Source organism: Hemiscyllium ocellatum, chromosome 19 (genome assembly GCF_020745735.1).
Source record: "Hemiscyllium ocellatum isolate sHemOce1 chromosome 19, sHemOce1.pat.X.cur, whole genome shotgun sequence".
In the NCBI taxonomy this organism is placed as follows: domain Eukaryota; kingdom Metazoa; phylum Chordata; class Chondrichthyes; order Orectolobiformes; family Hemiscylliidae; genus Hemiscyllium; species Hemiscyllium ocellatum.
Window position 1 is genome coordinate 34,904,233 of NC_083419.1, and position 72,089 is coordinate 34,976,321.

Sequence of the window (72,089 nt, forward strand, 5' to 3'; positions counted from 1 at the left end):
TATCACAGTGCGTATCTAACTGAGATCAAACATTTCTTATTTGCTGTATAGTGCACTTTGACTGAGGAAGTAAAAGATACTATTGTTAAAAGGACAAGTGAGGATGCTCCTTTAATGACATATAAATACATTACTTATTCTGTAATGTGAAGAACAATGTACAGTGTATTGCAAATTCTGCCACCTAGTGGAAGCAACTCAATCCATTTGAAATCTAAACTCTGCATTGCCTCATGTTGTGTTCAAATATTGACTATAATTTTATAATATGTTACCAGTAAAAATCTCTTAATTTAAGCTGTAAAGAAAATCAATGTTGTCAAACAATTATTTTTAGAATGAGATAAAAATATTTCATGATGACCATCTGACATAATACTAATGTCTAATTATAGCCTTTTTGCTGACTACCAGCAATTCCACTGAGATGAACTACAGCCCTTAATTTTCAGATCTGGTTTTAATTACATACACTAAGTACGTAACTGGTTTAACTACCTGCTTTCCAGAGATGATTTAAAGTTAGCACAAAATATGATTGAAAAGATCCTTTTTATTGTCCAGGAAATCTTCTACAGATGCTTTTTAATTCTGCTTCAGTGACACTTACATCTGATGTTTGATTGGGTGGATTATGTCTTAACAGCTAAAGTAACTACACTCATACACACAGATGCACACACACTCTCACATAGAGACTGACTCACACATGGAGATTCAGACACATATAGTTCACTGACATATAAAGCTTAAAGTAAAAGTAAACTGTGAGAAGGACATAAAATCAGCAAAGGAATACGGATACTTTAATGGATTGGACATGCAGGTGGTATATAGGGTGTAAAGTGAGGAAATGTGAGGTTAGACACTTTGGTGGGAACTTTCAAAACTGGATTTTATATTGAGAAACTATTACATGGAGTTCAGAAAGATTTGGTTTTCTTCTGCAAGACATGAGGGTACAGTAAAATATTGGATAAACATAAGGTGTCAGCTGTTATTGGAGGTTCAGCGGCAAGAATAAGGAAATGTTTCTCTAATTCTTCAAAGGTCTGAGAATTGGGGGCTTGAGAATTGGGGGCCATTTAACACCCAGTGCATGGCTTTTGCGTTATCTACTTGCTGACTTCCACGATGTGAGTGAATGTCTGTGTTTGTGAGTGAATGTGTTTCTACATGTGTGCAAATGTGTGTGTGTGTGTGTGTGTGTGTGTGTGAGAGAGAGAGAGTGTACCTGTATATCTGTGCATGTGTGTCTGTGTGCATGTGAAGGTGTGCTTGTCTATGTGTATGTGTGTGCACGTGTATGAGACAGAATGTGTACCTGTATATCTGTGCATGTGTGTCTGTGTGCATGTGAGTGTGCGCTTGTCTCTGTGTGTGTGTGTATGTGTATGAGAGAGAGAGAATGGGTACCTGAATATCTGTACATGTGTGTATGCGTGCGAGTGTGTGCGCATGTGTGTGCATATTTGTGTGTGTTAATATGACTGTATGTGTGTATACATATCTGTGTGTGTGAATATATTTGTGTGTATGCGCTTGTATCAGTGCATCTGTGTGTGTGTGTGTGTGTGTGTGTGTGTGTGTGTGTATCTGTGTGTGAGTGAATATGTATCTGTAGAGACCTCCCTCTCCTCAAGGTTATACCCACCCATAACCACCACCCCTAAGCAGCCTCTCAAACTTGACACCCTACACACCCCCATCCCTCACTGAGACAACTGACCCCAGATGAACTAGTCTTTCCATTATGGTGGCTCTGCTTATAGTCAAATAATGGTTTTGGATTAGTGGCGCTGGAAGAGCACAGCAGTTCAGGCAGCATCCGAGGAGCAGTAAAATCGATGTTTCGGGCAAAAGCCCTCATCAGTAATACAGGCAGAGAGCCTGAAGCGTGGAGAGGTAAGTGAGAGGAGGGTGGGGGTGGGGAGAAAGTAGCATAGAGTACAATAGGTGAGCGGGGGAGGGGATGAAGGTGATAGGTCGGGGGCGGAGGGAGGGTGGAGTGTATAGGTGGAAAAGAAAATAGGCAGGTAGGACAAGTCATGGAGACAGTGCTGAGCTGGAAGTTTGGAACTGCGGTGAGGTGGGGGAAGGGGAAATGAGGAAACTGTTGAAGTCCACATTGATGCCCTGGGGTTGAAGTGTTCCAATGCGGAAGATAAGGCATTCTTTCTCCAGGCGTCTGGTGGTGAGGGAGCGGCGGTGAAGGAGACCCAGGACCTTCATGTCCTCGGCAGAGTGGAAGGGGGAGTTGAAATGTTGAGGCACAGGGCAGTGTGGTTGATTGGTGCGGGTGTCCCAGAGATGTTCCCTAAAGCGCTCTGCTAGGAGGCGCCCAGTCTCCCCAATGTAGAGGAGACCGCATTGGGAGCAATGGATACAATAAATGATATTGGTGGATGTGCAGGTAAAACTTTGATGGATGTGGAAGGCACTGGCCACATGACTTGTCCTACCTGTCTATCTTCTTTTCCACCTATCCACACCACCCTCCCCCCGCCCCTGACCTACCACCTTCATCCCCTCCCCCACTCACCTATTGTACTCTATGCTACTTTCTCCCCACCTCCTCCCTCCTCTCACTTATCTCTCCATGCTTCAGGCTCTCTGCCTGTATTCCTGATGAAGGGCTTTTGCCCAAAATGTCGATTTTACTGCTCCTCGGAACTGCTGTGCTCTTCCAGCATGACTAATCCAGCATCTGCAGTCATTGTTTTTACTTTATGGTCAAATAATGGCCATTCTTACATCTCAAGCTGAAAGAACACATTTGAAATCAGACAGAACAACGATTTAATCAGCAATAACAGAGGCTGTCTCTCATCGCTGTTGCATGCACTATCTGCTTCTGTGGAGTGCCCTCAGGTTGCACAACTCCCCATGAAGTACAGAGTGTTCCTGAATCTGTGGAAATCGTTCTGATCCATGCAGATCATTTCCATTTTGTTCAAGCAAATCTTGTCTCTCAACTTACTGATACATCTTGTTGAAGCATTCCTCAACTTGTTGATTAGCTTGGATTTCTTAATTTGCTGTCTATGGCTGCCTTACTGGTGAGCTGGATAGTTTTATATTGAGCTCTACGTATCTGTAAACACTCCATTTTTGCTGCACTGAAACTACTTCCTACTTCTGCAGATCAGTTCCAGATGATGTGCAGATTTACAGAAATAGCATTCTTTTTGTTGGGGTTGGGCAACACTTCTGCTTGTGTGGCGTTATTGTTTCACAATGCCGATATTGAAACTCAAGGTCAAGTAAACCATTTGATGTCTACCTGATCCACTGTAAATTTCACACTTGCCTTTTGGGCTGGCCTGTTACATGTGTTTGTAAAGTGGTTTATACCTTATAAAGTGGATAGGTTCTGTTGTCTAGTAGGGTGAGGTTGTCCCACTCTTATCAGGATTTGTTTCAGAGTCTCGCTGATTTCTGCGGCCAGCACAATTTGAATGGCATTTTCTAATGCAATAAATCTGACAGGCTTATCATGAATTCCAACAATTCCGTCTCATACGAATTCTGGTTTCAAAACTCCATTGTCACATTTTTTCATTAATCTGCAGAGGTCATTAATGAAATTAAAGAATCCCCTGGATGCTGAACTCTTCAAATAAATCCTTGCTCTTTCAAGGAGTCTGTTTTCTCTCAGACTAAAGATTACCAAAAGCTGTTTGAATTTCTTCAAAGGTATCTGTGCTTTCTTTTACATTTTGGTAACTTATAGCATTATCCATTGTAAGTCTGCCTGAATAAAACAGTGAATTTACTTATTCAGGTTGAGACTTAGTATTTAATTTTGAAGGAATTCTGTATCTGAAGAACTGTTTTTATTGAAGACGCCCAATTGAGTATACAAGATATCCAATCCTGTTTGATCCATTTCTGATATTATATCTTGATGGCAATATTATTTATTCAACCAGTTCTTCTCAATGCATTGTTTGTTCTTATTATTTAAAAGCTATTTTGATCCATAGACTTTCAATGCCGTTTATTACATTTTCCTCAAAGGTATAATGATTTTTAATGAGTAAATGATGGACTTAAAACTTTAAGCTTGCATTAAATAAGTAATATTTTATTTCTCATCTTAAAGAATCTTTGAACTTTCACATGCTATACCAGCAATATTTTCTTTGCAAGTGTTTAAATGCTATTATAGAAAAACTGTAGCATTATATCCTAATAAAGTTTTAAAATCCATGTTATGACAAGTTGCCTGTCTCAACTGTACCTCCTCATACTATTCTCATACCCCTTAATTCCTTTAGCACCCAAATTTATTTCCCTTAGTTGTGGAGCATTTTTAAGTCAGCTCCTCCCTCTGCTGTACAAAATCCTCTGAATGAAAACAAAATCTTCTTGTGAAAGTTACTTTGCTCAAGGCGACTTGCATAGTTTGCCCACTGGTAGCATTGCATTGAATAATATTTTAAACAAAGTTTGAGATTATTTCTATATTTATACTGATTATAACTAGCTCAATCCCACCATCACTTCATCAGCCTCTCCATGGTGTCTTTCAACATCTTCAATACTTACTTTGATTCATCTTTTCACTGTCCCACTAAAGAACAATATACATTTCCTTGCTTTTTAACCTGTTTTATTATTTTCAAAATTTTTTTTCTCCGCTCTACGCTATGGAAATTGTCTACACTGAGGGAAAGGCATAAATGAAGTTGTTGTAATTTTCGTCCGGCAAATTGTTTTCCAAGATGGTGAATCGTCATTTCCCATTTCTAACCCTTCCTCAGCACTTCAGTTCTGAGGAAGCGACACTGGACCTGAAACAGTTACTCTGTTTTCTCCCCAGATGCTGCCAGACCTGCTGAACTTTTCCAGCAATTTCGGTCTTTGTTTCTGATTTCCAGCATCTACAGTTCTTTGTTTTTAGTCATTATTTCCTGATGGCTTTGAGAAATATATAGAGATTAGTACTCTTAGAATAGTTATTTTGGTGGCCCTTCATAAATTATAAAGGACTGTTGGATAAAATGTGAAACTGTGACCACCTGCCTCCTCAAATGAACATAAAAGATCCTCCAGCACTAGTTAAAGATAAGGGGATTCCATTGCAGTGCTCGACTCCAATCCACATAAAATGTTGAATCTAGTCATTTATTTCATTGCTATTTGTTTATGTTACCTGTGTTTATGCACAAATTGGCTGTTATGACTTCACTACAACCATAATTATGTCTCAAAATTAGTTGCAATATGCTTTTGAATATCCTGAGGTCACAGCTGGCTTCATGAAAACCCAAGCCTTCTCTCCAAAACAGGTTCTAATTATTGACACAGTCCAAGTCAAAAATCTGGAGAAAAATATTTGATCAACTAATGCTTACTAATTAATCATTTATTATTGAAGCTTCTACCTCAGAAGAGGTTGCCAGAGGCTAACCACACTTAATTCAGTTTATGCATTATAGATTGAGTTTATATTGCCATAGGAACTGCGTTCAGCTTTTACGTTTGCTTAATTTAAATTGTCTAACCAATTAGTTCTTGTATCTTTTAATAATGCAGTTTTCAGATTATTAATTTTTAATTACATTGCCTTTAGTTCTTGTCTCAGCTAATTAAAATTCACCAATTATATCCATCGCTTTAAATATTGACATGTCAATTTTAATCCTTTTATGCAAATTTGTCACATTATCTTTCCAGGTTCATTGATTGTTACAGCTACATATCTCTTCAATATTTGTTTCAATTTCATAACAAAATCATGAAAAATTAACTCGTAGTGTTTGACATCTAGTCCCATAATATGTGGTCAACTCTTAATGGTTTAACAAGCCATTCACATAAAAGAATGAGCATTAACTTACAACAGCTTTCAAATTGTGCTTGCCCTTTGAGCCAGCTCTAGCATTCAGCAAGTTGGCAGTTACCTTGAACAGCAGAATTTGGAGCGGCAAAAAACCGAATGAACTATTCATGAAACTACACAAGTAAACAAATGGGCAGCAGTAGTGGGAATGAAAGTTCTAGCTGTACTGGTATACATGCTCATGCACCGACACACATATCAATTTCCATGTATTTACATTGCGTGCCTTCCTAAAATTTCATGCCATATTCCTCATTCTGTTAATGCTGCATTTCCCATGGCTACAACCACCTAGCCTACACATCTCAGGACACTATGGACAATTTAGCATGGCCAATCCACCTAACCTGCATATCTTTGGAGTGTGGGAGGAAACCAGAGCACCCAGACGAAACCCACACAGACACGGGGAGAACGTGCAAACTCCACATAGACAGTTGTCCAAGTTGCCCAGTTGTTAAAAGTTCTCCAGAATGAATTTAACCCATTGAATATGTCATAGCACACTCTTGGATTCAGTCTTTGCAGATTATCATATTTCACTTTGATTAGTAAAGAAGCAAAAATTCTAGTTGATACTCTCATCAAAGGATAGAATTTAGTTAGCGTATTAATTCCTATTTCTGAACAGACATTTGAAGATACTTGTTTTTGAAACAAATCAAACGGTTTGGTATTGCTATTAGTTTTATATAGAACACTTTAATACCAAAGTTCATTCATAGATTGGTACTTGCATTGGGAAGTAAATGAGAGATTGTTTAGAATTAAACAGACTCCTGTAAAAAGGAATTAACTGCCATGCAGCATTGTGACTTAATTCCTTTTGGATTTCTTGTTCTGTAATTCAAATCAGTTTATCCTGCTGGGTCAGGTGACTGTAGTCAGTCAATGGCTGATTCAGTTTAATTAGCTGGAACATTTGCAATGGATCACATTTATAATTGCATTCACTGTGAAGGGTTTGTTATTCTTAAATGTTTCTTGAAGGAATCCATGTGACTGGGCTTAGGCATTCTTCCAGCACCACAGTTGACAATATAATAGACATAGTTTGAAGATGATTATGTAAACTGAGGCATCACATTGGATGTTTTAGTTTTCATTGGAGTCTTTAAAACCTGCAGACTTTATAAGTCATTGATGCCTTTCAATTATGTTCTTCTCATCATGGGCTTTGTATGTTAGAGATGGGAGATATTCCAGTTACGTTACTATCATTTAGCTCGTTTGAAACATTGAAATGGTTCATCATGAGAATCTTGATGTCTTTAATATTTCTCTCTTCTGAGGTCACTCTTGTTGAAATGTAATTAAGCTGATTCTCCATTCTTACTGGATAAACAAGAATATATGTATGTTATTAAGTGTTTTCCAACTATGTATCAATTTTACATTGCTTTAAAGACACAAAATCCAGTCAGTTCCACAAAATGAGCGCATTACTGCGTATAATTCTCAGTTAAAGGTTAGGTTTTTGAATAACACTTTATAATAAAGCTATACTTAGCAGAATTGACATTGCAAACTAAAACTAGGGAGATCACATTTAAGTCTCCAGCTCTGAAATGATTACAAAGGCCCCATTCCAACCTTGAAGTAAAGTGCAAATCCATGTCAGTGTATTTGGCAGAGCCATCCAAAGTCCACATCCTACCCAATTAGTAATGCACCCAATTACTGTACAGACCAGGTATAAGCTTTCTGCATGACTAACTTGGTTAATCTTTGTACTTGCAAAGTGGATGCAACTAGGTTAAACTATGGATAATTATCTGAGAAATTTTGAAATGATATAAAACCATTCGGGCACTGATGTAGCACCTTCAACTGATTGTACCCAATTACAGATTCTTCTTAATTCACATAATTCCAACAAACAGATTTTATGACAGTGAATACATCTATAATTAATCCACTTACATTGTCATTATGCTACCACCCCAAATATAGAGCACCTTTCATACAATAAAACATCCCAAGGTTACAAGCAGTCCAATTTCACTTCAGACAATTTACCAGTCAGAGGGATCGAATTGATCGCCAGGGGACCATGGTTCAAGTGGGGACCAAGGACCAATGGTTAGGAGGAAAAAAAACTGCTCACCCAGGATTGGATGTTGGACATACAGTATGATGGTTTAGAGAGAGGGCATTGGGCAAGAGAGATGGAGATGGGTATTAGCAAATGATATTGCCACAGTGTGACATGTAGCTAAGGATCAGGAATGGACCATTAATAGCTCCGTGAGGGATATGAGAGATAACAGTGCAGGAACAGAAAGAGAAGCAATTACAGCTGACTCCCTTCTAGGATTGAAAAACATCAGATTAGAATCAGGTGGCTGCAGTCCCAGCTAGCCGGATATCAGTGGAAAAGCAGGGGGTGTGGGGGTGGTGGAGCACTCTTGTAATGCAGTGGTAATATTCCTAATCCTGGGTGAGGGGCCCAGGTTCAAGCCCCACCTGCTCCAGAGGTGTGTCATAACATCTAGCAACAGGTTGGTTAGCAAAATAGGTATAAAAAAAATTAAAAATTACTGGAGAAGCATTGAAATTGAATTCTATGATCAGCTGTGCCAAAGACTGCAGATAAGATGAGGAAGAAAAATAGCTTTCAGTTGGTGGTGTCCCTAAGTCTGAGACAAACCCATCCGTGTTCAAACCCATCTCCTCTGAAGGCATGTAATAACATCTCTGAACAGGATGAGTAGAAAATATCAACATAGGATGTCGTTTATCACCTTGGTAACTGCCATTTTGTTACTTTGAACTGAGTGGATTCAGACACGACATTCCAAGAAAGACAGCCCAGGTTTGAGAGACGAAAACCTTGGTAAGAATGGTGTTTTAGAAGTGGACGGGTAGTTTGCATGATGAAGGGGTCAAAGGTTAGTTTTTTGATGAGAGATGTGTTGACAACAGATTTGAAGGAGATGGTAATAATACCCGAGGAAAGAGAACCATGAGCATATTAGCTAACATGGGAATCAGGAAAGGAAATTGTACAGTCAGCAGCTTAGTAAGAATGGGGCCGAGAAATCAAAAGATGGATCTAATCAACGGAGAGCACATGAGGGGAGATTAGAGAAAAACTGATGACATTTATGAAGTCAGGGTCAGAGTAGGGAGAACCTTAGATTTAATCAGTATCAACAAGTTACAAAAGAGAAGGGAAACAATCAAGGTAGCTGATCAGATGGACTCAGTCTTTGTAACGAAAAACTCCATCAGCTCAAATAAATGCTGGAGAAACACAGCAGGTCTGTCAGCATCTGTGGAGAAAGAATTACGGTTAACATTTCAAATCCAATAACTCTTGAGAGTCAGCACTGATTTTCTCAGCACATCAGAGACGGAAGAATGTGGTGACTTCATCTGAGGATTACCATGTCTCAGGGAGGAGCAGAGGTTGAGAGGGAGTGTCCTTCATGGTAAGGAGCCCATGCTGTTGGCATTACAAAACAGTCATCCAGCCAACTGAGCTATCTGACTCCTTTTGTATAGGAACTTTCATAGGGTATTTGACAAAGTGCATTTTGTAGATGATGGATAAATCAAGTACAATTGGGGAAAAGGGCAGTAAAAACATGAATGCAAAAACAGACACAGAGTTTCACAGTGATTTTTTGAATTATAATAAAATATGCAGTTGTGCTCCCCAACATTCAGGGCTAAGACCACTGTTGCTTTGGATGAGCTGAGATGGACATCCCAAATGTTGAAATTGGATGAGGAGATGAAACTAGGAAGTGTAGTAAACAGCAAGAAGCATTGCTGTGGATCAGAATTTAATGTAACTAACAGATGGCCCATCATCCACAGTGAAAGCTGATGGCACCCCTTTCAACCCAGTCTCTACGTGAAACAAGATTTATTAATCAGCAGCAGGACCCATGCCCTGAGGCTCCTGGATCCTCTAGGCACACGAGATTGCTGTATTTGATCACTGAAGATGGTGGGGAGGAGGGTTGACCAGAAGGGGAGAAGCATTTTCCTGCAGTCCCTCTTTCCAGGTCCCTTGATTAGACAGCAAGAGTACTCCAGGATAGCAGAAGTCCACAGACAAACCCAACAAGATTTGTTGCATGTCTGGCCTAGATGGAAAGTTGAATATTAGCAAGACTAAAATGAGATCCTTAGGAGGCCCTTTAGTGGTCAATTCAGGGCCTCAATTGATCTCTAAACATGAAGACCACCCTGCCCCACAGTTAATTACAGATAGAGCAGACAGCACTATTTTTTAATGTTTAGAACTAGAGATGTGTGTTTGAAATGCACTGACTGATCGAAGTGGCTATCTTTTCAGTAGCAATCTTCAAAAGGCAATTGGGAAAAATCTGATGAAAAGTGCAGAGATATGGGCAAGAGTATGGACTGGGAATAATTGAAATTATCTTCAAAAGACCTAACACAGACTCGGTGGACTGAATGATCAACTCATTTTGAGTAAGTCACATTGAGCAGAAAAGGTAACTTTGTTTCTCTTTCCACAGATGCTGCCAGAGCTTCTGAGACTCTCCAGCATCTCCTGCTTCTGTTTCAAATTCTATCTGAACTGGATTAAAATGTATTGGTTAACATGGGTTGGGCAAAAGACTAGGCTAAAAAGATTGCTCAGGTAAGAAGCAAAGAGTCAGAGAAAGACATATTGGAGTGAAAGGCACGATTCTCATATAAATATCAAGAAAACTTGCAGAAAGTCACATTTAGTTATTACCATAACAATTGTCTGTCAAATTGTTCACTCACAGAAATGTGAAAGTGATATCTGATCTAGTACAGATAGATCAGAAATCTATTTCCATTGCCAGGTATATAGGTTCCCAGAAAGAATTTCCAACAGAATCTTAGAATACAACCACAGAATCCTAAAGTGCAGGGAGAGGCCATTCGGCCCACCAAGTCTGTGCTGACCTTTTGAAGAATATTAGAACATCCGTGGACACTACAGAACAATTGAGCATGGCCAAACCACCTAACCTGTATATCTTTGTACTGTGGTGCACTCGGAGGAAACCCACACAGACACAGGGAGAAGGTGCAAACTTCACACAGACAGTCGCTAGAGGCTGGAATCAAACCCAGGTCCCTGGCGCTGTGAGGCAGCAGTGCTAAACACTGAGCAACCATGCTGTCCCAAAGTATCAATTTATTCAATAAAACCTATTTCAAATTTTAAAAAGAAAAATTACGTGTTGCTCAGTCTGCCTTGGGCGAGAGCCATCAGAAGCAGCCAATTACTACTTCTTGCTCTGAGAATGGTGAGATTGTAGAAGCCATTTTAAGGTAACAGGAATGGAGCAATACCACTCTGAAATTATTGAGGAAGAACAGCTGGCCCCCTTCCAACCAACACCATTTCCCAAAGATCCATGGAATAGGCAGTTCAGCTCATTCAGTGACCTAAACCAGGGTTCCATGATGGGAGAGTCTCAGCAGAATAGAGTGGGTGACATGAATGATTCATCTTAGTGTTAAGCTGGTGGCCCAGTCAAGGAAGTACCTTTGTATTCCCTGAAGCAGCTTAATAAAACAACCAATCCCACTGAACTTGAGAAGGGATTTACAGTGAACCCAAAATTTATAATACTCACCAATAAAAAAGATAGCAAGCGCAGCAAGTGCAAAGCTGATCAGAAGAAGTATGATCACAGTAGCAAGTAGTAACATTTTCTTCAAATGCCGAAAGCAAGACGGAGGATCAGTTTTTGTAGAATTAACTGTTGTTGGACCTGGGAGAAACAAGATAACATCATACCAAAATTAAAATATTAACTGGGAAATAATAACATTATTGCTAAATTGTTTCCATTTTGAACACCTCCCCCACCACTTAAAAATTGTGTTGTTTTTCCTCTGTTATAATTCCAATATTCCAAGGGGTTGAATAGTTGATGGGGAAAGCAAAAACCTATAAATATATAATTGTTTATTTTGCTCAGCAACCATTTAGCAGGACAGTAGCCTGGAAGCTTTATTATCCCTTTCAACATAAGAAAGGACATGGTCTACCCTTCCCTTTATCAGCTATTCAACATCAGAACATAAGGCATGTAGACTAATTGATTATGATCTTGTATCTTTGCCCATCTATGCATTATGCCAAGGTATGACGACCAGTGTAGCCATTAATTAAAAAAAGGTTTTTAACTCCGCAGGGTTTATTATATGCCAGAAATGTCAGTCAATGACTAGTTATGTCAAATATTTCATATTTTGTTAGTTTAAGTAACTAAGTTAAAAGTTAAGGAATCTGTTTTTGCTACTATGGAAGTTTTTGGTGTGTAAAATGGCAATTTTGGACCAACTGTTATTTAACAGGCTGCCTGCTCACACCACCATGGAGTTTCTCTTGCAGTGGAATAAGCTGGAATATAGTCAAGAAGCTAAAACTATGTCGATTAGGTTTAACATGTTACAGTATCTATTTAAATGGAAAAAAGACTGTAGAAAGCTGTAGCGGAGGGATTTGGGAGTATTCGTGCATAAATCCCAAAAGCTAACAAACAAGTTCAGCTGGTAATTGTGAAAACAAATGGAAGTTTGGGCTTTATTTCAAATGGAACAAAAATAAAAATAGGGAGGTCTTGCTAAAACTTGGAATTCAAGGGAGAGTGGCAAATCTGATCCAACGTTGACTTAAAAGCATGAAACAATGATTGATGAGTACTTTTGTGACTGGAGGTTTATAGGGCTCAGCACTGAGTCCCTTGCTTTGTGTTTTTATAGTCTATATTAATAATTCACAATCAAATCCTAGAGTTACAATAAAGAGTTTTTACAGATTATTTTAAAATTGGCCATTTGGTTGGTAATAGGGATGAAAATTTTAGATTACAGGAAGGCATAAATGGTTTGGTCAGGCTGGTATATGGAAGTCAAACTGGAGAAGTCTGAGCTCATATATTTTGTGCAGTGAAGCAAGGCAATGAAATCCACAACAAATAGAGAATGCTGGGTAGTGTGGAGGAACAAACAACACTGGAATAGATGCCCACAAGTCTTTGCATGATAAGGTGGTTAAGCTGATATTTTGGCATGTCTTACTTTATCAGATAAGATAGAGAATATAAGAACAGCGAGGTTAGGCTAGAACTGTAAACAACCCCAACTAAACTACAGCATGAGTAATGTGTACAATTCTGGTCTGTATTACAGGAAACATGGAAGAAGGCACAGAGGAGATTTTTGAGAACGTTGCCAAAATTGGAAAGTTTGGATAGGCTGGGGTTATTTCCCTTGGAACTGAGTGGTGATGGTTGATTAATTGGGTGCATAACGATACGAGAAGCCTAGATAGAGCAAATACAGATGATCCATTTACCTTAACAGAGAGATCAAAAAGCAAGGAGCAAAGATTTAACACAAGTGATTGAAGAATAAGAGGGAAAATGTTTTCATGCAAAGGCTGGTTGGAATCTCAAATTCATTGCCTGAAAGAGTCATAGAACTCTGGTCATATTTAAAGAGCATTCAGACCAGTCATGCTGGTCATGCCCAGTCATAGCAGAGCTATGAACCAAGTGCAGGAAGATGGGATTCAGCTGGGTAGCTATTTATCAACTAGCACAAAAATGACAGCCAGAATAGATGTTTTTGTTCATTTCTACAAATTCTATGATTCTAAATATAACCTGTATCATTGAACTTGTGTTTGGTTGCTTTACAACATTCAATATTCCCATAGTTTCTGTAAAACCAAAAGCTTTAAGTTTCATTGGATATTTAACCATCTGTGTACACATGTATCCTTTCAACTTGCAGCTCATTTCTTAACCAAATATTTGTCCAGTTCTTTTTCAAACAGGTAATCAGATTTAACATAGATAATAGCAGTTTGAGAGAGAAACATATTTTTCTAGCTTGAGTTCAGCCATTACTGCTTTTCAATGTTGTAACTGGAGAGTAAATAATCAAATAACAGAATTGATTTCAAAATTTTAAGATCCTGAATTCTGCTCTTCCCAACCTTTAAAGAAGGCAAAAGTGAGGAATGCAGATGCTGGAAACCAGAGTTTAGATCAGAGTGGTGCTGGAAAAGCACAGCAGGTCAAGCAGCTCCGAGAAGCAGGAAAATCAATGTTTCAGGCAAAAGCCCTTCATCAGGAATAGAGGTAGGAAGCCTCCAGCGTGGAGAGATCCCAACCTTTAAAGAAGGCTAGTGCAGAAAAGGACACTGGGAGATGGCGCTGGCATATTCGAGGTGAAGGATTACCTTTAAGGTGATTTTTTTTTCAAATGGTGAAGGAAAGCAGAAGATTGAAATATTTATTGAGGGAAGAATTGCAAGCAAATAAAATGGATTTAAACATTGGAATTTTTCTTATTATTATCAGTTTATAGGGTGCGGGTGTCGCTGGCTAAGATAACATTTACTGTCCATTACTAATTGCCCTGGAGAAGGTGACAGTGAGCTGCCTTCTTAAATTTCTGCAGTCCTTGGGTGTAGAAACATCCATGATGATGGTCAGAAAACAGTGCCAGAAATTTGAGCCAGCGGTTTCACACTGCTAGCAGGGGCTCTTACCTGCAAGAAGCCAAACTCAGTCGGCACGTCTGGGATTTTGCAACCATTCAATAGGCTGAAAGTCATGGCAATGCATATCTGCATTCCAATTTGTGTTTAATCTGTAAAGTTTCCTCTTCTGTAATATCAGCCCAATAGATTACATTTACTGTCAGAGAGCTGACTCCTGATTGAATACAGAATGCACGATATGGTAGACTATTGTGGTACTTCACCAAACTTAGTATTAATTTATTTTCATTTGTATATTAAAGGCATGCTTGGTTTTACCTGGAATTCATTTTTTAAATATATTCTACATGCAAGTTATTTGTTAGTCGAAATCTATTATTCTCAGCTACATTTAAAATGAATATGAGCCTTACAATAAATATTTAAAAGTTGTGGTGGTTTGATAAACGAGTTTCACTATTACAGCTACAGAATGAAGCTCTTGAGTTGAAGGATTAGGCATGCTGTTGAGAACTTTAAAAATAGGTCTGCATTATTCCCAGCCTGTCAACTACTTGTTTGAAGAGTGCTTTAGGGCTGGGTATATAATGGAAAATACATTATTTCATCTTGATATTCTTTCAACATTGTCCAGTAATAAGTAGAAGCAAATAGAGAGGATAAGTGTTATACATAAAATATTCAAAAAATAATCTTGGTCCTCATAGCTAATAGACAATACAGATACCATACATTACCAGTAATCTAAAGAACAACCCACAAGTGTATTGTTTTAAATGACAGATTTTGAAATATCTGTACAATAAAGTGAACATCCTAACTCTATTTCATGACCATACGGAATGGTTTTAGCTGCTTGCATGATACCATTAAGACCATTTTGTTTGATGAATTACACTGTTAATGATACACCATTGAGGGCAACTCTGATAATATATACTTGCTTTTATGTTAGTGTATTTGATCATCTGCTTAGGAAATTACCTCACCCCTTCTGGATCACCAACACATCAATAACCTATATACAGAAATTGTAGCATTTTAACATTTATCTCTGATTGCTCATTTAGAATTTTTGTGCCTCATACCAACTTCAGGCTCGTTTTTCTCATTATTTTTCAACAATTCCTTCGTGGGTGCTTCAGTTTCATCAGCAACACTTCCACATTCTGCTGAATCTAGGAGAGATTTAAAGAGAATTAACTTGGCACACATTCTGCATGCTTAAAATGACAATGCCACTGGACCACTTCAATACTTTCCAGCAAACCATTGTATGAAGGCTCAGTAAAAGGAAAATGCTAATGAATTCGTTTTTGTCCTTTCCCTGATGTGCTTTAATGCATTACAGATGTTGGATAAATTAACATCTTACACATTGTTAGTGCCTTTGTAGCAGTGTTTTTTTAAAAAATGTATATGATACAAGAACAATTATAGCAAGGATATATGTTACATGGTAGTTGGTAGTACCAAAGAAAGATGTTAGAAATTGTAGAATTGTACTAGCTCAGACTTTTAAAATTGGTTTTATTTATTTGCCAGATAATGATACTAAGCGATAAGGCCATCTTAGTGAATGAAAGCCTCGGAACATAATGCCATCATTGAAAGTATCTTTAGACAGGAAAATTAAAGTACTTTTAAGCAAGTTACAGGTTCTTTGGAATAATAGTGGCAGTACACTAGGGATATTGGGTAGTAAGTAGATAAGGCTAAGTGCTGGCAGCATCTTGATATAAATATTTCTTGAAGAGAGAAATGAGAATTAACGTGTCAGGGTCCTGTTGATCCTTCCTCAGACTGATACACGGGTGGCCAGAGGCAAAACATTAATTCTGATTTCTCTCCACAAATGCTGCCAGATCAGCTGAGCTTTTCCAACAATTTCTGTTTTCGTTTCTGATTGACAGCATTCACAGTTCTTTCGTTTTTTTATTAAATATTTCCTGTGTTTGTCTGGGAAATGGTAGTTGTTCTGTGAGGGATAACATCACGTTCTAGAGAAGAACAAAGATGAAATACAAGGATTACCTTTAACTACATGTACTGGAGTATTCCACATACAAAACAAAATGATTACACTTTCTTTATCAGTTACAGGACAATGCCACTATATCATTAGCTCAATCAAGATTAACATGAGATGGCGATTTGACCAGCAGGATCATTCTTACATTTATACTTTTCTTCTGCCTCTTTCTCCCATGTTTTCCTAAAGTTCGCAAATCTTATTGTTACATGATTGCACAAGTAACAGTCGTCCTCAGTTCCATGCCTGCATGGCCAGCATTTATATGAACCCAAAAAACAAGGGGAAGCAGTGACATAGGGACTGGTAATCTGGAGGTCCCTGGTTAATTTTCTCGGGACACGGGTTTGAATCACAGAATTGCAAATGGTCAAGTCAAAAAAAGCTTATCGAATGGTACCCAGGAAACCAATGTCAATAATTGCAAAAATTCAACTAGTTTTCTAATGTATTTTAGAGAAGAAAAATCTGCCTTCTTTACCTGATCTGGTCAACATATGCCTCCAGACTCACAGCAAAGTAGCTGACTCTTAATTCTCCTTTAAAATGACCCAGGAAGCCATTCAGTGTAAAGGCAATTAGGAATGGGAATTAAATGCTAGCCTTGCTGGCGATTCCCATATCCCATGAATGAATAAAAACAAAAGATGAATGTTGACGATATTAGATGGCACAATGACATGGGGGTTTACACTGCTGCCTCACAACACCAGGGACCCAGGTTGGAATGCAGTCTTGAGTGATTCTGTGTAGAGTTTGCACATTCCCCCTGTGTCTTTATGGATTTTCTCCATGTGCTCTGGTTTCCTCCCACAGTTCAAAAATGTGCAGGTTAGGTGGATTGGCCATCCTAAATTGCCCATAGTGTCCAGTGACATAGAGGCTAGCTATATTAATGATGATAAATGTAGGTTCTGGGTTATGTCTGCATAGGATGCTCTTCAGACTTAATAGGCTTAATGGCTTTTTCCACACTTTAGTGATTCTTTGATTCTAATCACTCTGATCTTAGCCTCACTTCATATCTTCATATGCACACTTCCTAGATAGGCTGGGAACAGTGTCCTATTTCATTTGCTTTCTGGATGAGAAATGCCAATACCAGTTTTTGTAACTTTACCATTGCCTTGATTGAATGAAACTAATTCAATAAGGACCAGTCAAAACATTTTTAAGTTCCATTAATTAATATTATAATTCGGTATAATTCGGTGCAAAATGAACGCCTGAAAGTAAATTACATAATAATGTAAGAATTCCAAACTTGATGAAAAAGACTTGCTTTTAGATAACACCTTTTGCGATTATAGAATCTGAAAGCATTTGACAGCCAATTTAATTAATGCACTCCAAAGTTCGACAAAGAGCAATTTGATACACAACTAGATAATGTGTTGAATGATTTTAATTGAAAGGAAACTGAGAAGAACATTTCTGTTTTTCTTAGGAAAATGTCACATGAACTCTTTCTTCCATTTAAAGGGCAACAGGGGCCTTTGTTTGATATCTTCTGACAGGCAACACCTCCGACATGTCAGCACTCCTTCAGTACTGCACTGGAGAGTCAGAGTAAATTTTGTGCTCAAGTTCTGGATTGCAATTTGAAGTGATAACATTCTGTCTCAGAAGTGGAAGTGTTCCCCAATCAATTGAAAATATTATTAAAATATGATTTTGCAGTAATACGTACTTGACGTTGGGTCACAGGGGTCTTCACAGGTATTTGCTCTGTGCAAATTGTTTATCGAATCAACCACATAGAGTTTGCTTTCACCATCCAAGTCAAAAAGTGTTAAATCCTTGATACCGTTCTGCATTTTCATCTAACAGAAAAGAAAATTATGTAGCAAACTAAAATATAAATCTGCAACAGCTTAACCAAAAAATACAAATTCACAAGGAGTTTAATTTCAGATAAATAGGGCATCCAAATCTCTTAAAGTTTAAAACCATGTGTAATACATATATAAACAGATTAATAATCTTGAATTGTAATGTACAAAACACCAAACATCAAGTACAAATGATGTTTGGTGTTTTTACATTACAATGCAAGATTACTAATCTTAATAATCCGCATAAACAGATTAATTCCCATTCAGTATTCCATCAAAACTAAATAAAAGAGAAGGAAATCAAAGTAGAGAATATTTTCATTAAATGTAGCCTAGCCCTATTCAAATAATGTCAAATCTTTGCATTAAACCTCTCATTAGCATTCATATTTTTCAACCCAGATCCACTACTTTGTAAGGTTGCACAATTCTCAATGGCTGGCTCTATTCAGGATCTCTCAAAAGGTCTTAAAGCCAGGAAAAGATAGTACTAACATTCTATAGGTTTGCACATAAATGAAAATTTTAGTGCATCTTCACTATAAAAGAAGATGAAGAAAATTTGTAGAAGGACAAAATCTTCAAACCCCCATATACTGTTGGGTGATGACATTCTTTTTTAATGGCATTATGGTTGCACATACCTTAATTTTATAATTTCTCCTCTATTCCATGCTATCACAAACTCCATATCGCTATATAAAACCTTGGATTTCTATCTTACCTGCAGCTCTGACATTGAAATTAGGGGAGATTTTCCATTCAGGTGTTTATGACAAGATGTCTTGGAACTGCAAGTTTGCAGCTTTGATTTCTCTACATTTAAATGGAATGAGTTGAAAGTTGAGACTGAGACGAAAAAACTGTAGATGCTGGAATCCAAGGTTGACAGGCAGTAGGCTGGAAGAACACAGCAAGCCAGGCAGCATGAGGAGGTGGAGAACTCAATGTTTCGAGTGTAACACGTCTTCAGGACTAAGAAAGTTGGGACTCAGCAGGCTTGCAACTTCCTATTTAACAGTCTTTGTGAAGTTTACTTCACTTTTGTCTGCATACACATTATTCTGGAATCAAGCCTCATTCATTCTTAAAACCATGGATCAATAATCTCAGATTCCTCAGTAATAGGCAATTAGCTCTGGTATCCCATTCTTTGAGATTCTTCAGAACATAGGCTAAGCTAACATCTGACAATAGGTTTAAACTAACGTTACTTGATCAATTTTTTTTTAATGATCCAATTCATGCTATAGCCGTTTCTATTGATATTTCTATAACACCGCCTTGTTGCGACCTGCAGAGCTTCCCTTGCTTTATTTACAATTCATTCATATATTGTCATGAGACATGTTGGCAATCAATTAATGCTAAATTCCTTGTTACAAAGCTCAAATCAGTATATTTCACTGCCTTTTTTTTCTAAATCATTCTTGGCAATGAGAATACCTCAGGAATTTACTGCACATCCCTAAAAACCTCTCAAGAATGCAGAATTGAACTGCTGCAGTTCAATGTACATTAGGTTTGATACAATTAGCTTGTTGCATCAACTATTACACTTGGAAGCTAAGTCTCACGGTCTGGAATCATAAGTAAGTCAGGCTAATCCAGGCCAGATCAGAATGGCAGATTTCCTCTCCTAAAGGACATTAGTGAACCAAACGAGTTCTAAAAGTGCTGAATTGTTTTTGTATTACAGACTTATTAACTAATTGATGTATGAATTCCCTAGCCACTACATGTAGGATTTGAGTTAATGTCTCTGGAATGTGAGTGCAGGGGGCTGAACAGCAATTACCAACATGTTACCATTTCCTTATTCCCTTCCAAGGCCCCTGTTAATATCATCAAAGCTCACTACTTAGACCCTATTCTGACAGTGGCACAAAAATAACATTGAAGCATAAAGCTCTCAGCATTCTAAAGTGGTTCCTGAAGACGTGATAACTTCATGAAAACATGACAGCTCTTCTTTATGAAAACTAATCATTTTAACTGTAAGGTTATTATAAAATTGCCAAGTAAATCAAGCTTTTTTTAAAAAAAAAAGCAGATGTCTGCAATGAACCAATCCCATTGCTATTAAGCTAGCTCCTAGAAAATACAATTCAGAAATGGATGATAAAATTACATATTTTATCTATCCTGAATCCTGTGGTCTTAATATTCCACCCCTTTTCACCCTACTTCAGCTGAAGTCCTGGCAAGACTTCACATTGTGAACTTTTGCCTAACAAACCCAACCCCATCCACTTAGTGGCTAACTATCCATGAAGCTGGCCAAATCAAATCTAGTCAATTATCACTCCATCAATTGACTCTCAATCATCAGGGAAGTGATGGAAGATATCATCAACAGTGCTATCAGGCATCACTTGCTCAATGATAACCTGCTCAGTGACACCCAGTTTGGATTCTGCCATGATCACTCAGCTCCTAACCTTATTATAGCCTTGGTTTAAAACCTGGATAAAAGAGGTGAGATGAGATTGACAGCTGTCGACATCAAGGAGGCCTAGCAAAACTGGGATCAATGGGTATCGGGGGTAAACTCTTTGGAGTCATACCTGGCACATAGGAAAGTGGTTTTGCTTGTTGGAGGTCAACCATCTCAGCTCCTGGATATCGCTGCAGGAGTTCCTCCTGGATATCTCTGCCCTAGGCCCAAGCATCTTCAGCTGCTTTATCAATAACATTCCCTCCATCATAAGATCAGAAGTGGCGATATTCACCAATTATTGCACAATGATCAGTATCATTTGCTACTCCTCGGATACTGAAGCAGTCCATGTTCAAATGCAACAAGATCTGACAATATCCAGGGTTTGGCTGACAAGTGACAAGTAATATTTGTGCCACACAACTGCCAGGAAATGACCACTTCCAGTAAGAGACAATCTAACCACTGCTTCTTGACATTCAGTACTAGTACCATCACTGAATCCCTGGCTATCAAACATCCTGGGAGTTACCATTGATAAGACTCACCACATAAACACAGTGGTTACAAACGCAGGTCAGAGGCTCGGAATAATACAACAAGTAACTCACCTCCTGACTCCCCAATGCCTATCCACCATCAACAAAACACAAGTTAGGAGTGTGACGGAATACTCCCTGCTTGCATGGATGGGTACAGATCCAGCAATACTCAAGAAGCTTGATACTATCCAAAACAAAGGAACCCTCATGACTGGCACTACATCCACAAGCATGCACTCCCTCCACCACCAATGCTCTGTAGTAACAGTATGTACTATCCACAAGATGCGCTGCAGAAATTCACCAAAAATCCTCAGACAGCACCTTCCAAACCCATGACAGCTTCCATTTAGAAGGACAAGTGCAGCAGATACATGGAAACCTGCAAGTTCCCTTCCAAGTGACTCACCATCCTGACTTGAAAATAAAACCGTGATTCCTTTAGTCACTGGGTCAAAACTCTGGAATTTCCTACCAAATGGCATTGTGGGTCAACCTACAGATCTTGACTGCAGTGGCTCAAGAAAGCAGCTCACTACCATCTTCTTGAGGGCAATTAGGGATGAGTGATAACTGCTGGCTGGCCAACGATGCCCAGGTCCATAAAAACTGCCTTCAAGTTGGTTTTCTGACCAACAGGAAGTCTCAGCACAGGGAGCAACATGCAAATCAGAAACCATCATGTCTTTAGTGGGAGCAATGGCTTCTGTTGGTTCGGCAGTGGAGCTGGCACAAAGGCATTGTTGTGCCGAAACCAGGACTAAAGGTAAGTCTGGAGATTTTTGCCTTGTCCAGGCTGGTAGGCTCCAGAAAATGCAGTGAGGGGCCTGGAACAAAGGAGCCAAACATGTAGGAAGGTATTGGCTCTCTGACAAGCCCACTGACTCCCCCTATCCCCTACCAAATATTCATCGCCAACCTGCACAGTAAAAGCCTACCAGTGTGGCATGATCCAGCCTCTAAGTAAGACTTAAGGGGCCTCAAATGGCTCATGGCCTGGCATGCCCCCTGACAACACCACGCCGCTGGTAAAATTGTGGTGGGCACTGATCCAAGTTGATAAGCATGGATAAAGTACTGTGGCATTTACTTCCCCCTTCCCGTCTGCACAAACTGCCAGCCTGCTGTCATTGTCAGATTAGATCAACTAATTATATAAAATAGTTTGTTTTACTATCCCCATGTTACATGGCTTGAGGAAATTATTGTTATTCCAATACTTTCAATTGATCATTAGAAGCTGCACTGTTTGTGTCCTGATGTAATTCGAGCTGAGTTGACAACTCCTTTTCTCATTTCATTATTGCACTTCTATTATGGGTCCAGATAATTTGAGTGTGCAAACCTCACACCAGTGAAATTTTAAATTAACCAATAACAAAAGTCTAACTTTATAATTACATATCTACTTGGATTTTTCAAGGAAATCAGTTAATATACACGTATGGAGTCTTTGAAGACTCAAGTTTGGGTAAATTGATAAGAACATCTTACTTATATTAAACAAATACATTTTACTGTTCAAATTTAATAACAATTACAGAATCATTCTCCAAATCTGTGTGCGTCAGGACTTAGGTGCATCTTAAACATTTATTTCACTAATCAACTGTTAGAGAAATTTGATATTAAATTGGAAATTGATGAACAGAAGTTTCAGGTTACTGTCTAGTGTCCATTTGATATAATGTTAAAAACTCAGCGATTTAATTATAGCAATCACTACTTACACCACTTTCTCCAAAAATAAATTCTACTTACCAGGCTTCCTTTGGAATCAAATAGAATTCTGTGAAGCATAAATTGAATCAATGGGTTGTCAGCAATCACCAAGAAAATTACAAAATTGAGGTGATCTTTTAATATAAACAGCGTACTGCTTGAAAATCTCTTCACTGAAACAGAACTGCTGCAGATCAGCTGTGTGACTCCAGCAAACTACACTCAACAATCTAAATATAGATGTTCCCACATCAAGTACTCGGGTTTCTAAATTTTAGCATATCGAACCAACATGGGAATATCCATGGAGAATCCTTTTTACAACATAGCTCTGTACAATTTCTCATTAAAAAGTTTCTAAGTTAGACTTTGGATTCTACTTAAAATTGAAAGTTCAAGACATGACGATGAAATATTTGTTTCCATGTATGGTCACAGCTGCAGGGAAACTATGAATTGCATTCTTACAAGAAGGGAATGGTGGTCTTTTAATTTGGCTTGCTGGTTCTGAAGGAATGCACAGATGGACCTTCAACCTGAAATAACAAAGATCTCCCCAGGGTCGAATATGGTTGCAAGGCAGGCTAATGATTGAAAATGTGTTTCAGCAGAGTCAAACAAACTAGTCCCAGAAATAAACATATTGAAACTAATTGCCTTTTTTATACAAAAGTACTGTAGTCAAAGTGGTGCTACAATGACCTTGCAAAATAATCAGTGAGCTCTTCAGATGGACTCAACTTGATTTGAGTATGTTAGAAAAAACGTGCAATATCATCCAAGATATCTCGGTGTTTAAAAGGTTCCTTGTGTAGGTCAAAGTGAACTGACTCTAAAACATTAATGTACAGGGAGCAAGCACAAGTTGTTTGTGAGAATGTTATTAACAGAGATTTGTATCTAAGTCAAGTGAGCCAAAGACATTTCAGATCCAATTTCCACAATCTGAGTCTTGCAGAAATTATAAGTTGGTGAACGAAGCTTCTGGTCTCTTCTTGCTCCACTTGTCATCACCTTTACATTTAAGACGTTCAAAAGATGAGTAAGTAAAGACATCTGTCTGCAATGTGAAACTAGGAAACAGCACTGTGAGGTGATGATTGTGCAAACATTAGTTGCGGGGTGAGATTGTTTTCAGTATTAGTGTGAAGACAGTGAGTATACTTAGAACAGGAAAATGGTGCTGCAGTGTGTTTTTTTTGGTTGAAAGGAGGAGAGTAAACTACTATAATTGGTGGGAAGGGACAGAGACAGGAGCATTGGTTGTTGTTGTTAAAAAACAGGAGGTGAGGAACTATAATCAATTTCAATTGTGAAATAATTGAACCCTTTCCGACTATATAGTCAAGTCTTGCTATTGTTGCAACTAACAATGCTCCCCTCAACTCCCCCTGCCCAATCTGCTGGGTAATTACATGATGATCCTGCTATATAGTGGCATGGCACATCTTTTTCCTGACTTCCAAAGAGGGACATGAAAATTGCACATCAAACTTGTCCCAAATTTAAAGAGCAGACAAAATTCTGTCTAGGCTGCCATGAAATTCGAAAACCAGAAATGTAATTTCACTTTAAGGTATGCATCCAGACTTTAAAACACTCCTCAGATGATCCACTTAAAAACTGGACTGCAAAAATATAGAAACTGCCTGTTTTCTGATATGATTACATGAGATTACAACAGTCAAATTAAAAGATGGTCAAGATATTACAATCACTGGTCCCACTCTGGCATTATCACAAGGGTTTGTTGATTTTCCTAGCTACCCCACATTAAAACCAAGACTTAGGATTCAGCAGCAATTAAATAACTTCCAATTTTACACTGGGCAGATGGTGTGCTGAACAATCAGCCTGTCCAGCCAATGGCTGAAGACCTGAATGATTTACATAATCACCTGAATTTGTAATTTGGGGAGGGCTGATTCACGAAAGTAATCACAACACCATATAGGTAACTTTTGGGGTGTGGGATTCTTGGGTAGTATTGAAAGGATTTCTTAAATGGGTAGAGCCAGTACTCAAATCTTCAGGAGGTAGCTTTGGCCTGGGAAGAAATCTCCAGCATTTTAGATGGTATTGTGACAGGCATTTCTTGAACAGGTCCACAGCAAAGTGATCCTAGGTGCTAAGTCCCTGGCTAAATAGATGGATCCTTGTAGGTAGAAAGAAAAACAAATCTAAAATTGGATTTAACATTAAATGTTTCAGGCTTATTATGACAACAGCAAGCATTGACGACCAATACTCAACTAACTTCCTCTGACTTTAATGCCCCAGACCTTCATGATTTTTAAACAAGATAAACACGGACCTAAATGGTTGCTATGATCAGTTGGCCAGGCTGAGCCAAGCTCATGAAATCATCAGTAAAGAAGAATCAGTCTGAGCTGAAACTACTACTGGTACAAGACACTGGAACCCAGGTATGTCTTATATGGTTTGAAATCAAACCTTTCTGGAAGTTAAACGTTGGGATGAAAGTCACAATGGATAATTTTTAAATGGAAAACTACAACAAATGACGCCAGTGACACACAGGTTAGAAAGAAGGCCATGATTTGGAGTCCCCTCATCTGGTTGTAAAAATGGGACAGAGTTAGGAACTTTCACCAAATTTGACAACTTTAGTGGACTGTAATGAAATAGTAAAGCCTAGAGATACCAAAGCTGCAGGTTTCGATAGCAGATGAGGCAGGATCAGAGGTGAACAATGGTACAGATTTGAAAGCACACAGTAATGGTTCAATTAGGTGGTTAACAACTCGTCTGGAAAAAAATTTGCAAAACAATCTGGTTCAGCTTCAGATAATTGTCTGAATGAGGGATAGGGAACCGATACTGGGAAAAAAATTCTGCTTGTCCAATACTCCATAGCAGACAAGCAGAAAGTGGTTAAGAGGTGGTGAAGGAAGCAAATGCCAGCAGAATATGTTACATTCCTGATGCGTTTGTGGGTGAGTGCCTTGAGGGCTAGCACGTACATGACAAACAGGCCAAAAGTAGATCCTCAGGAGCTTTCCAGGAATGGGGAAAGGCCATTATAGGTAATTCTCTAAATTTGATTGAACAGCAAAGAATGGAACTAAGTATGCCAAACACCTCTGGACTTGGGAGGAGATATGTTGGAGAAGGATGGTACCAACTACCAGTTGAAGGCTGTTGTTATGCTTAGAATGTTGAGAATGAATGGTTTATGCTCATCATAGCAAAGTCCAAAGAGATTTAAGGACTGTGATTGGGTCAGAATATGACTGAAGTATCACACAAAATTGAAGGAAGAACTGCATTTGAGACACCATAGGACAGAGGAGTGGAAGTAAGGCCATTCAGCCCATTGAGTCCACTCCACCATTTACTCATAACTAATGGACATTTCAACACCACTTAGCCACACTCTCCCGGTATCCCTTAATTCCTGGGCTTGAGAAAAAAAACTAACCGGTGGCAGAGTCCAAATCACTCAGCATAAGGTTTTAGTTCTACTATTTTGATCATGCTTTGCAACATTTAAGAGATCATACCTAAAAGATTCAAAGGAATGCATCAGTTTGGTTGCAGTGATACAGGCGGTCTATTGCTCTCATGTAATTCCGAGCATATTAAATTAGTGATTGTGTCAAAATAATTCCACTTCCAATATTTACAGTCTGTTTTATGTTTGACCAGTTTCGCTCTCCACAGATGCTGCTTAAGCTGTTGAGTGTTTCCAGCACTCTTCTACTGCAAGACAGCATTCATTGACATCTACACATTCCAGCAGTTATCAAGAAAAAAGATTTAAGTTCTAAAGGAGCAGCCAAAAACTTATCAAAACTACATTTGCAACTGCAATTGAAATATTAGCGAGATGCAAGGCCAGCTAAAGCTATATTTGGATGCTGTGAACAAAGCAATTTTCTAATGCGTGTGTGGTTGAAGGTTGCAGATGGCTTTTAGGAATGAATACCAGATGCACACAGTAAGAATTACATACAGAATGGAGTCCAGGCTTTCATTCCACTCAAGCTTTTACAAAATAGTTTTTGTTCAGTTAGGATTCGCTATTAAATATTCGAGAGATATGGATTATACACCATTGATTTATCAATAGCTCAAGACTATTCATACAGCACACAATTAGCCGATACTGAGAAAACAGTTAACTGAGTAAATATCTATAAAGCAGACCCATTTGACTGACTTTAGAAATATGAATTAAAAAAGGATAAAACATGCAATATTAAAAACCTTTGATAAAATGTCATTGTAAGGCCTCCAAAGTGGGGTTGGCAGTTGGCAAAAGCTGGGCAGAGCAAGGATGCCAGACCCCAGTGCAGACTATGGTGGCAGCGATCAGTTCGACCACTAACACTATTTGGCTGCAGAGAGACTTCGGGAGACTGTGGTCTTTGGCTTTATAACCTTTGCTTCTTGCTTTTCTGACCTATGGTTATACTGTGTTCAGCTATAATGTAACTTCTTTGTCTTCATTTCTTCATTTTGTAACAAAGGATTGTACCTAGGCACATCGGTACCTATGATAGTGGTGTAAGTGGTGACTTTTAAACCTTTCACAGCATACATGAGTACGTGACAAGAAAGCTACTTCAGTTTAAAAAAAGAGGAATATTGCTGGATAGGAAAAAGCTGTGGGTTTGAGGTTATTTCTATTTGAAATATTAGGAATGTGACATGTCACTGTGTTCAGCTATTAATTATTCATGTCATAACAATGGAAAATGCTTGAAACATTCAACAGTTTAAACAATAGAGGAGTAAGGTACAGATTAACCAGGATTAAGGTTATAGTTATGTAGAGAGGTTGGTGAAGACAATATTTCCCATTACACTAGAAGGCTTACTGCAAAGGCTTGTAGTAAAGTATCTAAAATATGACCTTGAAAGTCTATTTTGAACATATAATATTGCATGAGATAAGAAAACATCTAGAGTGATTAGAATTCTCTACCATTAACCATTTAAGCAAAACTATAATAAAACATTAAATAGTAATTCAAGAGAGAAATCAGAATGAGAAATCAAATGTGTTTCAGCTGTGACGATTGGATTAAACAGCAGGAGAGACTTTAAGCCAAATGGTAGGCTTTTTATGCAAATATTATGAAGGTGCACAAGTTAATAGTAATTAAAGTTTAATTACGTACAATATCTTCTGAAGCCCATTCCATTTTCAAACACTACATTCAAAATTGTGATGAAATTGGAGGCCAGAAAGTTTGCTGTATTTGGTTCCATATTCATTCATTATTCACATTTGATGTGAAACAAAACTTTCTTTAAGGATGGCGTTCTTTTTGCTACATTAAGAGATGGACTATTGAAACAGAGAACATTTCAGCGCAGTACAGGCCCTTTGGTCCTCGATGTTGCACCAACATATGGAACCAATCTGAAGCCCATCTAACCGACACTATTCCATTCTTGGCCATGTGCCTATCTAATGACCATTTAAATGTTCTTAAAGTTAGCAAGTCTACTACTGTTGTAGTGTGTTCCACACCCCTAATACTGAGTAAAGAAACGACCTCTGACATGTCTTATATTTATCACCCCTCAATTTAAAGCTATGTCCCTTTTTGCTAGCCATCACCATTTGAGGAAAAAGGATCTCACTGTTCAACCTATTTAACTCTGATTATCTTATGTCTCAATTAAGTCACCTCTCAACCTACTTCTAACAAAAACAGCCTCACGTCCCTCAGCCTTTTCCTTATAAGACCTTCATAATAAATTGAATTTTATTATCTAACTTTCATCATATGCTGTTTAATACCAGTGGTTTTTAAAGGACTAAAAGTTCTCTTAAAGAAAAATGCGGGCTAAAATGCCTGCAGTTGTCACCCAACCACAAATCCAGGCAAGCTTCAGAAGATCCATACAGTCCAATCCAGAGATTGATTATGAAAGTTCAAGCATGTGGTATCAAAAGTAACATACTGACATGGATTAAAGGTTGGCTAACAGACTGAAAAAAAATAGGAGTGAAGAGGTCATCCTCAGTAGCAGTTGATTACCAATGGTGCAGAGGCTCATTGGATAGGGTATAGGTAAGAGCTACTGCAGTGCTTAATAAGCCACAATCGGACTAGGCTTGACAGGCTGAAAGGCCTAATTCAGTTCAAAAAAAAACCCCACAGAAACCAGACAATGAAGTGCATCAGGAAACTCACTTCTGGTTGAATTCACGTTGAGTTTGTTTCACATATTGGGAGAGGAGAGGCTTGCTTACTTTTTAGCCATTTTAGAAAGGCCATGGAGCAAGATTCTAGGATGCACACAAATGTAGCTGTTTAAAAATAGTTAAGCAAAGCAGGAAGGAGAATATATGTGTCACAAGAGCTGGAACTCTTCCTTTCTGTCTATTTTCACTATTTCAAAAATAAAACAGCACTCTGAAAAAAAAATCAATTTGGGGAAATGACAATTCACTGAGAACTCAGGAAATAAAATCATCTACCCTCTCCAAATCTTAGCGATGACTTTATAACAACCTTTAGAGAGGCTGAGCATGGATACAGTGCTGCATAGTTTGCACTAGAGCCATCATAGGCAGATTGATAGGCCTCATGACAATGTTCTTATGCTTGGACAGATCAGGACCTACTTTACATCATTTAATAGAAAAAGAGTTCCCTGCATAATTCTTGCATGTTGTGCTCTACCAACTAGAGGCAGCAAGGAGGGGAACATGGAGGACGAGGAGCTATGACAGCAGTAGCATTCTTGAGGAAAATAAAACATTTATTAAGAACAACACTTTCATCATTCAGCACAAATGATGGGCACAAAAAGCCAGACAGGACTTGACATTCCCAGCAGATTTGAATGAAGTAATTATTCACTGCTTTTACATCCATGTGTTTACAGTCAAACAGCCTGCACATTCCCACATGCATCTTTTTGGTTTGTTTGTTCTGCCCCCTGAACTCATCTCTACCTACCTCGACACTGTCCTATCCTCAGAGTCCAGGAACTCCCCATATATGTTCGAGACACCACCCACGTCCTCCACCTCCTCCAAGACTTCAGTTTCCCCAGCCCCCAACGCCTCATCTTCACCATGGATATCCAATCCCTCTACACCTCCATCCGCCATGACCAGGGCCTCCAAGCCCTCAGTTTTTTCCTCTCCAGACATCCCCAACAGTACCTTTCCACCGACACGCATTCGTTTGGCCGAACTGCTCCTTACCCTTAATTTCTCCTTTGAATCCTCCCACTTCCTCCAGACCAAAAGGGGTTAGCCATGGGCACACGTATGGGCCCCAGCTATACCTGTCTTTGTTGGCTACGTAGAACAGTTGATCTTCCGTAATTACATGAGCACCACTCCCCACCTCTTCATCTGCTACATTGGCACCACCTCGTGCTCCTGCGAGGAGGTTGAGCAATCCATCAACTTCACCAACACATTCCACCCTGATCTTAAATTTACCTGGACCATCTCGGACACCTCCCTCCCCTTCCTGGACCTCTCCATCTCCATTAATGACTACCGACTTGACACTAACATTTTTTACAAACCGACCGACTCCCACAGCTACCTGGATTACACCTCTTTCCATCCTACCTCTTGCAAAAATGCCATCCTGTATCCCCAATTCCTCCGCCTCAGCCGTATCTGCTCCCAGGAGGATCAATTCCATCATCGAACACTCCAGATGGTATCCTCCTTTAGAGACCGCAATTTCCCTTCCCACGTGGTTAAAGATGCCCTCCAATGCATCTCGTCCACATCCCGCACCTCTGCCCTCAGACCCCACCCCTCCAACCGTAACAAGGACAGAACGCCCCTGGTGCTCACCTTCCACCCCACAAACCTTTGAATAAACCAAATCATCCACCGACATTTCCACCACCTCCAAAAAGACCCCACCACCAGGGATATATTTCCCTCCCCACCCCTTTCCGCCTTCCGCAAAGACTGTTCCCTCCATGACTACCTGGTCAGGTCCACGCTACCCTACAACCCACCCTCCCATCCTGGCACATTCTCCCGTCACCACAGGAACTGTAAAACCTGTGCCCACACCTCTATCCAAGGTCCTAAAGGAGCCTTCCACATCCATTAAAGTTTTACCTGCACATCCACCAATATCATTTATTGTATCCGTTGCTCCCGATGCGGTCTCCTCTACATTGGGGAGACTGGGTGCCTCCTAGTACAGCGCTTTAGGGAACATCTCCGGGACACCCGGACCAATCAACCACACCGCCCTGTGGCCCAACATTTCAACTTCCCATCCCACTCCTGGGCCTCCTTCACAGTCGCTCCCTCACCACCAGACACCTGAAGGAAGAACGCCTCATCTTCCACCTCGGAACACTTCAACCCCAGGGCATCAATGTGGACTTCAACAGTTTCCTCATTTCCCCTTCCCCCACCTCACCGCAGTTCCAAACTTCCAGCTCAGCACTGTCCCCATGACTTGTCCTACCTGCCTAGCTCCTTTTCCAACTACCCTCTCCTCCCTGACCTATTACCTTCATCCCCTCCTGCACTCACCCATTGTACTCTATGCTACTTTCTCCCCTCCCCCACCCTCCTCTAGCCAGGCTCACTACCTTTATTCCTGAAGGGCTTTTGCCCGAAACATCGATTTTACCACTCATTGGATGCTGCCTGAACTGTTGTGCTCATCCATCACCACCGATCCAGAATCTGGTTTCCAGCATCTGCCGTCATTGTTTTTACCTTGCAGTGAATGTTGCTTGGACACAACATAACAGGAGCAGTCTCTATCCCATCCCAACTAATGATAGCTTCTTTATAGGGCTGAACATGCCATGTCAGCCAACCCTCAACCCAATTTAGGCCATTGTCCAATGTGCTATTTTCTCCTGGAAGCTTCTAGTTTCTGTGCAAGTAGGCAACGATTGAGAGATGTAGGAAATGCAGAGAATAGAAATGAGAAAATCGAGAGGTGAAATCCATGGAGGAAAGATACTGCGTATGAAGGGTAGATCCAGAGCCACGATGAGAAGTGGATCCACTAGCAGAGTCAGAATAGAAATGTAGCAGAGAAGAGATAGTTGCACTTACCCTTGCAGAGCACAGGGTATTGACTAGCTCTTAGTCTAGAGGAGCATCTAGCAATGCATAGTACTGATCCAGGTGGCAACTTCAGGCCAGACTGGCAGCATCTGATGCCATGGTCTCCTCGGTCAGTTCTGAAGATAATCATCCTCTTCACCATATCCACAACCACCAGCTCCCTGTCTGCAAGCCATCATGCCAAAAGAAACTTACCTCAAGCCAAAAGGAGATCCATTCATGAGCAAACTGTGAAGAGCTATTCCTGGCTTGCAGCATTTGAACCAGTATGCAACTGGACTTTAAATATGGTCTTGGAGTAGTGACTGTTGGACAGCCTCAGCACTGCTGAGTACTTCTGTTGCTGATCCATGCAAGGTAATCCAAAATAGATAGCAAACAGCAAAATAGCTATTTCATTTTAAGTTAGACTTGTCAGTCTTAAGACACTTAAAACTTAAGTTTTATTTGACATATTTCTGGCTTTTGTCTACATTGGTTGGGTAATATTATTTATTCACTCAAGAATACCTTTGTTATTGGTTTTTGTTTTCTAAAAAAAACTTAACTGAAAGCAGAATTTTTGTTGCTTGCAATCAAGAGATCTCATATCACTAACTCGCAGCTGGGCACAAGAGATTGCAATGCATATCATCTCAGGTCTTTGAACCATGTTAAAAGGTGAGCCCCCTGGTGACAAGTTCCATTCTTCCATTGTCAAAAAGTGAGAATTTTCCTTCATAGTTCAAGACATGTAAACATTTGTCTTCCCATAGAAAAGGCTTACAATTTTATCCCAATACAAAAGCATTACAGATGCAAGAAAGCAAGAAATACCCTGCAGTTTGATGACTGAACAGTTCACATTTTAATTCAGGGATCCTCAATGTTGCTATGTTTCTTCCTCTGGATGCTGCCAGGCCTATGAAATATTGCCAGCCTTTTAAAAAGGATTAAGTGCTGTACTTAAGTTTTCACTCAATTTTTCAATTTACATTGAACTAAAATTCTTGCCAGTTTTTTGTATGCATTTATTAAATACACAGTCAGCACAAAGTGGAAGCAATGTTTACATTATAAATTTTAAAATCCAGTCACATTAAACATGAATACTTCATTATGACCAAATCAATTGAGTTACAAAAGTTTACTTACACCAATTAAAGTCTTGTACAAATTAAGTAGCATCATTCCCATCTGTGCAAAGTTCAGTTACAAATTAGAAGAGAAATCCATTAGACCTAGGTGCCAGTGGTTATTTGATATACAGAAGTGATTGAAAAGTAAAGTGAAGCAAACATTTGAGGTGGGGTCAGGGGGGGAAACAAAAAGGTTAGTGTGTATATTATGAGGATGGAGAGGGATTTCCTCCATTTGCTACATCTAACAAAGATCAAACATAACAGTCTCACACAGGGCAGAGAAAACCTCCCACAGAATTTTGTCAGGAATTTAAACATATTCTCCGATGTCTGCTCTCTTGTCACGGAATTTGTTCCTGGCCTTAGTTCTAGCTTTACAAACAGCAGCATTGTAAAAGTGCTGAAAAACAGAAAAAATGCAGAGAAATAACTATTTAAAAATTTTGTATTTGAAATATTTGCACTGCACTGTTCTACCAGTCAACAGAATCACATTTTGTAATTAAAAAGTATTGGGAATAGGAGTGGTCACTGATCAGGAAATAAACTGAGCATTCAATTTCATCCAGTCAACCCTTCTTTCAAAATGCAACCTATCTGTATTCTTCAACCATATTAAATAGAGTTTATGAACTATTTGGAGGAGCACGCAATTTTTGCCTTACCCGTTCAACACGAGATGTTTTGGTTGCTTTGAGTGTAGCAGCATCAAGCAGCAGTGGTGGTCCTAGGTCAAAGACACTGCGCACAAATTCGTTAGCCTGTTTAAAATATTAAAAACAAAAGTTTGAGCTCCTGCAAAACAATTTAGTTACTTGAACAAAGTGTCACCAGGCAATCAAGATATACAGGGAATCAAACACCACTTCACTCCCTTAGAAGTAGCTGCACAATTGTTGTTGGCATATTAAGTGAATATACAATCTACTTTGCAGGACAAGGCCAATATCCTTGATGTTTTTGAAATCCAATTTTGTAGCTTCTCAATTTGAATGGAGAAGAAAAAACCCAATTCCAGGGTATTTATAGAACTTAAGCTAGATTTTCTAGTTCTTTTCTTTGAACTCTTTAGAAAAAACAGCCAAAATGATTAAGTAACTGAAAAAAATCCGCTAGTTATACAGCTGCAAAGAGCAGTCTCTAGAGCAAAATACATCAGCTCAACTTCGGAGTTATTTGCAGCTTTACAACTAAAAGGACTTAACAATTAGGACAAAAAAAATTATGTTCACTAACTTAATTTTGACCAAACAGCAAAAAAATGACTGAGTCACAAGTTCCCCACCGCCACCACCCCCCCCACCCCAAATGCATAATACATTGCAATTAATTTGAAGTCTCCTCCCCCTAGCTTCTGACTGACCTAGCGACAATCCAATTTGAACATTTATACAGGCCCTTTTTTCAAACAAGTCAGAGGTTGTCAATTCCTAGGGGATCCACACTAATATTGAGAAGCACCAGCTGGAACCTAAAAGATATCTACATGGATTAACACCTTTGTGAAGCCAGATGGAAAATCAAGATATACAAGACAAAACTGAGAATGTGCAAGAGAAAGTTGTTGTTCTACACATTAAAAGGGCAAGTTTAAATAAAACAGGAAGAAAGGAACAGAAATTGAAGAACTGGAAGAGAGAAAACTACAGAAAATAATAGGGAGCATTTAGACTGAAGAGGGTTCTGATCTAGAGTAGTTTCATTTATACTTGCAACAGTTCATAAATTGGCTTGAAAAATGAAAGCCCATTAGTAAAAAAAGTGAAGTTGGTCATCAGAACAAAGTTATTTTTATGATAACATTAAAAGCAATATTTTTCCATAGGGTCATGAAGTAGAAAGCATTAAAATCTGATTTCTGGACTCATTTTTGAAGATGGTTCTGAAAATCTGACCAACCTTTTGGTCACCTGCCCCATTAATTAGGTTACCCAGCTCAAAATCTCACATCTGAATGTTGCTATGAAGCACCTTTAGACATTACATAAGTGACTGAAGATACAAATTCACTTGGAGAAAAAAAAGTTTGCATTTTCACAAGCAGTGAAACAAAACCAAAGCCACTTTTTAATTTAGATGGAAATGCCAAGATCCAAAGTATAATAATCGAAAACATTTAGCCACCTATACTATTACAGTTTAAATGATGTTCGCACATTAAATTAGTTATGTTGACTCCATGTAACATCTTTTTGGTAGGGAATTACATCTCTAGAGCTCGAAAAGATACATAAAAGCAAAAAGGTTTGTTGCTGAACCTTGAATTGAGAAGTCAACTAACCTGTAGATGCAATCTTATACCAGATGCAAGCAATTCCTTGAAGGTTTCATAAGTACGCTTTTTAACCCAACTATCAATATACATGCATTCAGGACCAAATGTAATAGTTTCAGGGTCAAAGTCTCCCTCCTGTGGAAAGCAAAAAAAAGTAGCCAGTGTCAAATACTTTACAAATTTACACCTTGAAGATTGAGATGTGTTAGATTTCCAGAAAAATAAGTAAAAATAAGATGGGCTGACTGCCTCGTGCTTAAAATTGCACATTTTAAACAGCCAGTGCTTGGTTAGAAACTTTTTTTTAAAAAACTTGACTGTGGAGCAGGTAGCAGTGGTGGGAGAGAGGGGTTTCTTGGCTATACAAGATTTGTCTCAGGACAACTGAAGGGGACCTTGTTCAAAACGTTTATCCCCGTCCTAAAAATAATGTTCTAAAGTAAACAAACGAAAAACATGAACATGAAGTACATGTCTAAGCCAGCAAAATGGTTCAATAATGAAGAACTACAGCTTAGTTACTTGAATGCTTTCCCAACAGTGGCATTCAAAGTGACCTTTTTCATCATTTAGCAAATCAGCTTGTCAACACATGCATTCATTTGCTGCATCAAACTGTAGAGGACAGGAGTATACTGAATCTGATGCAATATGGAACAATGTAATTCAGCTTGGACTTTGCAGCAGACAGCAAGTCCAGCTTTGCTTAAATATAAACAAGTTATACAATTAAATCACTGCTTACTTTGTAAGCCATCAATTTTAAAACTATATGGACATAACTTTGAAGTTTAATAAAAAAAACTTTCTGCAAACAAATATTGCACATTCTAAGAAAATGACAAGGTTTTCTGTCTCACTCCTGAACAGCAGTTCACATTGCATATACAGAAGATTCTCTCCATACTTTTATAAATGCTTTGTCCATAAGCAGCACACAAACAATAAATTCAGTAAACAGGACAGGGGTACTAGGAGTGTCTTGCACGTATTCAGAGAGCATTTTAGGGTATGGTCAGGCATTCTCATTAGAAAGGGACTGACGTATTTGTAAAGTTGAGTTTAATACATCAGACATCCAACTGCATCTACAGTTTGTTAGACAAGCACTTAAATTTACATTTTATTGCACACGCACGTAACATGCATTACAGCAAGTCAGGACGTCTGAACACCCAAGCATCATAAAAATCAAATAAAAGTAAGAGTACTGTGGATTTTGGAAGCCTGAAACAAAAAATGCTACAGAAAAACCAGGTCAGGCAGCACATGTGGCAAGAGAAACAGTTAAGTGAGCCCAGTAAAATGACACTTCAGAATTGAAAGGTTTTGGAAAATTGATTTTTTTTTAATGCCTTTGATAGAAGCAGAGGAACAGGAGGGGGACAGATGTTGTAGAGGCCCAATGCAAAAGACAAGGGATTGTTAGTGATGGTGAGAAGAGAAGCAGTTATAAAATGGTGTAAATTGAGGCCTAAAGGGAGAGGATATGCAAAGAGAACATAAACATGGAACACAGGCTTGGTCAGTTTCTGAAGTAATGGATTCAATATCAAGTCAGACTATAAAGTGCTTAAAACAGGCAATGAGGTTGTATTCCTATAGCCTTTGCAAAAGATTGCAGCAGAGACAAGACAAGACGTTAACCAGGGAACAAGGCGGTGGGTTTGTTGAAATTTAACCAACTAGGAGATTAATGTAATCCCTACACAAAGCAGAAGTGTTCTACAAAGTGGTCACCCAGTCTACATTTGGTCTCAATGTAAAACATCACTTCTGCAGTTGATGCAGTAGACTAGTTTGAAATTACAAGTAAAAATCTGCTTTGCCTGGAAAATGTGTTGGGTTTGAGGCCATAGACAGCAAGGAAGGTGGTGACTGGACAACTATTACACCTTCTGTAATTGAATGGGAAGGTGACTTTTGGGGCAGGGGTGATGGGAGGCAGTGTTAGAGTGGACCAGGGTGTCAAGGGTCTCCCTGTAAATTCTGATATGGTAAGGGGAGATGTGTTTGATGGTGGCAGAAAATAATTTGTGGAATGTTGTGTACCAGGGTGGAAAGGGAGGACAAAATGGAACCCTTCTGGAAAGGGCAGGAAGGGGCAAAAGATTGGACACAACTGAAGGCCTGAGCAAACAGGGACAGAATCTTGAAGTGAGAAGAGGCAGTTAAGTGGGAGGTGGCATCAGAACAGATAAGACAGGAAAACTGGGAATGGAATGGTATCCTTGCAGGAAGCAGAATGAAAGGTGCATTCTAGGTAAGGAGAGATTCAGCAGGCTTGTAATGGACAGACAATAGCAGACAGCCTATCCTCAAAATGGAAATACTCAAGTCAAGGAGGCATGGATTCTTAAAATCGGAAGCCTATGAACACTGGTAAGCAGTAACAGGATTTAAGGACAATTTAAGAGGTAATAACCTGAAACAGAAACCAGCAAGAAAGCTTCAAAAATTAAAACTGAATAAAATGAATGAGTATTCATGCTTCTAGTAACAGCATTGGCACTGAATTTAAAATTCAGCAATAAGCAAAACCTGTTAAGTTTTAAAAGTGGCACTAGTCTATGATGAGCAATACCATGTTGCCAAATTTGTATTTCTGCACTTAAATATGAACCTTACCATAGTAGATGCTGTTTCATAGATAAGTTATATTATTCTAATCACAAATTCAGGTCCCATTCATTCCCAATAAAGTATTCCAGCTTGACAGTTATGCAGCCAATTTTGTAAGGCATTTCCAAAGCAGGAGTACAAAAAAAAGGTTGATTTAGATATACTGCTCGTTTCCAAAAACTATTCATGCATTCTGCCAATTGCAGCAATCCTTACAGACGTCACACAAAATGGCCCAAAAGATGGATCCTAGTAACTATTCTAATTTGTCAGGTACAATTTGATATGAGTAAACAACTTAAGAGCTCAACATATGGGCCATTTGACTCAACTCAGTCAGTCATTCAAGATCATGCTTGATCAGATTGAGGACTAAACTCCACATTCTCATTTACCAATAATTTTAAGACGCTGACTTGGAATTCATCTTCCTCCATTTACATTAACATTTGGCTCTACGGTTCTATTTTCAGAACATTTACCCCACTCATGACCCTTGAGTTTATCTCAGCTGCGTTGAATTGAAGATCAATATTTTTGAACTACCTTCCTGGTTCTCATTTAACATGGGGAGGTGAAACAGTAACCATATAGATATTAAATACAGAATTAGGAAGTAAAAACAGTTCTCAGGGAAAGGAGGTAGACAAATTGACTTGATACACAGTTCAAAGCAAAATTACTTACAACTTCATACTGAAATCTAGGCTGAATTTAAAATGAGCAAAGCAAAAAACTCATTTAATAATTCAAATATCAAAACATTTTTGCTATTCAGTGAAAACATTAGTTCCAAGAAAATGTCCTATTTGTATTTGTTGAAATGCTTGCCAAGTTTAGAGACACTGCACAGATTGAACACTAAAATATTGCAATGAACTCAGCTCACTATACTACAACCAGACATGCAGGAAACTGTCCAGTGGGTTTTATGTAACAAAGGAAATATTTCACTACAAAACAGATGGGCAGATGCTTTCAAAAATTGTTTGAATTAAAAAAAGGGAACATGTTTGCAAAACTTAAATCCAAAAAATGAATTTTCCTCTGGATTCCTGGAAGCCTCCACTGCCTATACCAGACTGACTGTTTAGCTTTTATTTGATAAACTGTCATATCTGAATCTCTTAATCAATTGCTCACTTTATGAAGTGTTTGTATTAATTATGAGTTAGGAACCAAAAACCCCCTAACTTAAAATCCAATGAGTCTTTAGTAAAGATAGCTTTCAAGACACCAGACAACATGAAAAACATAAATGAGCTGCCCAAATGCTTTGAATAGACATACTTCAACAGTCTTCAAAACATCTCTAAAAACAGAGCGCTGTTTCTTCCTGTCGGTTTTAGCTCGATATTTGTTGCCATCTGTAGCCAGACCCTTCAGCTTTCCACACAAGTATTCCATATCTTCATATTCAAAATCCTGTTGAAATATACAAAGCCTTTACAAAAGGTTGTGCCACAGTAACTGAATTTGAAAAGCTGATTTTCCCCCACTTGGGGATTGCATATACAAATATGCATTTCAGCAAGATCTCATGTAAATTACAATCAGAATGGTTATTATCTCTAACCAGAGAGATCTCCCTGCAAGAGTTATTCAGCTAGTTGCAGTCTTCCACTTTTTCCCCTGTATCCCTCAATCTCCAGATAATGATTTAATTGTTTTGAAAAAACAGGTTTATATTGAGCCAGAAGCTGATTTTGCACACAGCATTTAAGTCCCATTAGAAAAAAAAAGGGACACAACTTAGATTTTATTACAATAAACTTCACGTAACTAAGATCAGGTGGAAGGCAACTAGCTCCTGACGACTGCTTTAATCTTACACGGCTCAGCAAAAAAAAAGCAAGCAAACTGGTTTACTTGTTTTGATACTTCTCTTGTTTACTCACATTATGCAATTTAACTTTCCAATATCTCATTTTGATGGTCAGTTACAGTTTAACATTTCCATTACTTCTCCCTCTTTCAAGGACAGCATCCTTACTCGCAAAAGTGGGGCCAAGCTGAAGTTTTAGATTAATTGGATTAGAACGTTAAGTTAAGCAAACTTCCTTTATTCAAATATTATTTGACTTTCAGTTTGTGGATTGGAACCTTCATTATAGTTATTTTCCATTGTCCACTTATTAAAAGTGAGTCTTATACAAATTTGATGGCAGTGGAGGACAAGAAAAGCAAAATACTGAACTTACATCACACAGATCTCTGGCCAACTCAAACAGCACAGCCATCGTCTCTCCAGCAGCAATCCTCATGTTCACATCACCACAAGAAAGAAGACTGGGAAGTTTGGTCAAATGGCTAAAATACAATTCAGTTGGGAAGTTTTAATTAGTTTGTTCTCAAAATGCATTTGTTTAACTTCTATTCTCAAATAGAGTAATCTTTATACATATTCAGTAGCAAATGTAATAAAAATTAAAGGTCAAATGGGGTACAAAATCCATAAAACCAGCAGGTTGACAAGACCAAGGTGAAATGTACTGATTCAGTTCTACATCAGGACTGCAATTGTGATATTAAAATTTAAAATTATGCAAGTGTAGAAGATAAAAATCTTGACGAGACAATTTTATAAACAGCCAACTGGAATGCAAATTCATGACAGGTTTGGTTTACATGGTAAAAAAAAAACTTAACATGGATAAAACAACAATTATTAAAATCACTGCATTTGAATAAGCTTACATTTCAAATATTTTCTTCATGAGTGAGGGTGGACAAATGGTTAGCAGCAATGTCCATGCTACCAAAGTGCTGATGCCCAAAGTTGTTGATTGAGGGCTGTGAAAGCAATCAGACCGAAAATCCTTCTGATAGGACGTAGTGAAGACGCTCTCAAGGTAGGTCATTGTTAAATGGAGATCCTGTTGGCAATTAGTTTGTACTGTAAACATCTGGTCTTAGCCTTCAAAACTATTACTTTTCATACATGTTTTTAAAGATACTCATGCTCACCTCTATATCATCAGCTGCAACATAGCAGCAAACAGCCAAACTGGTAGCACACTGCAAGGACAGCAAAAAAAAAATTACAAGTTAGTACCCATCAGAAAGATAGTTACTTCAGACAGTTAAAGATCAAACCTACTTACAGCTCTTCGTGTTTGTACACTGACTGATTCATCAGTAAGGATGATCTTGAAGATGGGCCTCAAACTTTTGAAGACTTCTTCACTTTCAATGCTAGATCCCAGCTGAATGCAAAGAAGAGAAGCAACTTGGGCAGCCATACATTGTTCTTCTGTTTTGCCTTCACATGAAAAAAAAATATTTCACATGGTAGCATAGTTTACAAAGTTAATTGCAGTTTGGGCTTTATTTTAAATCATGCCAATACTTAAGGTTGCAGAAAAAAAATTAACTAACTAATCTGAACAGTGTTAAAGCTTGATGCCAAGTTCTAAACTCAAAAGCAAAAAAAACTGCAAGTCATCACTGATGACCTTAAAAAGGAAACAGTTGGATTTCTTTAAACATATCTAAACTTTTCTTTTATATAAAAAGAAAGCAATAATTCCTGCATCCATTACCTTTTTTCAGACAACGTTCAATAATGTCAGTTAAGGTCACCCTTCTTTCCAGAATAAAGTCATAAAGGATTTTAGAAGAGAAAGCAGACTTCAGTCCTTCGAGAGCAGACAATCTGACCTTTGCACTGTTAAAATAATGACAATTAGCTTAGTGAAACAATGAATTCTAAAAAACTCATGAATTTGTAGCAATGGTTGTTGGAACATTAACAGAGTATTAACAGATATTAATCATTAAACAGCACTGTAGAAGTCATCTACTTTCCCCATTAATTTTAGCACAGTTGTCTGGTGGCTGATTTGAGAAATACACAAGCATCATAAATTACTCACTGGCATGAAACCTCAAGCTATTGCAGTTAACTTACAGTACAGTATGAATACTAACAAATAGATCTTCATAATATCAGGCATACTACAACTGGTTCAAGATTGAACAAGATTGTCGATACAGACAGAAGAAATTCACAGGTTCAAAATTTGCTTTCTCCACCAGAAAGTCTAATATTTAAATCTAAAGTAGGAATACACGATTCTATCCCTATAATCTTTTGCTAAAATGATAATACTTATGTTTGCTCAGAAAGTGATTAATTTAAGATTAGATTAGACTTAGTGTGGAAACAGGCCCTTCAGCCCAACAAGTCCACACCGACCCGCCGAAGCGAAGCCCACCCATACCCCTACATTTACCCCTTACCTAACACTACGGGCAATTTAGCATGGCCAATTCACCTGACCCGCACATCTTTGGACTGTGGGAGGAAACCGGAGCACCCGGAGGAAACCCACGCAGACACGGGGAGAACGTGCAAACTCCACACAGTCAGTCAGTCGCCTGAGGCGGGAATTGAACCCAGGTCCCTGGCGCTGTGAGGCAGTGCTAACCACTGTGCCACCGTGCCACCAATTAAGTGGTGAATTGAGTGCTCACCAGTTTAACTTTAGGAAAGGTGCAGCAGGAATGGAGCAATACCTCATTTTAGGTTCTCCTCAGCCAATTCCAATTGATATTATTTAAAAGAACACGTGGTTCTAATTTTACCAGTGCACTAGCAGGCCAGATAGCCGATGGAATTATCCATATCAGTAATCGGCATCAAATCAGTATAGATTACAGAGCAGTTAGCTTTTACCCAAAACAACCACTTCTGAAGACTGGATACAATTTATAAGTGTTACAGTTCACCTTTTATCCAGAGTGTTGTCAATAAATCCTCTCAGTTTATATTCATAATCCTCTTGGCTTGCTTCTTCATCAATGTCTTCAATAGCTGGAAGACAAATCACTTTTATGCAAGACAGGAAAGTTTCATCTTGGTCAGTAAAATAATATGCACATGGTAGATTGTATTCAAAATACATTGCTAGTTGAACATGTGAAGGAAACGATTCTTGCACAGTTATCTCCCTTATCCTTCACCGCAGACATGACTATTGGTGACCAAGTTCTTAATGTGCAAAACTTTATATTCAAGATACAACTTTCAGAATTTGATAGAGGATTCACACCAAATTTCCACATTAAGGTCCCCAACTCAGACTCCACTAAACAAGTCTAAAAAACTTTACTGCTAACTGTATCCAAAATAGACAGATCCAAAATAAATGCAGTCCTCCTCATTTCATAACTGCAGTTCATACTTCAGAATGAAGTTGCATCCATCTGTAATTTAGATATGAAATTTTAAGAGCAGTAAGGCTGCAGAAACTGAAAGTGTGGATGTCAATAAAGTGGTACCTACATGTTAAGAGTTTAAATTATTTGATTTCGATTACAGAGCCTCGTGACCAATGTTTTTGGAAATACCAAGCCCAAAGGACCAGGGAGGTTTGATCATTGACCCTTGGAGAGATAAAAGGAAGCTAGGTAGGTAATAGTTTTGATCCAAGTACTGGAGGCATTTACCTCCACACCAAAACTGTCCTCACCTCACTTCAGCCATTAGGTCTGGGAAGCTCACCCACAACAATAGCTACAAATCAGCTTAAATCAAGGCCACCAACATTCATAAAATATTAAGCTTACTATCACCGCTCCTCAGAATTGCTTGGTTCTTACCTTTTACCCTATCTCCATAATTGGATGTGAGCAGGGTAGAGCCATAGAAACAGATTTTTGTGATTTGGATATTGGCCTGAAACTCAAACCACCCACTTGCACTAAAATTAGTCTAACTTCACACAAAGTTACTATTTGAACTAATGCAGAATCTGCAGTCAAGATGACAGATTAAAATTTAATCTTTAATAAGCAATACTAATCACAATGGTGCACAGCAATCGTAAAACAAAACAAGCCCCATTTAGTTTGCTTTATCATCTGGTAGTCTGAACGATAGAATATAGAGATTGTGAAGTTGCTAACAATCCCAGTCATTTGTCAATCATTTACAAGATTCTGATGCAAGGAAAACCTCACATGGAAAGCTCCAAAACCACTAGCTTCTCAAGTGCTAGTGCTAAAACACAGGTGAGTGAGAACTTGAAGATTTGTAACTAAGGTTGTTGGTTTGCTCGCTTTAATTAAGGGGGGGGGGGGTTGTTTTCAGATGTTTCGTCACCATGCTAGGGATCATTACCAGTAAGTCTCCAGGTGTTCTGCTCCACTTGCCATTTGTGTTTGGTTTGTTCCAGTTCGGTTTCGGAGAGAACTGGGGAAATGCATCCATACTGGGATAAACCAAACAAAAAAAACCATGCACTAGAGGAATTCCTAGAGATCTGGCATTCAAACCAGAACTCCACTAAAACATACTGATCTGAACCCCATTTACCAATCATCCACCACAATAAACCGAGACAACTTGCAAGAGAGAAATTACTAGTGCTTCAGAGGATCAATGATGTTGCCTAGCACAGTGACGAAATATCTGAAAACAAACCCATCAGCTCAGCAAGCAAACAATCACCTGACAAGGGAATATTTTAAATTTTTGGAGATTTCACACAAATTGATACAATGGCCACTAACTAGTTCCATAGTCCCACAAGGCAGTGTTTCACAAACTAATCACTTAAATGTAGTTTCCACTGAATTCAGCATTTAACTCATTCAAGATACAGGGCTAATGTGGAAGAGAGATCTTTACAGCAGAAGTTTAACATTACAGAAGGACCAATTGATACTCTACCTTCATCAGCCAAGCTGGTTGAATCACTGAAGCTGCTGCAGTGGCTCAATGTTTCAATGGATGCATCCTCATCACTGAAAGGCTGCACTGCTCGCTGCTGTCGACCTGGAAGTGCGAAGGAAAAAAAAGTTGATGGATACTGTCCAAAGATCAAAGATCCATTTGTCCAAAAGTGGACATTCTGATATTGACCTTAAACCCAAACCACCCATTTACACCTGCTGAAATTTAATGTAACTTAACAGGAAATTACTATTTGCATTGAACTAATTCAAAATCTGCAGTCAAGATGACAGATTGAAGTTAGGAAATTCACTTGCAAGGACAACTTTCGACTGCTCAAGTTAAGCAACATTCATATCATAAACCACAGGAGTTTGACTTCCAGTGGAGATAGCATATCATTTTACCCCCAAAGTGTAAATATGCTGAAGCACTATGCTGGTCAATAGACCTTATCCTCATAACAGCACTGGCTGGGAGGAACCTTACATTGAGGAGGCACTAGTCTACAAGTTGATCATACATAGATCACACAGCAATCCTGTAGAATCAAGGTTTTGGCTTTACTCTCATTCCCCATTTCAAAGTGCTTACTGCACTAGCAAAGGAACACAAGTCCAAGCTAAGAAGGTGGTGTCATGGAGTTGTACATTGTGTTCCCAAATGCCTGTTGTCCTTCTAGATGGTAGAGAACATAGGTTTGAAAGATGCAGTTGAAGGGGCCTTGATGTTTGATCTGTACCTGGTTGCCCTGTTTAGTGAAAAGAAACCTGGACCAATTAAATACCAAATGAATTGCTGGAAAATTAGCTAAAAAACAAATTCAATGTCTTTTGTTTCTGTATCTAAAAAACTGAACTCAAATTAGTATCCAGGCTCAGATGGAAGCTTGCCTCAATTAGAATGTGAAATTCAAAGTAAAATCCCGAACAAGCACATAATCTAAACTAAGTCAATGTAATACCAAGGAAGTACCACATTGTTGAAATTCACTGATTAAACAGAGGTCCCATCTCAAAAGAGGAGTGATTTTTTTGTAGTATTACTCAACAGCAGTGTTTTCAATCTGCTAGCTAACAGATGCCAGGAGATTTAACTAGCAATTTGGTTGTTTATGGGATCTTTGTGTATACAAGTTTGTTGCTACACGGGCCTAACCTTCAATGTGAAGAATCCAACTCATTGCTTAAATCAAGAGACTAAACAAATGGAATATACCCTCTTACAGAAGACACTCAAGTTGAGGGGATTTAAAAGACATTAGGTGATTTGGAGGTGTTCCCTATTTAGCTTATGTTATGATCAAGGAACAAAGCAAACTTGATATTCGAAAAGTTAAGCATTATACCCACTGTTGCAGTCTGAATACAACTGAATATTAAGCAGCTAGTGTAAAATTTAAACTAGCCTTTGGAAGTTTTTGCCTTCATATAATCCACTGAATTACATTTTTCCCACCACAGGTGGTATTTGTACCCAACCACTTCACCTACTTTAATGCTGTCTCAAGTTTTGGATTCTTTCCAATCACCCAGGATCCTAATTTGAGGAAGTAATTTGTGGGGAGTATTAACTTTGTTTTTGTTCTGTTCCTTTAGTTATAAAGCTCAGGATCTTGGTTTGCCTTTTTAAACCATTTCCTCAAGCTTCAATGATTGTACACAAATGCACCCCAGACTTCCCTTTTCACAAGGAGTTTGTCTCTTCAAGAATCTTTGCATGACAATGTTCATCTACCATATGTCCACTCATTCCACACAAGCTTGCCTGTCCAGTTCACTATACTGTATACCAGGTTACATGCCATCACCAGTTTCCAAATTACACCTTGCAAATCCAAGTACAGTAATAAGAAAAGCAGAACCAATTGTGCATAGAGCCCTCCAGTGCATTTAACACCTTTTAAATCTTTGCTCTGTTGCTCATTCCTGTCAGCTTAGTCATTGCTGCCAGTCCTTGGACAACATTTTATTACCCAGCCCCAAGTGGATGGAATAAAATGGCTCACTAGGTCATTTTGAAGGGCAGCTGAGAAGAGATCGCAGTGTCATTTAGACTAAACCAGGTAAACAGCAGATTTCACTAAATGTCTTTCAGGGAAGAATCACTTGGATTCCTACTTCTATTCATGATTAAACTAAATTTTAATTTGATCAGCTGCTGTGCTGAATTTTCTGAAAATTCTCTTGCAAGGACAACCTTTAACTGCTCAAGTTAAGCATTCATATCAACCACCACAGGACTTACAACCTCAAGTACAGATAGCATATCATTTCACCCCAAAGTGTAAATATACTGAAAGCACTGCATTTGTAGTGAAGAATTGACCTCTTATCTTCATAAGAGCACTGGCTGGGAAGAATCTATTTTAAGAAGCCACTATTCCACAAGTTGATCGTACACAACAGCAGTCCTGGGAGGTGACAAGGTTTTGCCATTACTCTCATTCCGCATTTCTAAGTACTTACTGCACTGCCATGAACAGCTAAAACTTGATTAAAAAGGAAGCAATCATTTCACATCACGTCCATATTCCACCACTGCAAACCACCACAGTTTGCAAAATTCATACCATTTCACCTTTCAAATGAGCTAGTTACAATCCAAGAAAACAGCTAAAGTCAAAGCTGATTAATGATTCAAGAGCTCCAGTTAAGAGTCAACCTTTGCAGAAACAAGTCCAGCATAATTACTTGGAAGTTTCAAGTTGTGCAGCTGGAATTTATTCAAGATATGCATGTATTATTGTACAATTTGCTTAAATTGAATAAAAATAGTTTAACAGCACTTAAAGTTAATTGCTGCTAAAAAAAACTAGTTATTTTCCTTACAACACACTTGAGGATCAAATAGATGTTTGAGCCAAACCAGGAGTTCCTTTATCAGGTGCCAGAGGACTGAGGGTTCCTAGCGTCCTTCAGAAAGGAAGTGAGGAGAAGCCTAGGAACTATCAACCAGTGAGCCAGACATTGGTGGTGGGTAAATTGTTGAAGGCAATTCTGAAAGATGTACTTACATGGATTTGCAGGGACAAGGAATGATTAACAATAGTCAGCATGCTTCTGTGCCAGCAAAATACAGTGTCTCAAACTGGATTTGAATTGGAGGTGGCAACTAAAAGTGTGATGAGGGCAAATTGGTAGACATTGTTTACTTGGACTTCAGTAAAGCTTGTGACAAGGTTCCACATGGGAAACTAATTAGTCAAGTTAGATCAAATGGGATTCAGGGTGATCTTGCTAATTTATACAGAGTTGTATCCTACTGTCAAGACAAAGGGTGGAGGGCTGTTTTTCAGAGTAGAGGCCTGTGACCAATGGAATGTCACAAGGATTGGTGTTGGGTCCATTGCTTTTTGTCATTTATATAGTGATGGATGTGAATATAGGAAGCATGGATAAAAGTTTGCAGATGACAACAATATTCATGGTACAGTGAAAGCTATTGAAGATTACAAAGTGATCGTAATCAATTGGATCAATTAGGCTGAGAAGTGGCTAGATGAGAGTTAAATTTGGATAAATTTGAGGCATTACATTTCGGTAAAAACAAGGACGGGATTCATACAATTAATGTTAAGGCCCTGGGTAGTTTGAGGTCAGAGCTAAAGTTTCAGGTACATAATTCTTTGAAACTGCATCACAGGGTGATTAGTGGCATTTGGTGTGCTTTCCTTCATCTCAGTTCTTTGAGCATACAATTGGGATATCATATTAAGGATGTTGGTAAGGCCTCTTCTGGAATATAGCAAGGATCATTAAACTGGAAATGGATTTAAAAAGATTTACCAAGATATTGCTGGGAATGGGGTGTTTGAGATATTAAAACTAGGCTGGAAAGACTGGGATTTCTTTCATTACAGCTTAGGTGGTTGGGGAAATGACCTTGAGGCTTAAAAGCATGAGGGGCATAGATAAGATGAATGACAAGGGTAGTTTCCCTAAATTGGAGATTTCAAAACTAGGAGGCATACTTTTAAGGAGAGAGGAGAAAAATTTTTAAAGGGTAACTTTTTATTACATATAAACATTAGTTCAGTTGTGGAATAAATTGCTTGATGAAATGGTGAATGCAGGTACAGTTAGAATGTTTAAACAACATTTAAGTACACATATTGGAAATGTTTGAAGGAATGAGCCAAATGCAGACAAGTGGAATAATCTAGTTTTGGAAACTGGTTGATGTGAACTAGTTGGACTGAAGGGTGCATTTCCATGTTGTGTGACTATAACATTACATAGATGCTATTCCATTCCCACTAAAGCAAAATGTGCTGTTGAACACTAATCCTTGCCAAAACACATTAGTTCAGCAAGTGTCTCCTATAGTCTCCATTGAGACAAGGTATTAAAAGGAATGTAATTAACAGTCTACCACACATTATCTTGCATAACCTCCTGGGTGATGATAGTACACCAAACTGGTTCCCTGCGTTTATGTTACAACAGAAGACACTTATACATAACAAAGAAATTACATTAGTGCAAGTCAGCTCAATTTGCAACTGAGAGCAAGGCAATAGCATACACAACACCAAAACTAGTCTTCAGAGATGCAACATCCACTCAAGAGAGATTCACCTAGCAGTGATACTATAATTAACCACAGCATTTTTAACGGGGAAATTCCTGGTATGAAACTCAAGTGACATTATCAAGCTGTCTAAGCAACCAATCACTTTCAAAGGATGCTCCAAATACCCAATCAAGGAATCAAACAAGAAAAATTCTGAAGAAACAACTCAATCTACTTAAATAGCATTCCATAAATAAATGTTTTCCCCCAGGGTGAGAGTTCAATTGTTCAATGGTCATGACCATTTTGCTTTTTATTCAGACCTAACAGTGAAGAAACACCTTGTTTTCTGGACAGGGAAGTGGAAATTCTCATCAAGTTTAACAATTGGGACTTTGCAGGAGTGTCACATTTCAGGACTTCCACTTGAACTACCTGCATGTCGTATGGGGGACTTCTCATTCCCGATGATGGGCTTTTGCCCGAAACATCAATTTTCCTGCTCTTGATGCTGCCTGACCTGCTGGACTTTTCCAGCAGCCCTAATCTGGACTTCAATTTCCCAATGCTAAAAACAAGGTGCAAGTGAGCTTGGCTGTGAACACAAGGTGTCATTTCAAGCAGAACTGCACCACAGTAGTTAGCATTGCTACCTCAGTGCCAGAGACCTGGGTTTGAACAGTTTCCTGCTACTGTCTGTTATTCCCATGTTGGTGGGGTTTCTTCTGGGTGCTCTGGAATCCAAGTATGTGAAGGTTGGGTGGATTGGGAGTGCTAAATTGCCTGCCATGTCCAGGGTTATGCAGACTGGGGTGGATTAGCCAGGTGCAGGGCTGCCAGAGTCTGGATGGGATGGTCTGAGGGTTGGTGTGGATATGGGCTGAAAGGCTTCTTTCTGCACTGCAGGGATTTTATGATAACTGTACCAAGATTCAAAGGGGACATCTTGCAACATTTATTCAAATCAAAACCAAATGGTCAATGTTATCTCATGCCTTTAGGGGGAGAATTCCTTAAAATCTAAATGACATCAAGCAGAAAAAAAGCCATTGGAAAGTTTTAGATCTGGAATGCCATTATTTTTATAGCAACTTGATCAAGATAAAAATTAAATTCATTCACCACAATTTATTCATATTCTTTCAAGGGATGTGTACCACGAGCAAGGCAAGCACTTGCCCAAGAACAGAGGGTTGCCGGAAGCTCAAGGGCCAAGCACATTTCTGGAGATTTGGCGCCACATTTAGACCAGAACAAGGATGACTGATTAATGTACTTCAGAACAAAGTCTAATCAATGAGATTTACAATAACAGCCTCAATGACACCATTCTTCAGAAGAGCTTTCAAATCCAGTTTTGTAATCAGTTAACATGGTGGGACCAAGACAATGTTAATGGAACATTAACCTGGACCACTGGATTACAGATAACATTGCAGATAGGGATCAACAGATTATGCTGTCGTAATAAAGAGGCTTTTGTTTGGATTTAATTCAAGCCAAAAGATCAAACCAGCAGGTACCTCTGCAACCCACATGACTTAAAGTATCAGGTACACACGCCATACTGGGGCAAACAAGGTGATAACACTAACTTTTCCAAAACAGTGCAACTCAAAACATGAAACCATTCAAGGTTGAACAAACAAGGTACAGACGTTGCAGGGCTCAGATGTACAGGGATCTGGATCAACATATGCATTAATAGTAAAAGATTCGTGTTGTACTACATAATTTGGAAAGCCAATAGAGTGCCATTTATCAGGAAAAAAACACTCATGAGGTTATGCTTCAGTTAGAGGGGACAATGCAGACCACATCCAGAGTACTCTGCAAATTATTTGTCACTTTAAGGAAGGATGTAAAATGCATTAGAGGCAGTAGTCAGAGACACAGCACAGATAGACCATTCAGTCCAACTTGCCCATAGGATGAATCTACCTATACTTCAAAATCCTCCAACCACACCAAGTCATTGTAAATCTTTTCTGCATCTTTAAGTTTAAAAACATCTTTCCTATAGCAGGGAGTCCAGAAGTGAACAGTATTTCAGAAGTGGCTTACCCAACGTCCTGTACAACTGCAACCATGACCTCCCAAATCCTATACCAATGCACTGACCACTAAAGGCAGTGAACTATTGCATTGTTCACTACCCTATCTACCCATTGCCTCTACTTGCATCCCAAGGTCTCCTTGTTTGTCAACAAAGCTGAAAATGTGTTGCTGGAAAAGCGCAGGTCAGGCAGCATCCAAGGAACAGGAGACTCGACGTTTCGGGCGTGTCCTTCTTCAGAAAGGAGGAAAGTGTGTCCAGCAGGCTAAGATAAAAAAGGTAGGGAGGAGGGACTTGGGGGACGTGCGATGGAGATGTGATAGGTGGAAGGAGGTCAAGGTGAGGGTGGTAGGCCGGAGAGGTCAAGAAGAAGATTGCAAGTTAGGAAGGTGGTGCTGAGTTTGAGGGATTTGACTGAGACAAGGTGGGGGGAGGGGAAATGAGGAAACTGGAGAAATCTGAGTTCATCCCTTGTGGTTGGAGGGTTCCCAGGCAGAAGATAGGTGCTCTTCCTCCAACCGTTGTGTTATGGTTCGGCGATGGACCCTTTGTTGAGATGACACTCTCTTGTTTGCGCAGATTTCCTACAAGTGCTCCGATTTCCTCCCACAATATCAGAAAGATGTACAGGTTAGTTGAACTAGCCATGCTAAACTGCCCAGTAGTTAGACCTCATCTACCACCCTCCAAGAAAAGGGAACAGGAAGTGACTTCGCCCAGGAAATAACATCACCACCGGAAGTGATATCACCAACCCAAAGAAATGCAAACAAATAGAAAGCAGCAATGCTGAAAATTCCTTCGCAGGTGGTCCAAAGAGGTTACCTAGATAGGTAACACAACATCTGGAAATGAACCTTTCAGCTCAGCGAACAAACCTACATTCAAAACCTCAACCTGAGCTACAAATCCTCAAAACTCACTATTGCCCATAGTGTCCAGGGATGTGTAGGTTAGGTGCATTAGTCAGGGGCAAACGTAGAGCAAGTGTCAGGGAATGGTCTGGGTGGGATACATATTGGAAGGGTGGTGTGGACTTGTTCGACCAGTTTCCACACTGTAGGGATTCTAATACCTGGAACAGTTAGAAAAAGGTTTGGATTGTATCTGCTCAATTCCGGAGGTCAAAAAAATAGCCAAGTATAACAGGTTTACATTGTAGACATTTTTCATTAACATTCCTGTCACAAGTTGTACATTGAGAATGCAACAGGAATTTGGACACGTGTCCCAGAATTTATAGTCACTAATGTTTAAGCTGTGTTCATACTTCACAAGAGGAGGAGCTCTTCCTGCATGCATGCAGAGTCAGTGTCTACAAAGTCACCGAATGACATCCCAGACAGCTCTATCAAAAAAAGAACAAAGCAGAAAGGAAAAAGGAGTGACTGCTATGGTAGGACTGCCTCATACCAGCCCAATACATTTGGGGTTCCACCCATCACACTCTTGTGGCACCTCACTAATATAAGTGACCTTAGTCCAACACAACCTGGATAAAACATCAAGCATTCTCGAATACAACTCTAATGGCCAAACAAAGCTAAGATGTACATATACTATTGAACATGTCCTTATCAATTTTGGACAGTGTCTAATTTCAACATAAATTTGTTTCAAAACACTTCAGATATCTCCCCTCCAATACATGATATCAGTGCATGACATATCACCTGTAGTAATCCTGGTATTTAGCATAGTAGTGTTTAGCTAGCTTTTGTCATTTGCTCAGGTACTGTAAAAAAACTACACAATCACTGACCAGATCTCCTTTTCTTCACTAGTTGTGCCTTTGACATCAACGACAGCTTCTAGTTTGCAACTAGAATTTAAATCATGAGGGCACAGCCTGACTAAAGCACAACAGCAGGTTGCAATTTCCCCATTTGCATTCTGTCCTGTTTTGGCCATGTAATTCAACACAAACAAACAACCAGCAAAAATCAATGTCCATATGTCAAAGACATGAATCTACATTTGAATCTCAAAATGATAACCACTTGGGCAAGATACAATTGAAAAACCCAGCAATGAATCAAAATTATCAAAACATAAAAAGGTGAAAAGTGACAGAAGGTTAAATTGTATTACTGAAGTAACTTGTGCAAAGTTGGTTACTTTTCTTTTTAAAAAGAAAGATTCCCTACAGTATGGGAACAGGCCATTTGTTCCAACAAGTCCAAACCGACCCATTCCCCAACCCTATATTTACCCCTGACTAATGCACCTAACACCCTGGGTAAGTTAGCATGACCAATCCACCTAAGCTACACATCATAGGACTGTGGAAGGAAACCTGAGCACCTAGATGAAATCCACGCAGACAAGGCAAGAACATCTGCGTTGAATTTGCAGTCACCCAAGGCAGGAATCAAACCTGGGTCTATGGCACGGAGAGGCAGCAGTGCTAACCATTGAGCCACCACGTCACCCACAGTGAAAGAATGTGAACCCTTGATCCCTTACCCTTAAGTGCAGACAGAAGAAGTTGTGTTTGCCATTTACTTCTACATAGAATGAAGCTAAAAATCCTATGTTCCAGAAGTCAGAGTCAGATGTACAGCATGGAAGCAGACCCTTCGGTCCAACCTGTCCATGCCAACCAGATATCCCAACCCAATCTAGTCCCACCTGCCAACACAAGCTCATATCCCTCCAAACTGTTCCTACTCATATCTATCCAAATGCCTCTTAAAATGTTACAATCGTACCAGCCTCCACCACTTCTTCAGGCAGCTCATTCCATACATGTACCACCTTCTGTGTGAAGAAGTTGCCCTTTTGGTCTCATATCTTTCCCCTCACACCCTAAACCTATGCCCTCCAGTTCTGGACCCTGACCCCAGCAAAAAGACTGTCTATTTACCCTATCCATGCCCCTCATATGGAGGGGACCAGCATTCTAATTTGTCCTCAAAATATTTACGAGGAAAGCTGCAATCTAGAACTTGATACAGAGTCAGAAATGTACAGCATGGAAACAAACTCTTTCGTCCAACTTGTCCATGCTGACCACATATCCCAAGTTATGTAGTCCCGTTTGCCAGCACTTGACCCATATCCCTTAAAATCAACTAGGAGAAAGAACTGCAGATGCTGGAGATCAGAGCTGAAAAAGCACAGGTCAGGCAGCAAAGGAGCAAGAGAATCGTCATTTCAGCCCATATCCCTTAAACCCTTCCTATTCATATACCCATCCAGATACCTTTTAAAGATTACTAACCTCCATCACCTCATTCCATAGATGTACCATCTTCTGCATCAAAAGGTTGCTCCTTAAGTCCCTTTTAAATCTTTCCCCTCACCTTAAATCTCTAGTATCAGTGTGTGTGTTGACTATGCCCTCTAGTTATGTAACTGGGGTAGCTTGGATAAGTTGAAGTCTATTTCCTGATCTGAATCAGGATGTTTAGAACTCAGCAGTTGAATTATTGACTGTTTGCTAACATGGACAAGGTAAGAATCTTTTACTCATCTCAGTAACATGCAGAGCAACCTCTGTTATCCAATCAATTATCCAAATTTTTAGATTATCAATTTCAGATAATCTCAAGGTACCTGTAAGGCTTCCTTTATGAACAGGTCAGTTATCCAAACAAAATACTCCTCACCCATTTTGTTCAGATAATTGAGGTTGTTCTTTACAGCAGAATGCTGCTGTTACAAGATTCACTTCAGGACACGCAAAACATCCCTACTGCTCTAAGAATTTGCACACCTTTTGCAAGCAGTGACTCATTGGAAGTAACTTCACCCATGATCAAATTTGTCCATTCAAGTCATACATTATGGATACACACAGCAGAGGTTTGATGGGTTGAAAGGCATGTTCTTATGGTGTACTGTTCTTTTTACTCTGCACAAAATCGATTTAGGCAACACATGGTGAAAAGATGCAACTTTTCAGAGGAAACCAAAAAAAATTACTCCTTCACAATTATTGCAAGATTCTACTATAAGATAGATAGATAGACCCCAACTCCAAGCTACGATTTAATTACTAAAATCAACAGCATTATTTATTCGTCACTGAACGCTGTTTGTGAAACTTCCCTGTACACAAATTTTAGTTGATTGTAAAGAGCCTTGGGCGCTCTCGGCCATGACAACCCCCTACCCAGGCACGAATCAATTGGGGGTTGAATGTGTTCAAGGATAAGACGGTATTGTATTAGTCACATTTTAATTAGGAGCGAGTGAGGAATTTCTGAATTATTTGCAACAATCTGATTGCGGACAATCACAAGCGATAGTCGCCAGCGTTTTAGGGCACTTGCTGAACAAGGAGTGTGTGTATGAAGTCGATGGGGACGGGTGGTGGAGATCTGGCCGAACCAGAGAATTAGGAAGAGCAGGCCAGTCTATAATTTAATAGAAATATTCGCGCCCTCAGAGCGGCTCTCGGGGTCTCCTCATCGCCGCCGGCTGGATTAAGAAACTCAGGCAGGTTCGTGTGCGCTTCCAAACACTTCCAACGACCAATCACTGTCCGGATCGGGCGGTGGACACAGACACTGACCGCCGGACTCCGGCACCGCCACACACGTGGCTTCAACGGGAAAGCGAACAGCACCGGCTGTGGCGGCCACAGCCCGGCCGGCACCGGCGCGCCACACCGCATTGCCTGCTGGGTGATGTAGTCCCCACAGCCCCACCCCCTCAGCCGTGGCTGCCGATTGTTCACACGGAGCGAACTACAACTCCCGAAGAGCAGCGCGATGGCGCGCATGCCCAGGGCCCCTTCCCTCCCAATCCTTACCTCCCTTGTTGTTCCGCTTCTTCGACTTCGGCATTTTCCCGAGTCCCGCTCTCCGGGATTGACACGCCGCAGTTTATTAAATATCGCCCTACTCTTCTCACCGATCAGCCGATTGAAGAACACTTTTTACTGTAACGTCTTTCAGGAACCAGATGTGAATCACCAAACGGCAATAAAAAGTAATAAATAATCCCGGTAAATGGCGACGAACCAAAACGACTCATTTTACCTCTGCATTCACCAGAGTCAGCGTCAGACTGCCCGCCTCGCCCTTTATATTAGCGTCCTCACGCGGGCTACGTAACGGGATGACGTCAATGGAATGCGGGGGGGCGGTGTCACGTTCAGCCAATAGGCGGACAGCTGTGTTACAATGCGGACCAGCTGCTGGTGACACGTTGGCGGAAAGTGACTGACTTGGGTGAAGCTGCCAGGGAAAGAAACGTGTCAATGTATTGAACTCTCTCTCTTCCCCCCCGTCGCTCCAGAATGTGTGTCCTGAGGTGACTGTCTCCCCCTCTGCCCCACAAAAAGAACATCAGATCGTCTCTCCCAAAATTTTCTGCAACCAATGTTTACAATGAAATATTCAGTGTTGGTGATACGAATGTTCCAGGTTTCTCGAAAACGTAATGGTATCATATCCCTTACAGGCCTGGTTAGTACTTGGATGGGAGACCCGCCTGAGAAATACCAGATGCAGTAGACCGGCCCTGAATGTGCAGTAGTGGTGTTCCAACCTCTGAACCAGGAGACCCAGGTTCATGTCCAACCTGCTTCAGAGGTGTGTAATACCACTTGTCAACAGCTTGATAAGAACATTTATTGTTAACTTTATTCCTTCCAAGCCTGTTTCATCTCCAGTTCTCTGTCCTAAAGCCAGGTGTGAACCACAGCCTTTGGCACGGGCAGGGTAAGGATGCAGGTTTCAAATCAAATTGGATACCATGCCTTTCGCACTAGTCTAATCTTCACTGGCCATGTAGCCAACTGACCCTGTCAGGAGTCTGGATTATACACTGCCTACAGTGTGGAAGCAGGCCATTTGGCCCAACAAGTCCACACGGACTGTCCAAAAGAGTAACCCACCCAGACCCATTCCCCTACCCTATTACTCTACATTTCCCATGACTAATGCCTAACCTACACATCCCTGAGCACTATGGGCAATTTAGCATAGACAATTCGCCTAACCTGCACATCTTTGGGAGGAAACCATAACAACTGGAGGAAACCACATAGACACGGGGAGAATGTACAAACTCCACACAGACAATTGAACCTGGGTCCCTGGTGCTGTGAGGCAGCAGTGCTAACCACTGAGCCATCGTGCCACCGTGAGTTGCTGTAGCAACATACACATTGTAGTCCAGAGTTATGAATTGTGATGGTCAAATTTTCTTTTCATTACAAGACCAACCAAGAATCTTCCCTGTTAATATTACCTAACATTGCATATGCTTGAAACATTTACAGGTCAACATCAACTTGTTTGGCTGTGATATAAATACATCTGCCTTGACCAGCAAATCCATGAGTTTCTGGGTCAGAGGCAGGAGACCTACCCAATGCACTGCAAGATCTTTTCACAAAGATGACTAACTGTAAAATTATGAATGTTCATAAAAGGGCAGTACTGCATTTACATTATTCAAATTATACTTATTAAAGAAGGTAATCATTCTGCACAGTGAATAATTGGGAACAAAAATCATGAGTGACTAAATGAGAGAAAAATTAGAGTTATTCCAAAATCACATGTAAAGCATTGAGTCGAGAGTGTGGTGCTGGAAAGGAACAGCAGGTCAGGCGGCATCCAAGGAGCAGGAGAATTGACATTTCAGACTAAGCCCTTCATCAGGAATGATCTCATTTTCTCCCCGTGTAACTGCTTAGGAATATTAGAATACATTTTATGAATGTTAACTGTATGAGGTAAATGGAAACTCTCACAGTACAATTGTTTTTGTTCTGGACTGTCAACTTGACTGATATAGGTATTTAACTCATCCAATGTGGTGCTGGGAACTTGGCAGATTTTCACAGTGGATGCATTGAGGCTAATTATAAACAAATGTTACATGACCTACATGTGAATTTAGAAAGCTGGCAAAACTGATGCACAAAAAGAAAGATGGGCTCAAAGAAGTGTGACTTCAATAACAACCTTGATTATACATGTATGAAATGTAAAGCAAGGCATTACATGATCTTCAAAGTTTATGCTGCAATGAAAGCCAACAGTCATTCAATGGTATTAAAGAGAAACACAATTCCCTTAGTGTGCTTTGTTTATATCTACTATGTAAGAAAAAGATAAATTGGAGTTTTGTTTCCAAGTTTGCTGTTTACCGAAAAAGTGAAAATTGGGAACAGATACCTATTCAATTTGTGACAATCCATTTAAGAACTGTTTAACATTCAGAGAGAAATCCAAAGCCTTGTTTTAAGCAATAGAACTGCATTATAAGATATTGTCTTTTTAAAGTAAAAAGGACTTTACTGTAAATGAATGACTTAAATAAAACAAGCATATTAACTTAATATGACTCACAAATGTACTTACTATGAACTTTGTTCTTGTTCTTACTTCTCCCAAGTATGTTATCGCACTATGAGTGTTTCGAGTTATTTACTCCTGACAGCACCAAAAGTCTGATTGTCACCTGATGAAGGAGCAGCACTCTGAAAGCTAGTGCTTTCAAATAAACCTGTTGGACTATAACCTGGTGTTGTGTGATTTTTAACTTTGTACACCTCAGTCCAACACCATCATCTCCAAATCGTGATCATCCCTTGGATCTTCACTTTAATTCTTTCCAGTATTCTGACTATTCTCAGAGGTATGACTGAGTTGATGATCTCTTAACTGTGGATGCTTCAGTACTTTGATCCAACTGCTTTCTCAATAATTCCCAAATAATTTTCCTGATTGCTCCCTTTCATCACAAGACGTGACTATAGATTTTTCCATTTGTTTCAAACTAGGCAATATCACAGCAACTGTTTCTTCACAAGTTCCAAAATAAAATTAAATCTCACCTGTTTTATACATCATGAAAGAAAATGTTTGCTTTTTTCCCTGCGTACCTACCTAACTGCTATTTACTTCAGTTCTCTTAACTCAACAAGCTTCAAACTAGATTAAAACAAAGCTACAATTGACTTTGTCAGCAAACACTCATATAAATTGAAGCTGCATTGCTTTCCCAAGCTCCTCTACATTTTCTAATATGTTATAGAAAATGCTGTAACGTCCTTGAACAGGTTAAGTGTCCCTTGCTTAAAATTTCTTCTTGATGTAAGGAAGGTAATCGATTTTACAAACCTTCAGGTTTCACAAAATGCTCTTAAACAAATTTATCAAACAAAGTTATCAAAATAGAAACATGTCTCTGGACTGCCCTTACTGGGAGGATTGCAGATATCATGTCTCCACCAAAGTCTACAGGAAGGCTACTCATTGTTTGACTTTCTTTGCCTGCTGTTTTATGATTTTAACTTCCCAGCTATTAATCTCTGGATTCAACTTGGCCCCAAGCATTTAACATAATAGTTTCCAAGTTTGTCTTAACTGCATTTGTCCAATTAACCATAGCTAGAGCTTTGACTGTTAAAACTGAAAGCTATATTAAAAAAAACAAAAAAGGGATGATCACCTTATTGGGATTCTATTATTGATCCCCCAGTAGTCAACGGGAAATTGAGAAACAAATTTGTAAGGGAATTTCAGTTATCTGTAAGAATAATAAGGTGGTTATAATAGGGGATTTTAACTTTCCAAACATGGACTGGACCTGCCATAGTGTTCAGGATTTAGATGGAGAGAAATTTGTTAAATGTGTATAAGAAAATTTTCTGATTCAGTATGTGGATGTGCCTACTACACAAGGTGCAAAACTTGACCTACTCTTGGGAAGTAAGGCAGGGTGCATGACTAAGGCATCAGTGGAGGAGTACTTTGGGGCCAGCGATCATAAAACAGTGATGGAAAAGGATAGACCAGATCTAAAAGTTGAAGTTCTAAATTGGAGGCAGGCTAATTTTAACAGTATTAGGCAAGAACTTTCAAAAACTGACCAGGGGCAGATTTTTTTGCAGGTAAAGAGACTGCTGGAAAATGGGACGCCTTCAGAAATGAGATAACAAGAGTCCAGAGACAGTATGTTCCTCAGGGTGAAAGGTAAGGCTGTTAGGTATACGGAATGCTGGATGACTAGAGAAAATGAGAGTTTAGTTAAGAAAATGAAGGAAGCATATGTCAGGTATAGACAGGAGAGATTGAATGAATCCTTAGAACAGTATAAAGACAGCAAGAGTATACTTAAGAGGGAAATCAGGAGGGCAAAAGGGGACATGAGATAGCTTTGGCAAATAGGATTAATGAGTACTTTGCATCGATGTTTACTGTGGAGAAGGACCTGGAAGATATAGAATGTGGGGAAATAAATGGTGACATCTTGAAAAACCTCCATATTACAGAGGAGGTGGTGCTGGATGTCTTGAAATGCATAAAAGTGGATAAATCCCCAGGACCTGATCAGGTGTACCCTAGAACTCTGTGGGAAGCTAGGGAAGTGATTGCTGGGCCTCTTACTGAGATATTTGTATCATCAATAATCACATGTGAGGTACCAAAAGACTGGAGATTGGCTAACATGGTGCCACTATTTAAGAAAGGTGGTAAGGAAAAGCCAGGGAACTATAGACTGGTGAGCCTGAGATCGGTGGTGGGCAAGTTGTTGGAGGGAATCTGGAGGAACAGAATTTACATGTATTTGGAAAGGCAAAGACTGATTCGGGATAGTCATCATGTGTGGGAAATCATGCCTCACAAACTTGATTGAGATTTTGAAGAAGTAACAAAAAGGATTGATGAGGGCAGAGTGGTGGGTGTGATCTTTATGGACTTCAGTAAAGTGTTTGTCAAGGTTCCTCATGGGAGACTGGTTAGCAAGGTTAGATCTCTCGGAATACAGGGAGAACTAGCCGTTTGGATACAAAACTGGCTCAAAGGTAGAAGACAGAGGGTGGTGGTGGAGGGTTGTGTTTCAGACTGGAGGCCTGTGACCAGTGGAGTGCCACAAGGATCGGTGCTGGCTCCACTACTTTTTGTCATTTATATAAATGATTTGAATATGAACATAGGAAGTATCATTAGTAAGTTTGCAGATGACACCAAAATTGGAGGTGTGGTGGACAGCAAAGAAGGTTACCTCAGCATACAAAAGGATCTTGATCAGATGGGTAAATGGGCTGAGGAGTCGAGATGGAGTTTAATTTAGATAAATGCAAGGTGCTGCATTTTGGAAAAGAAAATCAGAGTAGGACTTACAAATTAAAGGTAAGGTCCTAGGGAGTGTTGCTGAACAAATACCTTGGAGTGCAGATTCATAGCTCCTTGAAAGCAGAGGTACAGATAGATAGGATAGTGAAAAATGCATTTGGTATGCTTTCCTTTATTGGTCAAAGTATTGAATATAGGAGTTGAGAGGTCACGTTATGGCTGTACAGGACATTGGTTAGGTCACTTTTGGAATACAGTGTGCCATTCTGGTCACCTTCCTATTGGAAAGATGTTATGAACCTAGAAAGGCTTCAGAAAAGATTTACAAGGATGTTGCCAGGATTGGAGGGTTTAAGCTATAGGAAAAGGCTGAATAGGCTGGGGCTGTTTTCCCTGGAGTGTTGGAGGCTGAGGGGTGACCTTATAGAGGTTTACAAAATTATGAGGAGTATGGATTAGAATAAATAGACAAAGTCTTTTCCCTGGGTTGAGGGAGTCCATAACTCGAGGGCATAGGTTTAGGGTGACAGGGGAAAAATATAAAAGGAACCTAAGGGGCAACCTTTTCACCCAGAGTGTGATGTGTGTATGGAATGAGCTGCCAGAGGAAGAGGTGGAGTCTGGTACAATTGCAGCATTTAAAAGATATCTGGATGGGCATATGAATAGGAAGGGTTCAGAGGGACATGGGCCAAGTGCAGGCAAATGGGATGAGGTTAGGTTAGGACAATTTGGACTGAAGGGTCTGTTTCCATACTGTACTTCTCTATGACTCTAAATCCTCCTTTGGATCTTCTCGATGGTAGCAGTGTTGCATCTGCTGTTGTGTCTTTTTCATTTAGCATTAATTAAATGGCCATCCCCAGCGGCTGAGCCATTCTGCCTGCCAAGGTCCCTCTCAAGTCCAGTGGTCTACCTGACCACCTCATTATTCTCCTTTTACCTTACAATGTCACTCGGCTGTGATTGCAGAAACCCCCACTAATGACCAGGCACAGAACAACTTATTTCTGACTCATATCATGAGTAAGACAACTTGAAGTTAAATTTGATCTCAAACAAACCAATGGAGTGGTTAGGAAACTTGACAGTAAACTGTGACAACTGCTTCTACTTATAAAGCCATATGAAAAGAGAAAAGGTCTTCACTGAATACCAACCATGATTTTCTGTTCAAGTCCTTGAACCTGGAATCTTGTGACTCAATTGAGTCCATCAGAAATTATAGGGAAAAATAAAGCAAAGTTGACTAGTTGAGTAGCCCAGTGCTCAGCTGCATGTATGCAAACGCATAAGTATTACAAACAAATTTAGAAGTTGTTTGTGCAAGTTGTCACATGGAGTTATAATATAGCGACTAAAATGGATACCTAGATAAAATATGGTCAAGAATAGAAACCAAACATTCCTGGCTAAAATGCATTTAGTTCAGAAAAGAAAGGAAGAAAAAGACAGGCATGTGACAGCTAAATCAATCAATGATAAATTGGAGAGGTGATGTATTAACGCATTCAAAGACTGAATCTATTTGGTTAGAGTTCACAGACACAAAAGAGCTGTGGTAGTGCTGAGCGTTTAACCTCCCATTAGGAGGAAAATAGGGGCATCCAAAGCTGACGCTTCCTGGCTGACAATGGAAGCAGGGGCTGGAATAAAACAGAAAATGAGGTTAATGACAGTTGTTAGCTGCAGAATATGGAAAGGGCAGAGTGAGACAAGTGAAAAAGGGATATGAAAATGGTAAACAGAGAGTAAACAAAAACTTTCGTAGATAAAAGAGAACTTAAAAATCTGCTATCATGAAACATAACAGCATAGTTCAAGGAATGGTGGAGCCAATTATGAAGAAAAAATATAAATCTTCTTGGAGTTATGAAGGTTCTAATTAATTTATCAAATTAGTACTTTGCTTCTGCCTTCACTAAAGGTAAAGGAAGTCTTACATTTTTACGTCACTTTTCATGAGCACTGGGTGACTCAAAGCTCTTTGCAGATAATGAGTGCATTTGAAGTGTCATCATTGTCATAATATAGAAGGTCAGGGTAGCCTATTTGTACATAGTAAACTTCCACAAAGCATGAGTCTGGCATTAAGTAAAAGACAGAAGGCAAAGAATAGTGGTAAATTAAAAACAGAAAATGCCTGTAATATTCAGCAGGTCTTGCAGGAGGTTTGGAGGGAAAGCTAGATTTAATGTTGCAGGTCATCTGTTTCTCTCACAATCATAACTACTTTGCAGTGACAGAAAACTGTAGTTTTGATCACAAATTTACACATTTCTGTAACTTGTTTTTATCCTTACCCTATCAATGATTGTATATTATACAACGAGAAAATAATTAACCAGCGATTGGTGTTGTGTTTTTGTTTTGTTCTGCATTCTGTATTTACCCTCTCCTCCAGTATCAAGGTTTGTTATCCCTAATTGTTGTATAGTTTAGTTTCTAAATTCTTAATGTTGCATGTCTGCTCTCTGTTGGCATTACCTCAATAACTAACTTTTAGTGGGACTGATTCCCAGTAGAGCTCCATGACAACCAAAGTTGGCAGGCTCACTAAGGTAAATAACAATTGACAGCAGTGCAAAAAGCCATATCAAAAGCACTCTGAGCAGCCGATGGTGTAACAATCTTCTTTTCACTGTGGGATTGCCAGTCTTAAAGTATGAAAGATGGTGAATGAAAATCTAAGGACTTTTTGCATGTAATCTCCAGAGAAATACAACAAAAGATAAGGCTACTAGTCTCAGGAAGGGAAACAGATATACACAATTTGAAATTTAAGAAATTTGGCTCCAACGTACTTCCTTTTCTATGCTGTCAGTCTGAGAGTGTGAGTTTACTGGATTTGAATGTTTGTGTGTTCAGCATTTTAAACATCTGTAAAATGATAAATCGCACATTAAATGAGAAATACATATAAATAACAATTTCAATTAATTCAGTTTTGTACTAATTATTGTTGTGGTTCTGTTTGCCGAACAGAACCACAACAACGAGCACCCGAGCTACAAATCTTCTCCCAAATTTTGTACTAATTATAACTTAAGGACAAAGGAGTGTACGTGTGAAGTCACACAGAGTTCTGTTTGCAATTTGACGTGGCATTTGCAGCTAGTGAGGTTACATTCCTCACATTGCAAACATTGGTTTAGGTATTTTTAATCAGCATGTTATGACATATCTATGGAGCACATTGGACTGGAGCCCAGACCTTCAGGCCAAAGCGTAGTGACACTCATTCTGACGCAAGAACCTGTTTGGTTAACATTTTGCAAATATTAGCGTAGGGCCCTCATTTATAAGCAGAAAGAAGGCAACATTTTTGAAGGATTTTCAGCATTTTAAAAAGGTTAAAATGATATAGAAAGTAAGCATCAAGTAAATTCCTTGCCAACTATGGAATTTGAAAAAGACATTTGGAAATGAATACATCCAGTATGGTGAGAAGTTTAGGGAATTGTATGAACCATATTTAAAACATAATACTTGTTCTCTAAGAAAATTATTCCTCATTAGTCATGAAAATTAACTGAGTTAATCACTTTATTATTAACTTTATATACGAGGTAATTCCCCTTGATGTTTGGTTTGGAATGTATACTTATGGCATCAATGTAATAGTGACAACACAGAAAGACCCAATCAGCTGTCATGTCCATGCCACGTCTCTCTGACAGCAACCTGAGAAACAGCTTTTGAGTGTGTTAGAAAATGTGTTTGTTTTCAAAAGTAATAAGATCTTTCATTAAATGACACTGGTTTTCAAAATTACTCACCATGAAAATGTGCCCCTCCCAAGCTCCATACATATATATCATGTAAGTGATCTTTGATACATGATAAAATAATTCAATGGTCTTAATATTTTTTATTACCCATTTCAGAACAAAATTCAAAATCTTTGCCATACAGACTTAAATTTTACCATACTCTAGACTTTGCAGAGTGGCTCAAATATTGTGCAAGTAAACTCATGGAAGCTAAATCTTTTTTGGAAAGTGAATGATCATTGGGAGTGAAGGCTCCAAACTTCAGATAAATAAACCACAGGATATGCTGGTAATCATTGAGAATAAGTTGGCATCACCACATTCCTCTGCTGAGAATCAACACAGTGAAACGACATCATGTGAAGTCACTATAGTCTTACCAGATCATAGGCTTCCCTTTCATTAGAGAGAGCCAACTGATGGTAAGGGACACCACGCCTCAGCTGAGGGAAAATGTTGAGAAGGAGAGTCTTTCATGGTAATCTCAGCTGGTGTGGGAATTGAACCCATACTGTTGGTATCATAGTGACTTCACAAACCAACTGTCCAACCAACTAAGTTGGTCTTTCTCTGCACCTTCTCTGTAGTTGTGACACTATATTCTACATTCTGTTCTATTACCTTAATGTAGTTATGTAAGGTATGATTTGTCTGGATAGTGCGCAAAACAACACTTTTCACTGCATCTCAGTACGTGACAATAATAAATCAAATCAAATCAAATCAAATCAATCATGTCTGATACCTGTTCTATCTCACCATGTGCCATTTCTGGAAAACACAACACTCAGGGGCTATCCTAGAATTCACCAACATCCCTTGTTCTCACACCATAATTAAAAACCCATTGTGCACTTGGACAAGCACTATCAGTCCAGAACTGCCATACACCAAAATCAGCATCAGATTTTGCAGTTGGGTTCCTAGAGTTCCTGCTGAATGGGGTGGTGCCAATGCAGACGGTCAGCAGGGGAGCCATGACATTAGAAAATGCCACCCTGGATAGAGGTCGATAGTTGGGTTAAAGAACTCTCACCATCTGGAGGAATGCCCAACAATGTAGATACAAGGTCAATATCCTTCTCACTCAGCCAGTGTGAGTGCTATCATCTTTCCTCTGATACCTCATATTCACTTTATCTCTGTCACTGGACTCAACTCCCACAAAGGCTCATACTCTACCACTCTCTTTGTGGCCTGCAATATGTACCCTACTCACTCTCACCCATCCCAATCCCTGACATTACCAACCCTACATACTCTGCACTGTCTACTCATCCGTTTGGGACACCTCCCCACCTTCACTAACAATTATAGCTGTGCCACCATCTACCTTAATACCTGCTTCTTACTCATTTCATCGAGGGAAACAGCCCACAATAGGGCAGAGAGGGTCAAGATTAGTCATACTCTGCCCCCATTTAGCTCCTCATCCCTTATCATTAAAGTATCTTATCTTTGTTTGCTGCAAGCAAGGCCTAGACTGGTATTGGAGGCTGTCCTTGACTTTGAGTGAGGCTATCCCTCTTAAATTTGCTGAGGCTTGCTGACAACCATGACAAGCTTCCTGGCTTTGTATCTGTGCTGAGTGGCAAGGCAAAACAGCAGAAATATGAGTTGTCAGTCTGATGGTGTAAAGTGCAAAAAAGGCAACACAACGCAGGGATTGAGCATCCAGGCAAGTTTACAATAACTGAAGGCCCTGAGAGCAAGATCAGAGCTCAGAGATGCAACAAAATTCAGTTCTTGAGCTGGATTTGTGCCCTGATTTTAAATGTTCTTGCTGCAGCATTGCAAAGATAGTTGCCATGCAGACCAAGGTACAGCGTTGAAGTGCAGAATTCCCTTGTAAGTGGATTGGAGATGTACCATGTGGATTCCTAGAGGCTGGCACATACTGGATGCCAGGTTCACTGGACATGATGTGTGCATGGTGAGTACCCATGGAGGATGCCCTGTGATGCTTGTGCCCAATTTCCCACATGGAGCAACCTAAAGTACATGTTCTGGTTTTGTGGTTGAGTTTTCCCAATATTGAGTTTTTTGGTGAATTGGGTAACATAGTATGTTGAATACTAACGAGGTGTTTTGGCATTAAAAAGGTATTTGACAGGAATTAATATTCATCAGTTGACATCTTGTCACTGCCAAGTGAGAACCATGCCACACCATTTGTGAAAAACATTAAAGGTGGAGTGCGACAACCTCAACATCAAGATGGACTTCTTCATACTTGTTGCCCAACTCTGCCACCCATCTCACCATAGCCTATTCATTCAGTGCCACATAAGACCCTACCCTTAGAATTACATAAAATTTGCAGAACAGAGGTAGGCTATTTGACCCAGCAGGTACCATTGATGTATCTGCTCCAAATGAACCTTCTAACTATTCTTCTTCATGTATTAGTATAACTTCTTATTACTTCTTTCTCTCATGGATTTATCTAGCCTTTTCTTAAATGTGTCAACCCTACTCACATGAATTACACAACATGGGACTAAAAAAAAAGCCAGATTTAATCAGAAATAATTGAATTCAGTGAGTATTTTCAGGGACTAAAGTTTACCGAATCGAAGTATGTATGCTCAAAACTCAATTCAATTGATCCAACTCAAGGTGCACAAAAAGTGATGGGAAAATGTAACTCTAATAGCCTTACAGTTATCTGAAAAATAGTGCAATGTTACATTAACAACTATGACAATTTATTTAACAAACAAGTGTGTTTGTAAAGTAATATTCTTTTTAAAATCTTTAATTCTTCTTTGTTTACTGATTTGTAAGATTATATCATTGGTTTGTATCCTCTTTTTTCTGTCCACAGCTGCACTTGCATTGTGGTCCCTCATTAAATTCAGTTCCTACATAGTTTTATTGAAATCCTAAGAGACGCAATACTCGGAAATTCTGACCCAAAACTTAGAATTCATTAATGTATTATGGCACCAGTTCAGAGACCAACTTAATTGTACCTTATACTCTGCAGATTTACAGTGAACAACATACTCTATATTGGAAGGTAATGTAACAGTGAAGGATTTTGCTTCCATGTCTACACCCCAGGCTTCTTTCTTATATTCTTGATACTTCAGACTCATGTCGTGAATTAATCAGACTCAATCTGACTTCAAATACATGAGCCAATGAAACTCAACATTTTTGAACTGAAAAAGAATCAGCAGAAATATTTCAACAGATTGACAGTGTGGGAGTTCCATTGATGTAACAGGAACTGGAGCTCTTCTTCACAATCTTGAATCACCCAATTAAAGTAAAAGGATTTCTTTCACTGAAGCATTTTGACAGATTTCAATGAGCAAACTCTCACATAGCTGCAGTCTGTGCAAATAGTTAAGACATTTTGTTGGCTTCAGTGTTGTGCAAATTGAATACAACCTTTGAATACTTAGGCAAGCAGTGACTGATCACTTACATTGCCTGTACATTTTGTCTTACTTTATTGTTTTTGGCAGCTGACTTCCTGCCTGGCTACCAGCATATTTTAATTCCCACTCCCACCACATGCATAATAAAGAACATCATATAGTACAAGTTTCTTCTTAAAAATTCCTTTAAGAGTAGATAAGCAAATGTGATGGAAGAAATGAGTTGTAGTTACTATTAGACATCTTGTAAAAGGGAGCAAGATGATGTGATAGTATTTTTGCCAGTAACCTAAGGTATCTTGCACAGGATAATTTATTGTTCTAAATATTCACAAAATGATATGATCTCTAAAAATCAGTGCTGCTCATGATTTGTCAGCTATAGATAATTTGAGAATTTAAAAAGTCAGGATGAACATTGAAGGGATTCCACATTGCCAACACAAAGGACAAAAGTGACAATTTTGTATTTTAACAATTGTCATGCCATTAAACCTCTCGTGGCACTGTTCTATTTCCCTCCTAATGAGTGAACTGATGTTTAGCAGTATTACTGCCTTCTTTCATGAGACACTGATGACTAACAATCAAACTATCACCCTCACATTCTCATCTCGGAGAATCAGCATGTCGGTTTCTGAAACATACTGCACTTATCTGCTTTGACCAGCCCTTGTCTGAGGCCCTCCTTATGAGTAATTATTGAGTGAAGCTACAGACATGGTGAACTAGAACAGGGTTCTCAACCTCTTTTGCTTTTGAGTCCAACTTTCTACAAGTCCATGATATAAAATTTCTGTGGATCCCCAGCAAAATAATTATCCTATCCATAGAAAAAAGCAGTTACATAATTAAAAATAGTGAGACAATTAAGCATTCATTATTATTTTTATTTTGCTCTCTTAATGTGAAATGTTGCTGGTGATGGATATCAGACCGAAGCTCAGATAAGGGTCTTGTATAGTTTTATTTTAAAAGAGGAAGAGGACATAAAAACAAATTACTATAGAGCAATTAATTTAATATTTATTGTCAAAGCAGAGTATTTAAAATTACCTAATAGAATCAAGCAGAATTATCATGACTTCATGAAAGGAAAGTCATGTCTGACAAATTTATTAGAATCCTTTGAGGAAGTAGCATGCAACCTAGGTAGAGGGGAGGCAGTGGATATGAAATTTTAGGATTTTCAGACGGCATCTGATAAGATACCATGCATTAGCCTAAATAATAGGATAAGGGTCTATGGTGTTACAATAATAAAAGATTGAAGATTTGCTAACTACTAGGAGATCGAAAGTTGGGATAAGTGGGGCATTTTCAGGATGGCAAACTGTAACTAGTGAAGTGCCACAGGGATTAGTGCAGGGGCCACAATTATACAGAATATATTTGAATGACTTAGATGATATAACTGAATGTACTGTAGCCAAGTTTGCAAATCAAAACAAAATAAGTGGGAGGGATGATATACAGAGTCTGCAGAAGCATGTAGACAGGTAAAGTGAATGGGCAAAAACTTGGCAGATGGAATATAATTTGGGAAAAGTGAAGTTATGCACTTGGCAGAAAGCATAGAGGAACTGAATATCATTTAAATAGAAAAAAAACTGAAGATTTGGGAGTCATACATAATTCTCAAAATGCTCATTCACATATTCAGCAGGTAATTGAGAAGGCAAATAAAATTTTGTCATTTATTTCAAAGGAAAAAGCATCTAAAAATGAAGTCTTGAAAAAATTATCCAAGGCACTAGTCAGACCAGAGCTGAATACAGTGAACAGTTTTGAGCCCCTTGAGTCTATCCAGAGAAGGTTCATGAAACTGATCTCGGATTAGAAGAGAGTGAATTGTAAGGAAAGGTTGAGTGGATTGGGCTGTTCTCATTGGAATGTAGAAGAATGAGGGGAGACCTTATTGAAATATATAAGATTCTTAGGGGACTTGACAAGTTAGACGCGGAAAGATTTGTTACCCCTCGTAGGGGAGTCTAGAATGAAAGGATCACCTTTTTAAGACAGAAAAGGAAAAGGATTTTGTCTCTTACAAAGTAGTGAATATGTGGAATTCTTTACCACAGGTTTGAACCTGAGTGTTCTGGTGTATTCAAGGCTGCAGTAGACAGATTTTAAATCAGTAAGGGAATCAAAGACTATTGGGAAAAGGCAAGAATGTGGAGTTGGGGATTATCAGATCAGCCATGAGAAAACATAAAACATGCAAAAGCACCTTTTTTATGACAATTGTCAACATTGGAGCCCCATAAAGATGCGGACTCGGGCCCTGACTGTACCCCACCATGACTGTGTGGCAAAATTTAGTCTGAGTTCCACCTACAGATTTGCTGATGACACCACCATTGTAGGTTGGATATCAAACAATGACAAGACACAGTGAAAGACGCAGGTATACAAATCTTTATTCAATTTCTACCATCAGGAAGAAAGGAGATACTCAAGTGGCATCCCCTGTTCATATTTTATTTCTTTTTGTATGGAGCAGGCCCAGGCTGCAGTAGCCGCAGTAATGGTGGCTGCTTGTGCAGCTGAGCACAGCTCAAAAGTAAAAGGGAAAAGCAAACAAACACAACAAAAAAAAAAGAAAACCAAAAGAGCAAATGTCTTCCCTAAACAAGAGGAATGAAAAAGCTCCCGTCCTCCAAAGGAAAAGCAGAAACCAACAACAGCAGTGACATACTGACTGGAGCACCAGCCAGCACAGAGTCAGTGCTCCAAACTGAGGAGACTTTAAATCTCCTGATTATATATTTTTTTCAAACAATAAAGAAATCCAAACAAAAAAGAAACAAGTATCTTCTCTTGACAAAAGGGGGGAGAAAAGATAAAGAAACTCTTCTCCTCCACAGAGCCAGCAGGAGCACACTGACTGTAGCACCAGCCAGCATAGAGTCAATGCTACAAACTGAGGAGACTCGAAATCTCCTGGCTATATATATATTTTTTCTCTTTACCCCCACACTACCACTTAATTGCGGTAGTACTTACATTTTCCTCAGCCCCCATGTTGTGTGTGTGCAGGTGTGAGACACAGTGAAAGACAACAGGTGTACAAATCTTTATTCAATTTCCACCACCAGGAAGATAGGAGAAAACCCGTGTGGCCAGTGACAAGCAGTGCCCTTCACATCAAAGGGCAATGCTGTGTGATCAGAGACTCCTGTTTATTTTTTTTTCAGCAATACTGTGTGATCACACTCCTTTTTTTTTATTTTTTTTTAACTAACTGCGGTAGTGCTTATTTTTTCCCCAGCACCCATGGTGTGTGTGTACGAGTGCGAGATGCAGTGAGAGACACAAAGTGCACAAATCTTTATTTAATTTCCACCACCAGGAAGAAAGGAAACACCCGAGTGGCCTGTGACAAGCAGTGCCCTTCACATCAAAGGGCAATGCTGTGTGATCAAACAGTGAAGGGGAGGGCAAGGATTAAATCGAAATAGAGTTGGAGGAGGAAATGATGCACTCCACTCCCTGCGGCGCCCACCTCTCCCTGAACAACTGCAGGGTGTTGGTGGACACCGCGTACTCCTTCTCCAAGGACACCTGGGCTCTAATGTAACCGTGAGCTTCCCTTGTTTATTTTTTTTAGGGGTAGGGATGGATCCCCTCTTTATTTTTTTTTCTACAAACCCC

The 72,089-nt window shown here is 39.2% G+C and overlaps 2 protein-coding genes across 2 annotated transcripts; both read right to left on the minus strand.

The window, feature by feature from the left end:
* Nucleotides 1-5,761: 5,761 nt before the first annotated feature.
* LOC132825057 (leucine-rich single-pass membrane protein 1-like) lies at nucleotides 5,762-32,217 on the minus strand. The gene is made up of 5 exons (XM_060840063.1): nucleotides 32,155-32,217; nucleotides 18,053-18,185; nucleotides 15,419-15,508; nucleotides 11,446-11,583; nucleotides 5,762-7,183 (listed from the first exon to the last, which is right to left on the minus strand). The coding sequence occupies exons 1-5, from the start codon at nucleotides 32,215-32,217 to the stop codon at nucleotides 7,017-7,019; spliced, it is 591 nt and encodes a 196-aa protein (XP_060696046.1). The 3' UTR covers nucleotides 5,762-7,016.
* A 768-nt stretch (nucleotides 32,218-32,985) lies between these two features.
* Nucleotides 32,986-56,249, minus strand: ifrd1 (interferon-related developmental regulator 1). Its single transcript, XM_060839817.1, has 12 exons — nucleotides 55,987-56,249; nucleotides 44,654-44,758; nucleotides 42,709-42,793; nucleotides 41,520-41,644; nucleotides 41,082-41,239; nucleotides 40,945-40,995; nucleotides 40,675-40,853; nucleotides 40,179-40,287; nucleotides 39,268-39,402; nucleotides 35,362-35,490; nucleotides 33,746-33,841; nucleotides 32,986-33,480 (listed from the first exon to the last, which is right to left on the minus strand). The coding sequence occupies exons 1-12, from the start codon at nucleotides 56,018-56,020 to the stop codon at nucleotides 33,391-33,393; spliced, it is 1,296 nt and encodes a 431-aa protein (XP_060695800.1). The 5' UTR covers nucleotides 56,021-56,249; the 3' UTR covers nucleotides 32,986-33,390.
* Nucleotides 56,250-72,089: the final 15,840 nt, after the last annotated feature.

Excerpts from the sequence above, each read along its gene's own strand:
- LOC132825057 (XM_060840063.1), bottom strand. The coding sequence starts at position 32,217 with ATGCTGCAAGCCAGGAATAGCTCTTCACAGTTTGCTCATGAATGGATC. Across the intron at positions 18,186-32,154 it reads GGATCTCCTTTTGGCTTGAG|ATGAAAATGCAGAACGGTAT; the intron begins GTAAGTTTCTTT and ends CTTTTCTGTTAG. Across the intron at positions 11,584-15,418 it reads GAAAAACGAGCCTGAAGTTG|GTCCAACAACAGTTAATTCT; the intron begins GTATGAGGCACA and ends TGTTTCTCCCAG.
- ifrd1 (XM_060839817.1), bottom strand. The coding sequence starts at position 56,020 with ATGCCGAAGTCGAAGAAGCGGAACAACAAGGGAG. Across the intron at positions 40,854-40,944 it reads TTGCAGCTGATGATATAGAG|GATCTCCATTTAACAATGAC; the intron begins GTGAGCATGAGT and ends AATTGCCAACAG. Across the intron at positions 35,491-39,267 it reads ATGTTTTGAAGACTGTTGAA|GAGGGAGACTTTGACCCTGA; the intron begins GTATGTCTATTC and ends TGCTTTCCACAG.